The sequence below is a fragment of the Vicia villosa genome, linkage group LG6 (genome assembly GCF_029867415.1).
Source record: "Vicia villosa cultivar HV-30 ecotype Madison, WI linkage group LG6, Vvil1.0, whole genome shotgun sequence".
Lineage (NCBI taxonomy): Eukaryota > Viridiplantae > Streptophyta > Magnoliopsida > Fabales > Fabaceae > Vicia > Vicia villosa.
The window spans coordinates 105,165,750-105,229,076 of NC_081185.1; the positions used below are offsets into that span (position 1 = coordinate 105,165,750).

At 33.6% G+C, this 63,327-nt stretch overlaps 3 protein-coding genes and 1 long non-coding RNA gene across 4 annotated transcripts; all 4 read right to left on the minus strand.

Annotated features, from left to right (window-relative positions):
- Positions 1–15,017: 15,017 nt before the first annotated feature.
- On the minus strand, positions 15,018–15,938 carry LOC131612018 (non-specific lipid-transfer protein 1-like). Its single transcript, XM_058883834.1, has 2 exons — positions 15,501–15,938; positions 15,018–15,202 (listed from the first exon to the last, which is right to left on the minus strand). The coding sequence occupies exons 1-2, from the start codon at positions 15,848–15,850 to the stop codon at positions 15,190–15,192; spliced, it is 363 nt and encodes a 120-aa protein (XP_058739817.1). The 5' UTR covers positions 15,851–15,938; the 3' UTR covers positions 15,018–15,189.
- A 20,031-nt stretch (positions 15,939–35,969) lies between these two features.
- On the minus strand, positions 35,970–37,721 carry LOC131612019 (uncharacterized). Its single transcript, XR_009287262.1, has 4 exons — positions 37,487–37,721; positions 36,996–37,367; positions 36,456–36,582; positions 35,970–36,325 (listed from the first exon to the last, which is right to left on the minus strand). It is a non-coding gene; the product is annotated as an uncharacterized LOC131612019 (long non-coding RNA).
- Positions 37,722–41,815: 4,094 nt separating this feature from the next.
- On the minus strand, positions 41,816–42,743 carry LOC131612020 (non-specific lipid-transfer protein 1-like). Its single transcript, XM_058883835.1, has 2 exons — positions 42,345–42,743; positions 41,816–42,014 (listed from the first exon to the last, which is right to left on the minus strand). Exons 1-2 carry the CDS (start codon positions 42,692–42,694, stop codon positions 41,996–41,998), a joined length of 369 nt encoding a protein of 122 aa, XP_058739818.1. The 5' UTR covers positions 42,695–42,743; the 3' UTR covers positions 41,816–41,995.
- Positions 42,744–58,178: 15,435 nt separating this feature from the next.
- LOC131612021 (non-specific lipid-transfer protein 1-like) lies at positions 58,179–58,880 on the minus strand. Its single transcript, XM_058883836.1, has 2 exons — positions 58,470–58,880; positions 58,179–58,369 (listed from the first exon to the last, which is right to left on the minus strand). The coding sequence occupies exons 1-2, from the start codon at positions 58,817–58,819 to the stop codon at positions 58,351–58,353; spliced, it is 369 nt and encodes a 122-aa protein (XP_058739819.1). The 5' UTR covers positions 58,820–58,880; the 3' UTR covers positions 58,179–58,350.
- Between the last annotated feature and the right edge of the window lie 4,447 nt (positions 58,881–63,327).

Below are 63,327 nucleotides of genomic sequence, written 5' to 3' on the forward strand. Positions count from 1 at the left end.
AGTTCGATATGAAGGATCTGGGAGCTGCTTCCAGGATTCTTGGAATTGACATTCGGAGAAATAGAAAGAAGTCGAAGATATGCTTATCTCAAGAGGCATATCTACGGAAGATTCTTGAAAAGTATGGTATGTCGAATTCGAAGCCAGTTGTGACTCCAACAAACCCTCAATTCAAGCTGAGTATTGATCAGTGTCCCAGTACTGATGTCGAAAGAGCCTATATGAATAGCATCCCATATGCTAATATAGTCGGCTCTTTGATGTATGCTATGGTCTGTACTAGACCCGACATAGCTTACGCAGTCAGTCTTGTAAGCAGGTACATGGCGAATCCTGGAAAGGCTCACTGGCAAGCATTGAAGTGGATTTTAAGGTACATAAATGGGTCTCTGAATAGAGTCCTAATTTATGGTGGAGCCTTGGGTGAAGATAGTAAAGCAGTAATAGAAGGATATGTCGACTCTGATTATGCAGGTTGTATGGATTCCAGAAAATCTATTTCTGGATATGTTTTCACTATGTTTGGCACTGCAATTAGTTGGAAAGCAACACTTTAGAAGGTTGTTGCTCTATCAACCACTGAAGCGGAGTATATTGCCCTAACTGAAGCTGTGAAAGAAGCATTGTGGCTTGAAGGTTTTGCGAAGGAGCTGAAACTTCAAGGTCGAGGTATCACTATTAAATGTGATAGTCAAAGTGCAATACACCTGTCGAAGAATTCAGCCTATCATGAGCGAACTAAGCACATTGATGTGAGGCTGCATTTCGTCAGAGGAGTAATCGAGCGTGGAGAAGTCCAAGTGCTGAAGGTTTCGACTGAAGACAATGCTGCTGATATGATCACCAAGACATTGCCGAGTTGCAAGTTTTTCCACTGTATGCAGTTGATAAAGCTGCATGAAGAAAGCTAGTTTGTTCCTTGACGTTATAGAGTTAGGTCCAAGGTGGAGATTTGTGAGATATTGGATCGAACTCTAGTATTGTCGAAGGGTAGCTTCTTGGTTCGACAGTTCGACAGAGTTAAGCATGAAGTCGAAGGATTGTTCACATGCTGGTGTCGAAGTGTGCATGCTGTAGTCGAAGATGGGTCTAGCATGCAGATGTCGAAGATGCTAGGGTTGTTAGCATGTTAAATTAGGTTTTAGTGTTTCAACCCTAATTTGTTAAGTTAGCTTGTTTATTAAGTTGGCTTGTGTAATGGGCCTTGCTGAAAAAGCCCATTAGTTAGTATGTTAGGTTTTATTATAAATAGCATACTAGTCTCTCATCATTGCTAAGCTGCAAATCCTAATTTAGGGTGAGAGAGGTTATTTGTTATTCTTGTAAACTTGTAATCTTGTTTTAAGAGAAAGTAAAAGAATAGCAGTTATAACCAATTCTTGTGTTCCTCTTCTTCCTTGTTTTATACTTTGTTCTTGGCATTGAATTCACAACAGAAATTCTAGCACATAACAAGTTGAAACAAACAGTAGATCAGTTGACACAACATTGTCTAAGCTCCCGCAATAATTGACAGAAATGCATGAAACACGAAAGCATAGGCAAAATCATTTAATGAGTTATGTAGCGGCGATCAGACTATTGAATTTCACCTCAAACTAATGAGGAATTAAATTACGTATGAAACCAACAAAGGCATAGGCAATATCAAAATAAAAACTTCCAAAGCAACAACGATTTCAATCAATAATGGAGATATGAAGTCGCTCCATTAAACAAACAACCATATCAAAACTACACTCAGACACATACGCAAGATAGAGCAACAAATCGAAAAGATACACTTAATCAGTTTATGCAGTTGTAAATAACCAACCAGAAAAATACCAACGCTTCCATAAACCCCCCTGCAACCCAAGATGGCATGTTAGTAAATCATATATTAGGTTTAGAAAAGAGATCAATATGAAACCGTTACAACCAGAAGCAGCAAAAGAAGTAGATGTCATGAAGAAAAATAAAGAATTGTTCTTGAAGGCAAAGAAAGTGAAAAATATACAAAAGAAAAAAATGAATATAATGAAAAAATTATAGAAGAAGACTTGAAAATAAGAGATGGGGAAGAAAAAACCAGAAAACAAGGAAGGAAAAAGGTAAAATGAAGAAACTGTCAGTTCAAAACCTTACTTATCCATGTATCCAACAAAAAAAACAAGAAAAATGCAATATGAATGGTTTCTAGATAGTTTTAAATACCTATAAATAAACATATCATTCTCATAAAGCTTCAGACAAATGCATACCTACACAAAATTTATGAAAGAGATCCTAACAAAATTTATTTTCGAATAATAGTTGTGATATTGTATCATTGAGATTGGGATCGTTTTGCTATGTTCTCTACATTGTCTTAAATTGAATAATCATACGTTATTTTTATGTTTTGAATTTCAATTTCTATTTCGAAGTAAAAATTTGAGTATTATGTTGGTGCGACACCCTTGTTTTATTTTCTTATATTTTCCAATTTTTTTTATAAAGAAATAAATTTTACCATTGTGGATTTAGGGTGTTACAAATGAAATTTTTTTTGAAAACTTTAACCATTCTTCCTTTCTTAAAAACTTAATTTCTCCATTATTCGGATAAGTTTTTTTTTTCATATAGATTTTTTTAAGTTTATCATAGTTTTGATTACAATAGAAAAATTGTAACCCCTTAAATGTAAGTTGAAATCCTTAACTTCTTTTTTTCTTAAAACCAAATTGTACTCATATTTCTTGTAATATTTAGTTTTTGGTTTAAGTTCATGGAAATCTAAACTTCCATTATTTTCATAATTAAGTGTCACACTTATCCAATTTTTTAAAGTGTTTAATGTGGACTATTATCGAATTCCCTGCATATGGCATGATGTCTGATTTGGGGATTTTGGGTAAATTATGATGTTTGTATTGCATGGAACACACAAAGGTCTTTACATTAAAAAAGTGTCAAAAATGTTATTGGTTTGACTCACACCATAGGTTCTTACCTGAAATTCATGTGTTCAGAAGAAATAAGAATGCCTTCAAAAAGGGAGAAAAAGTACCAGATGGGTTGCCCCTTCAATGTTCACTAATAAAATTTGGAGTCACAATAGCAAGATACATGGACACACCTACTAGACAAAAAGGCATATTTTTCGGGACATCCCTTATTGAAAAATATAATTTCCTGCAACATAATCTGAATGTTATGCTTATTAAGAGGAATGTTTTTGATAATTTATTTTACACAATGATGGATGTCCAAGGAAAAAAAGATAACGAGAAGGGTACTATAAAGCACTAAAAACTTTATTGTACAAAAAGACTCGAAATTGAAACCTAAAATTGAATGAAAAATTATTAAAACCAAAGACTAGTTACATTTTACTCACAAGGAAGCTTAAGCAGTTTATCGGTGGTTAAAAGAGTTGAGAATAACTGATGGTTATTCCTCTAACTTGGCAAGGTGTACAGGTGTCAACACTAAGAAGTTGCATGGAATAAAAAAGTCATGATTTCCATGTTTAAATGAAACACTTGCTTCCAATTGTTCTCACTTCACTATCCAACCACTATGCCAAAAAAAGAGTGTAGGTAGCACCCTCTTTACCAACACTTTATTTATAAAAACGCTGCTAAAAAATAAAAGAGGAAATTAGGCAACACTTTTTGATAATAAGTGTTAGCATAAGGAATCCACATAGGCAGCACTCTGTAATATAAGTGTTGTATATTGAATAAAAAATAGTAATTTTAAAAAATTATATATTAGACAACGCTTTTACGTTAGACATCGCTTATTAATTAATAAAAGCGCTGCTTTAAGTAGCACATTAGGCAGCGCTTATTAATAATAAAAAAACGACAGCTTAAGTAGACTATTAGGCGGCGCTTATCAATAAATAAAAGAGCTTCATTAAATAGTTCATCAGACAGCGCTCGTAAATATACAAAAAGCAATGTCTAATGTACACATAGAATCATTAAAATTTATGAAAAAAACAACATTAGACAACAATTATTAATAAATAAAAGCGATGTCTTAAGTAGTACATTATGCAACGCTTAATAATAAATAAAAGTGTTTTCTTAAGTAGTACATTAGGCAGCGCTTATTAATAATTAAAAGCGCTGCCTTAAATTATACATTAGGCAACCATTATTAATAAATAAAAGTGATGTGTTAAGTAGTACATTAGGCAACACCCGTAAATAAATAAATAAATAAACATTGTCTAATGTACATATAGAATATTTAAAGTTTTAACTAATTAAAATTTCTAAAAAAATTAACATATGTGGGAATCGAACTCCTGAGACTTTGTTTATATATATAATTTAGGAGTTACAACCATGAAAGATGGAGAAAGGTACCTTGATTGCTTACCGAAGCACAATATATTTGGAACAATTGCAACATCCTTTTAGTAAAAAAGCATTGGAATACAAATGAAAACACACAACCTTTTATGTTTTTAATATTTTTGTCATTTCTTTTTTTAGTTGTGTCTGTTTGTAATTAGTAGTTTGTAGATTTTAATAATCTAAATAACATTTATATTCAAATATATTTGGAAAGAAGAAATAAGAATGAGAGAGCATAGTAACTGTATTTTTATAATGGGATAAGTGCATTTGCAAACTTAAGCAAAATAGTGTCATGTTATTTACGTATAGCCTGCTGTCAATTGATTTTTTTTCTTTTCTCTTTTTCATGTATGTGATTATTTGATTTTATTTGTTTTCAATTCCATCAGTAATCATTTGATCCTTTCATATTTTATTTAGTGTAATCCATGAATAATATTTTCAAATTTTAGTGAAGGCTATTTTCGTTTAGTGTGTGCAAATATTCATTTAAATTAGTTATATAGTAACTGTTTCATGCCTATTGTATTGTATCCATTGTTACTGACACAATAAACTTTTACCTATGACTTGTACCCATGACCGATTTTTTTTTTTTTTGATAAGCAACAATATTTTCATGGATTAACCCACAATTTTAAGTGCAACCATTAAAAATATGTATTTTCATGAACCAAAATTTTCAATTTATATATATATATATATATATATATATATATATATATATATATATATATATATATATATATATATATATATATATATATATATATATACACACACACACACACACATACACACACACACGATACTTACTAGTTTAAAAATTTCTTTATCACATATGATGATTGCTCACTAAAATGTTGATTGAAATTTAATAAATATGATATATATGACATAAGCTGATGGATCACATAAATGTCTTATGTGCAGGGTATATAAAAATGAAAATTTTAAAAGAAGACATTATTGAAATAATTACATATCGTATTATCAAAAATGAAAGAAGTATACTTCAATATATCATGTAAATTATATAAATTTGATTATTTGAATAAATATAGGTTATCATTTTTCTCCATATATGAAATTTTGAATTTGTATTATAGAGATTATGAAATTTATTCAAATTCAAGTTAGTTCACTTGTGGTTATTATTGATCACGATATTATATTGATTTATGATAATGAGAATTGTAGAATTTATTATATTTGAATTGAAGAGAAAAAATTGATATTTAAACTAAAAAGGACTTACGCCAACGCTTTTATCGGAAAGTGATGCCTAAAGAGGACTTATGCCAGAATTATTAAACAAAAAGCTTAGTCTAGAGTATACTTAAGCCAACACTTTAAATAGAAAATGCTGCCTAAAGTGCACCTAAGCTAGCACTTCTAACATCATATGCTGCCTAAAGTGTACTTAAGCCAGTGCTTTTAACATAAAGCGTTGTCTAAAGTGCACTTAAGCCAACACTTTTAACAAAAAGTGATGCCTAAAGTGTACTTAAGCCACCGCTTTTGACAGAAAGTGCTGCCTAAAGTGAAATTAAGCCAGCGCTTTTAGTAGGAAGTGCTTCCTAAAGTGCACTTAAGTCAACATTTTTAACAAAAAGCACTGCGTAAAGTGCACTTAAGCCAACATTTTAACATTAAAAATAGCGATGTCTATACCTATAGCAGCGCTAGAATAAACAACACTTAAAAGTGATGCCTAAGGTGAAATAAATCGTTGCCTAAGGTCTTATTTGACATAGTGAACAATGTTATCAATCCACTTATTGAAGTTAGTCAATTTAATAAAGACATTTGTGCTTCACTATAAGAGTAGTAGATGACTTCATTGAGTTGGAACAAAATATTTCAAACAATCTTTTTATTAGTACAAAATTTCCTACCAAGTTTCTTTGATTCTACAAAGCATCTTCTCATACATCTTGCATATCAAAATTTTCTCAGAATATATGTTCTATTTAGGTAGAAATGGCACATTGAAAATACTTTTTTTTTATTTTCATGCATTTGTTCATAGTGGATGGAAAACCAAATATAGTGTTTCAACCGCAAGTTTTCTTAGATGGGTTGTTTGCTCTAGTTGGGGTGATAATTCTTGTGGAGAGTTGTTTTCTAGTGCTATCTTTTGCAATCTTTGATTTTATTCTTCTGTTGGGATCTTGTTTTTTTTATTAATGGTGTTTGTTTCTTTTGCTTGTGAACTTTTTATTTGTCTTATATTTATTTTTACTAACTACTACAAAAATAATATTTCACCTCAATTGAGAAAAGAGTTTTACCTCGGATGAGATTTAGAGATAACAAAAGTGTCATGGAAAGTGTTACTTTTTATCTCGGAACATTCACTTTGATAAAAATCTAGATAGCATGCCATTTTCCCCACAGTTCGAACATTGACCAAGGTGAAAAGTGTTTGGTCATTGGGTTCGAATCCCCATAGCAGCATTTTGGCATTTAAAAATGGCGATACTAATCGAGGTGAAAATCTCAACTTTCCACCATGGTTGTGCCTTTAACCCAAACGGATAGGTTGAGGAGGATCACTTTTCCCCTTAGATGGGAAATCCAACTATGGAGAAATACATTTTTTTAAAATATTATATATGAGTATGCATTTTTTTAAAATATCACTTTTCCCCTTTGCATTTGTTATTTTCATAATAGAAAAAAAGGCATGCAACAACCATTCAACTTCAAAAGCATATGAATATACAACAAAATTTAGAATTTGAGCTTCAACAACTAAAAACATCACTAAAGTATTGAAGAGCTTTGAAGAGGATGATGATGATCATGAGGTAGACTTATAATTTTTTAACAAGTTTTTGGGCTTTGGAGGATCACTTTTCCCCTTAGATGGGAAATCCAACTATGGAGAAATACATTTTTTTAAAATATTATATATGAGTATGCATTTTTTTAAAATATCACTTTTCCCCTTTGCATTTGTTATTTTCATAATAGAAAAAAAGGCATGCAAAAACCATTCAACTTAAAAAGCATATGAATATACAACAAAATCTAGAATTTGAGCTTCAACAACTAAAAACATCACTAAAGTATTGAAGAGCTTTGAAGAGGATGATGATGATCATGAGGTAGACTTATAATTTTTCAACAAGTTTTGGGCTTTGGAGAATGATCTAATAAAAAAGAAAGTGACTTTTGTAAAAAAAAAATGAAATTTCAAATTGTGACTTGTGTAGAAAAGTGGAATTTCAAATTTATATTTTAATGATGAAGACGACATGTGCTTGTATGCATCTACGGTGAGTTTGAAGGAATCATCGTAGCACCGCAGTCACACACATTGATTCAGCTCAACTCACTGTCAATTAAAACATGCACTTTGGTTTGTAATATTCTCTAAATATTTTTTACACTACATTTGCCAAAGACTCGTATTTTTTAAAATATCGTTTAATGATTAAAGGCATCCTATATATTATTTTGGAAAATATAGTTTATGACATGTTTGGTTTAATGTTTTTATGTTATTCTAGCATCCCAATATGATATCTGTAACACCCCAAATCTACCCCGCAATTATAAGCGAAAATCAGAGTGCATTTAAAAATATTCATCAAAGATGGGATGTCACAATTAGACTTAAACCAACAAACATACTCATATTGCAATCAACACGGATACATAGCATTCGGAAAACAAGACTTTATCCAACATCTTCCAATTTCAACTTATATACATCTTTATATTCAACTTATCACAATTGTCATCATAGAATACAACAATCAAGTAATAACGACTAATCCCCCCGAGTGCTACGTATCAGAGCAATGGACACCAACTCGACTAGCCATAAAGCAACATAAAGACTTCACATCAATAACCTCGAACATCCACGACTAATCTTGAGTACCTGCCCATTTCCCATCGTAGGGGAAATATCAGCAAAGGGGTGAGATATCTTACAATATAAAGGAATGCATGATAAATAATATAGGAGATATAGGTCATACATAATTTCACCACTTCGCATCACATGACATCTACAACAAGTTTCACCGCAAAACAACTTATCAATATAATACAACTTTCAAAACGGCAACAATATCATTAATCAGTTAAGACAACATATTCAAATTCACAATTATACTATCATCATGTCACAACAACAGATCATCGACTCAACAATTCAAATAACATAATCAACTTATGGAATGACAACAATGTCAACAATCAACCATGACAATATATGCAATTCACAAGTAAGATTCCAACACATCACAACAAACATCTCATCATCAAGTCATCACGTCACCACAAACATAATCAAATAAGACTCAAATGCAATTCACATGTGACTCGACTTATGCAAATGCATGTGGTACCATTCGGAGTAAAACTCCCACCGTCTCAAAATTTGTCATTGGGCACACCGTCGCTATTTGCCATCAAGGCCACCGTCGCCATTTGCCACTAAGGCCACCGACTCTTTATGCAATGGATGTGACTCAATAAATGCAACATCCATACAAACCACATAAACAATACGTCACAACATCGTCTAAATCACCATCGAACATTATCAATATAATGTCGAACTTCAACAACAACAAAATCATCATCATTCATAAGAATGCATCACTTCACAATCACGTCACTATGTTGCATCATCATACAACAATAATTCACCTCACAATACATCATAATACAACTTATCAACATTATACAACTTATCAACATTATACAACAATAAAAACAATTGATCATGTTACAACAACAACAATTCATCATGTTAACGACAAACATCAACAATTCATCACATCACCAACAACATCAACAAATTCTTCATATTCCTTAATTCAACTTCCTAATAAAGACATATATATTCTTAATTCATCACATGGCATCGTCGTCGACTCATACATATCAAATACGCACAATTAATCACATATAGCATACAGCATCTTTATCAATTATGCATATCATCACATACCTCATTATCTCATTATAAGGAAGGCACATATTATCATTTCAATAACATTGTATCGTCATAAGGAAAATACACATCAAGTTATACCGCAACATGGTTACATTGATTCATAGCAAAGAACATACTTCACATGTTAACACAACATAGTTCATCACTTAATTCTAATAAACATAATAGGAGAATAGGTCCTATGAATCATTTTATTGCATCATGATATAGTTCATTGTGTTAGCTTTCTAACGCTTCGAACAGCGTCTAAAACGGAGTTACGAATCAAAAGTTACATCATTTCAATGTTTAGAAAAAGTTCTGCAAAACAGGGTTCGCGGCGCCAACAAAGTTCGTGGCGCGAACTGAGCAAATCCAATTTTTCCTGAGTTTCTGCCAAGCAGTTCGCGGCTCGAACAGTAGTTCGCGGCGCGAACTGGCAATTTCAGAAAATCCCAAATCTCAGAAAACAGCATACGAAACCCATCCCAAAACCCCTAAACTCAACCCAAATCAAGCTGAAAACACCAACCATCATGAACAACAATAGAATACATGTTATAAACACAAATACAACACATATTATGGATCTTCTAACATCATCAAACATCAATTAAAACACATTTCAAATCATAAATTTACACATTTGTTCATAAACCCTAACATCTCTACACACAACTTCCATGGAGAATAACATACAATCTAACCCATCATATACATCATCATGCCAACCCTTAGAGAGTAAGAACCCCACCCTTACCTTAGCAAAAGCCTCCTCTTCAATGGAGTCATCCCTCTGTTCATGCCATAACTTTCTTCTCTTTCTCTCTCCTTTCTCTTCTTTCTCTTCTTTCTCTTCTTTTCCACAAAATGAGTTATGAGGTTTAATCTCTAAAACCCTAACTCTTACTATCCTTCTTTTCTTTATTGGGCTTAACCCACAATCCAATCTCATTTTCTATATAGGCCCAATTCATAATACTCCTCTAATTACTCAATTAAGCCAAATAACACACATAATTGAATAACCACCTATCATAACGAATATTATTCCCAATAATATTCCCCAACTACAATTGCTCCTTAACTTAATTAATACCAACTCGCAATTGTATTTCTCCGACTGATTAATCCGACCATAAACTTAACTGCTCAAATCAACATATTAATCCAATTACGTTTGTAGAATAATACCGATAAACCTCGACTTCAACTAATTCCAATGAATAAATCCTCGATCAATTTAATTAAATAATTAATTAAATTCGGGGCGTTACAATATCTGCAATTTTCCGAAGCTCAAATTCCTGACTTTTTAGAGATGTTCACAGGAAAAACAAACATATGCTTAGGATATAAAATATTATGGATCATATCTTCTAGTCGATCATTAATATCTACATCAAATTCATCTCTATGTGACGCAGTTGGGTTTTTATCAACTTCACCATGCGACATCCATATTGTATAATGTTAACTAATTCCATCACAACATAGATGATTGAATATTACTTTATTTTCAATTTTATCTAAATAAGAAAAACAAGGACAATAAGAAATTCCATTATTTTTAGGAAGTTTTCTTTCAATGAATTCAAGATATTTAACCACTTCATTCTCATACTCCACACTTAATCTATAAGCTTTCATCCGATTAAGATCCATGAATACTTTCTGAAAATAAAATCAAAATCCTTATAAAATCAGACATTTTAAGTGAAAATTTTGCTAACTTAAATTTTTTACTAAGTCATATTATAAAATCAAAACATTGCTAAGTTATAATGTAATAAATCTACATCTATATTAAATTAGACACACATTGAAACTTTAATCTCAACAACAACATAAAACCTCTAATCTCCATAGTGATAACACCATTAAACCTTTTACATATCTCAATAAAAATAGCAATATTAAACCTTTAACACTACTAAAAAATTCGTTTTTAGTGACCGATTTAGTGACCGAATTAGCCACCAAAATTTTATATTCATGAGCAAATCTTAAGAGGTCACTAAATCGGTCACTAAAATAAATCAGCCACCGATTTAGAGACCGAAACTTTGTGACCAAAATTTTGGTCACTATAGTGACCGAATTAGCCACCAAAATTTAATATTCATGAGCCAATTTTAAGTGGTCACTAAATCGGTCACGAAAAATATTTTTATATACAATTTAATTTTTATATATAAGTTAGAGACCGAAATTTCGGTCACTAATATTTTTTGTTTTCTTTTTCTATTTTTAATACTCTTTATTATTTTACTATTTCCTTTCCATTTTTTTAAAGATTTTAATTCTCTTTCAAAATTTAAATTTTTACTAAAATTTTCATATTTTTATTGTTTTAACATATAACATATTTATAAAAAACTATATGTATATATGTTTAAGTATAAAATATAACAATAGTTGTTAAGTGGTGTAGTGGCAAGTTGTTAACAAAATACACGGAACTCACAAGTTTGATTCCTAGGTATGACAATTTTTAATTTTATTTTATGAAAAAGAACACTAAAATCGATCTCTAAAATCGGTCACTGAATTCAGTCACAAATTCGGTCTCTAAATTTCGGTCACTAAATTCGTCGCAAAAGCTTAGCGACTAGCACTTTTTCAACCAAAAAATAATGGTCGCTAAATCGGTCTCTAAATGTTTTAGTGACCGGTTTTCATGCTTTTTCGGTCTCTAATTCGGTCACTAAAAGCGAATTTTCTAGTAGTGTAATCTCATTAACACTACAATAATAAACCTTTTACTTATCTCAACAAAAATAATAATAATAATAATGAACTTTTTACTTATCTCAACAAAAACAATAATATAAAACATCCAATCTTAATAATAACAACATCGAAAATTATAACTATAAAGACCATATTTTACCATGGTTGGGAGCATGATTTTACCATAATTGGATATTTGTGGTAATGAGGGGTGTGGCAGTATGTGCCCTCTTTACCATCACAGGCCGGTGGCCGTTGTAAAAACATGTTAGCGTGTAACATATCACCACAGTTGAAGAAAGCAATCATAGTAAAAGGTGAGATGTTGATGGATTCAATATGCAGGGCCAGCATTTTGGGAGATTTTTATTGTCACATTTGGTTGGCATCATTTTAATACGTAATATGGAGCAATATGTCATGATATTGTGTGAGACATTCTGTCTCTATGAGCTCAAAACAAGGATGCAACATGTGGAGCAAGATGTTCTTCTGATTGTGATATAATCTACCTCATTCAAAAGTCAGACTATGCTGAGTAAATCACACACCTGTTGTAGATTGTTTCCATTCTTGTTCAATCTAATTTAATTGATTTATGCGCTTTATGGAAAATGGAAGGTGTCCTAAAAGATCAATTTGCAATAATTAAAGAGAACATATCTCATTGTTAAAGATTTATCAAATCGAAGATTGTAAATCCACAGTACTTGAGAAACTACATTTTATGACAACGATTTCACCTCACATATCGAAAAATCATGGTATAATTTCTATACACGCCATATTTTTTTCTTTAAAAAATATACAAAATTATTCTGTCGGTTTTTGTTGAAAATTGAGGGGGTAAACTAATTCACGATACATGTTTCTAATCCCAACAGCATTCTTGAAAATTTTATTTTTAGGTACCGTTTGACCTGACTTTTTGTTGACTTATTTTCTACTTTAAAGGAGAAGTAGGGCCAAACAATATTTAGAAAAAATTCCCTATAAAAAAGTAACTTTTATTTTATGAATAAAATTACAATTTAAGGAGCTTTTATTAAAGCTGTTGAATGTAACTTTATGATAACTATTCAAAACAATTACTTGTACATAATTATATATTTTCGAATCTCAATGAACACAATTTATACCATTACATTATTATAAATTATTTTATAATTCTTCGTTCTAACATATATTTTCATAATTCTTCCCATATTATTTTATTTATCTAATTCAAAAATAAAAATATTACTCATTCTTGTGCCAACATTATATTCACATATTTTCAAGTATTTAAAAAAATATATTCATTTAATTTTCTTAACATATTTCATATCTTTTAGTATTATAATATTATTTTATTTTAATTTGTTTTGAGTAAAACATTTTTACATGTATATCTAATATTTTATTATTTTTTAAAAGTATGAACAAAAATTAGTATTTTCAATCGCAAATATTTTACATAAACATTGTATTAAATTTAGACAAAAAATTATATTTTATTATTTTCTCACTTTTTTAGAGTATTTCATCGATATATAGTTTAAAATTTTTGTAAAGTTGAAAATTTAAAAATATTATCAAACAATTTTAACTTTATTTATAACGCTCTTATTTTCATCTTCAACTTAAAAGTAGTTTTTTCAACCAAAAAAAGTTCGGCCAAACGGTACCTTAGGTTAGATAATGAGTTACAGGATGTTGTGAAACCATTGATTAATGTAAGTTGTTCTTTGAATATAACCCAATTGTTCATATAATTATTTTTCTAATCAATTTTGAAAAATTAAATGTTCAATTAGAATTTAGTGAAATAAACTCAATTGTGTTTTACCTGTCAGTGAAATGTAAAAACCAAGGTGAAAGGTATTATACACGTTGGCGAAATGTCAAATCCATGGGAAAAAGTGTTTTTGCCATTTAAAAACTCCAAAAAAAGGATCTATTGGGGATGAGATCCATGACCTTTACATATTACTCGTCTGATGAGTTCAAAACAAGAGGTAAAGTGGCGCACTTTTTATGATGCCCTTTGTTACCTCACATTTAAAACTGAGGTAACATCTCATATCAAATCGAAGTTAAATATATTTTTTGTACTAGTACAACATAACAGACAATATTTCCTTGTGTCTTTGAATTTGATTCAGCCGCACGAAATGATACAAACTGTTAGAAATTTGTATGATAATCCTGGATATCTTCAAGAATCGTGTTTGTTCACTTTCCGAACAAAGTATTTCGACCATATTCTTGTCGGGTTCATGAAATCTTTGCGGGGATAATTCTTGAAGAACAATCTGTTTCTGACAATAGAGAGCAGATCAGAATGTAGAGAAGAAGTATGTAATCTCGTGTCCCAAATCGAGACCAAAAGACTCCTTATATAGGAGACCAATAATAGAAACGAACAGACACACCTTTTCGGAAAAACAGTTATGTCTGTTGGAAACGGGTGCAACTATTCAAACGAATTGTTATGTCCGTTGGGAAAGGGTGCAACTATTCAAAAGGAAATTTTGCTTGGGGCTCCGCCCCTTGGTCCCCGACGGGGCGCTGCCCCGCACCCCGCCAGGGGCTCCGCCCCTTGGAACCCCGTTTCTATTATTCGTATTCAATTGCACGTTTGGCTCTACGAGCGTGCACTCCGCACTACCCCTAACTCGTTTCAAGCTTAACGCATAATTGCATCGGCCTACAGTAAATCACATTACTACCAAAATACATTGATGATACTAAAATCACCAACACAAACTCTAATGAATTTTGCAGCTGGGTTCTGTTACTATTTAAGGAGGAACTCTCATTGTAAAGACTCAGACTTTGAGAAATCAAGCAAAACATGTTTTAGCTATATTGAGTCTTTTGTTTTGATTTTTGGCATATTTCTCTGTAGAAGAATAGAGTTTTTTTTAAGTTGTAATTGATTTCGTTGGGCAACTTTCTTGAGATAATCTTTGTAAACAATTTTTGGATGTCTAATAAAAATAAAATTGTAGATAGAACTTATTTTTATTATTATATATAGAAATTCATAGTAAATATAGTGATCCCTAGTGGGGATTCAGTTGCAACAAGATATAAGTTAAGACATCTTTATTCCTTCTTGGTTATTATCACAAACCAATAAATACTTATTCATCAAGCGCAAGGCCTGCAAGCTGCTCAGTACTTCACTCTGCAATGAATAAATTGAAGTTAACATTAGTTTTCTTTAGAAAACAATTATGTATGAAAATTAAAGTTCACATTTAAAAACATCTATAAGAAAAGTTTAATATTTTTAGCCCCTTTTTAATATTATTTTTATTAGTTAGACTTTAATATATTGTCAATAAATCACACCTTATCATATATAATCCTAAGGTATTAAAAAAAAAAAGTCTCTAATAGTTACTAAAATATGCCAATAAATTATTTATTAGAAAATTGACTCATGTTCATGAAAAAGAGAGGGATGATTTGAAGAGACATACGTGTTGCAGTCAATGGAGGGACTAATTTTGTAGGGCAAGTTGACACCACACTTGGCAGGAAGAGCAGCAAGAGCTGGAAGATTGAGTCCAGGAAGGCTGAGGGTAGTGGATTTGAGGCAACTACAAACACCTTGACGATCAGGGACAGTTTTAGCTTGGTTATTTACACTTCTAACCCCGTTGCAACATGGAGCAGGGACAGATGGACCTGGCCTCCTAAGGTACCCAATGCATGGTGCTACAGTGAGTTGTATCTGACCACATGAAAGAGCTGCATCAGCTAAGGGAGTGACCAAAACCAAGCATATCATAGCCATGCAAGTGAGTTTGACAAACATTGAGCTAGCCATGATTGATTTGGAAAGTTTGGAAGAGGAAATATTGCACTAAAGATGTGTGAGTGATTGTGGTGTACGTTATGGTGTGTAGCTAAAGACTATTTATAGATTGTACCCACAATAAACTTTGGTTCAAATGTTTAAAACACAAATATATATAAATATATATATATATATATATATATATATATATATATATATATATATATATATATATATATATATATATATATATATATATATATATATATATATATATATATATATATAACATTGTATTGTTAACCAATTTTACTAACCATAAAAATTAATGTTATTAAATAATTATTTTATTTATAATTTATTAACCACTTTTATTACTTTACTAACCAATAAAATATATATTATTATTGTGACACTAAATTATAAATGTATTGAATAAATTTTTATACTCCATTAACCAACTTTATTTTACTTATTATTTGAATTTTTTATGTTTGAAAGCTCATTAACTAAGTTATGAAGCTGTTAAAAAAAATTATAAACTGAACCGTACTGTCTAACCGAACTGTACAAAAGTTAAAATAATTGTACTGATATATTTGGTTAGTGAACCGAACCATATTGTACAAACAGTTTTGAAACCAAACGGAGACTGTAGTCGAATTGTACCGAAACTATAAGTGAACAGAACCTAAATTAAAAATACAAAATACAAAAAAAAAATATTTTTTTAAAAATAAAAATAGTTTAATGGTTCAGTTCTTTAATAAACGGTTCGATTTGGGAAAAATTAACTTCTAACGGTTAGAAATTTTAAAATGGTATACCAAACCAATGATTATGGTTCGGGTCGGTTCTAAATAACTTGAAACAGTTCGATTTAGTTCGAGTACATGTTTATTATGATTTGATTCGGTTCGATTTGGTTTTCTCAGTAAACCATACCAAGAACAACCCTAACTGTATTAACTAACATTATACATGATATTATCCAATATATATATATATATATATATATATATATATATATATATATATATATATATATATATATAAATTTTTTATCTTAAAATATATATTAATCAAACTTAAAATTGTATTAATCAAATTTTAATATTTTATTAACCAAAATAATTTTAAGAATTATATTAAAAAATAAAATTAAAATAAAAATATTGTTCACGTATTTATATATGAATTTAGTGTATGAATAACATTTTTCTTACCTGTATTATTTCACCTTCAAATTCTCAAGAGTAAACATTCAACATGACAAAAGTTTAAATAACATTATATATTTTTGTAACCATCTAATTAATGTGAATAATCCATTAAAATTTTATTCATAATTATTCTCTACTGTGAAATATTAAATGGTGTAGATCAATTGATATACGTAGTCGTTAAGCTATATAAATATAAGTTGTTGGTGGATAATTCAATTTTTTTAATCTGTACATAAAAACTTAATTACTCATTCTAATAGTATCTCTCTCATTAACTTTTTTTTTTACTATAAAATTCGAAGTTAAGATCTTATTTAAGAGATCTAAGTTAGTTTTTACACAAATTAGTGTAATATTGACACTCGTACTATATTGTGAAAAATAAAAAATAATTAATTTTATTATTTAAAATCTTATTGATAAAATTTGTTTGTTAGAAGAAACTAAAATATTTATAAAAGATATTTTGAAAAAAGGCCTAGTTTATTTCCTTTTTTAGAAATTCAAAAGTTTAATTGTTTTATTTTCATTTTCATTTAATTGTTTCTATATATGTAAACCATGTGGTTTGGAAAAGCCTTGTCAAGTTTTTGATTCCCCTAAAATTCTTATTATTAGTTGACACTTTCCGCTCATTTAAAAGCTCTTTATTTTTGGTACAAAGTTTAAAAACTTTATTTAGTTTGGTAAGCTGTCTCAATTATTATTAAGATGATATAATAAATGTATATATATGATGTCTCAATTAGTTATTTGGTAACCCAAAGAGAAATATTGTAAATTAATCTTAAACTTTACATATTTTTGTCTCTTTAGTTAAAATATTTTATCTTTAATTCGAGTTAGGTTAGAAACTAATAGAATTTTGGTTCTTTTTAATATATTCCTTGATTATTAAAAAAAAATTAAATGGTTATTTTTCTCTAAAATAATATAATTTAAAAAATACATTAAAATTTCATATGATATAAAAAGAATTTGATTTTAAGTAAAAAATTCAAAAAAATTCATTTATAAAAAATTTAAATATAAAAATCGACTTTAATTCGACTTTGGTCCCTTAACTAAATGTATAGTTTTTTTTTTTCTTTTTCTTTTTGATAAGCAATGTTTTATTATGTGAGTACAATGGATATTTTACCATAATACAAAAGATTCAATACAACTTAAGGGCGTCCAAATGACTTTTGCACCAATTCTAATAGTTGTTACACCCTTTAAATTTTAAATCTTTTACATGTCAAGCCCAAGCTACTAGTTTGATACTATCTATAACTTCACCTACATTGAGTATCTCTCCTTTAAAGAGGATATTATTCCTCTTGATCAAGACGCACTAACAGGTGGCCAACCAAAGAACGTGAACCTTGTTTTGGTACTCTTCCTTGTAATAGACTTGAGAACCACATGAAATATGCAATACCCTCCCTTGAATGAGCTGCTTCCACATCAATCCAAGCTAGAACTATATCCTAAATCTTTATGGACAATGGACAATTAAAGAACAGGTGGGTAAGTTTTCCCTCACTACTAGAAATATTCGATTTTCCTACGGATTTAAGCTAAATTTTCATAGGAAACACGTTACCTACGGATTTTTCTGTGGTTTTTCGTCCCCAACTAAAACCTATGTGGATAATATTTTCGGCAGGAAGTTCCGCGGCTAATTCCGCAGGAAACTATCCGTAGTTAAATCCGCAGCAAATTTACATTCGCAGATAAATCCGCAGCAAATTTTAATCTTAAAAAAAATTTTAATTTTGAAATATTATAAATTGTATACTAAAATAACCATAATATAAAAATTAAAATTTAAAATACTTTGAATTTAAATAAGACAAATTCAGAGAACAACTTGTTACTATAAAAAATGCTACAAAGTTAGTAACAAGTACTTACATAGTCACATAACTAAAAATGACTCAAACAACCAAACTACTAATGGTCATTTGTCTAGCCAAGTTAAAAAGATACACCAAGTCAACAAGAAAAATAGTACACATCAGAATGTATATCTAAGGTCTTCTTCATCTAATTTATTGACGCCATCTTCATTTGTTTGATCACTTTCATTAGTGGACTACTAGCTTCGTCCTCTCCCGGAATAGTTGGATTCTGAGAAGAAATCTTCAACTTTGCTCTGAGATTCATATAGGCAAGTTGAGAAGAAATCTCAACTTTGCTCTGAGATTCATATAGGCAAGTTGAATGTTCATTTATGAGATTCTACAACTTAGCCATCATCTTCCTTTGACTCTTCTCAAGTTCCTGAATAAAAGCTTCAAAGTGTAGCACTCCATTTGGTCCATTTGTTGAATTTAATATAAGAAATAATTAACAGATATGATAAAATCTGAATAACTGGCCCTGTAAATGTACAGTCAGCTGGCAGTGTACTATAATGTGAAATACTAAAAGTGACATACCCCTGTAAATGTGCCGAAACCTCCATTCCAAGCTATGCAGATCCTTAGCGACAAGCTCTTGAGAAGGTCTCTTGTAGTCCACAGCCTGTAATCGATTATTAGCCTCACGATTAGTCTTCCAAAGGAAAAAAAACAAAATACTCATTACGAGTCAAGTTTTTGTAACTAACCTGTTCAATAACATCTTCAGACTTTACACATTTCCACTCTACTAATTCTATATGAATTTTATTATCATTACTAATTTTAGTATTGTCACTTAATTATCAAAGTATGGTCAATGGATTCATATGGTGTAGCGCTAGTCTCTTAGAGAGGGATGTCGTATGTAATAAAAATAGCATGCCTATGACGTAATATACACCACTCGTTTAGAGATAATATTCAAACTTGGAATAATCCACAAGCATGTACTATATAAAGACTGACTTTGGAGTTTTTGAAGGTACTGAACCTTTGTTACTTCACCAAAACCAAATAACATGTCTTCTGCAACAGAAATAGGAATATTCAAACTAGCAAACATGTACATAATGCCAAAGCACAGTGACCACCCCCTGTTTACAATTACTCTAGTAAGACATCCATATTATTGGTCAGTGTAATATATAGGGACCAATATTTTCTTATTTGGACCAGAAATACACATTGAGCAACAAATGTCAAAATATTATGATAATATAAAATATTATATGACAATATGAAATATCATGAGATACCTCTAAATTAACAAGCCAATTGTTTGCTCCTGATCCGAATCCACGGTCGAAATGATAAGCAGGCAATGCTCCATCCAAACAGACTGCCAAAAACAAATACTCATATTCAGCCAAATTAAAAGCTATACAAAATTTAGCAACTTGAAAATGAGCACACAAAAGTTACTCTTCGAAAATGAGCACATAAAAAAAGCATAGTGAGTCAGGTACTAACAAGTCGTTCAACAGTTGGTGTTCAACTCACCTCACTACATCCAACACAAGGGGGCTTACCTTCCTGGTAAGTAGAACAAACGATATAGTATTAGTAAAATTCACAAGTCACAACAAATATGTATAATTTCAAAACTTGTCTTACAACTTTAATCAACCCTTTCATTGTTCTTCAACTCATTATTCCTTTACATGCATTTTCAGTGGCCAATGCAAAAGGATGTACTGTCACCAATAATGTACTATCACCAATAATTTCCATCGAGAGCAAAAAGGAGACAATTGCCAAAGACTACAGTCTTATACTGATAATTCCTCTTCCAAAGTTACTAACAATTTACTATTCCCGCATTACATCTTCATTCAATTTCGACTAATTAGCAGCATAGCACAATCAAAATCAACAAAACCATCTATTGTCTGTACAAACTGTTAAGAAACTTAATATTTAAGAAATCAACATAATGCATGCTTGAATTATTGAGAAGCACTAAAGCATGTGTCAACAAGTTTCATCTATGAAACAACATAAACAATTATTCTTGTTTTCCACTTGTCAATATAAGTTGAAGAACATATTAAAGGAAAAATATTGACCACAACTTATGTTGAAAACTAAAGCTTATAAACTTATTTTCCTAGTTTGGCTTTAAAATTTTTTTCATCAAAACACCAAATAAGTCCATTGAAAACAGAGAACAGTTAGAACACCATGCAAAGAACAAGAGCATAATTATAAATGAACTTTGACTCTACCACTCTTTGAAGCTAAAAAAAACTAAAACCACATGTGCATCAATAGAACTAATTCTTATAAACATCATGCAATGCAAAAATAGTGTAAAATTAAAATTAGAAAATAACAATAATTAACCTCATTCATCTTGAGTACTATAAGAAGCCTAATTGAGCATCTTACAATTGATTATTTACTCTTATCTCAATATTTATTGCTTCTTCAACTATGACTCAAGGTGATAAGAAGCTTCGTGAAAAGAAAAATTGAAAATTGGAATTGAGTCATACCGTTTGGAACATGTAGCTATCAAACTCGTCGACGGGAAGTGAAGCAATTAATCGAACACCAACGTGGTATGCTCCTATAAGAGCTTCAACACAGTCGGCAATAGTCTTTGAACATATCCAGTGGTGATGTCACATAACTTCCCAACCACAACTTGTGGATCTTCTGTAATGAATTTTGCATCAAAAGGAACCTCCAGGGTTTCCAACCCACAATCACAAGGAGCAGTATGTATAGAGTCTTGTCCAGGAGCAATCCAACGACGTGGTTCAAATGCGGAGTCTCGAATATATCCCTGTCATAAGACATGACAAAATAATAAGCATTGAGGTGAATCAATTGTTAGAAACAAAAACATTGTGGCACGGTAGATAAATATCCTTCATGTTTCTTAGAATATTTAAGACTAATCAAAACCCTTCTGACACCTATAGTCACAAACAAAAACTAACCAAAAAAAACTCAGTGAAGGCAATTGAAACCGTGAAAAACAACCTGCAGTTGTTGTTCAACACAAATCACTTCTCCTCTACTTTGAACACAGCCCCCACACTAATACTCACATAAACCATGTGTCATACCATCACCTTCCTGGCATGAGTTTTCTCTTTTTTCAAACAAAACAAACTACTGTTAACTAACAACCATCACCTTCAAAAAATAATAACAACAACACAAAAATCCAGTGTCAAAAGAAAAAGAAAGGACTTGGTTGATAACATTTATTAACTGCAATATTGTATTATGATTACATCACAAAATGAAGTTGAGCACATTACAAAGCATTCAGCTATGTATTAATTTTGAAATTAACATTGAGTAGAAAAGAAGCAAAGGTAGAAATATAGACAAACAATCAGTGTTATATTCCATCTTGTTCTATGAGCTCAATCTAGCAAAGTTACTTACTAATAACAACCAGAGAAACAAATAAGTACGAAGCATTTTTTGATTATCAATGAAAAAATAACATTCATCAACTTGAGAAAAATATAAGCTCAGGAGCTCTATAGTACCTAGAGCAGATGTAAGATATGTTCGGTTCATCTTTAACCTGCAAGAGATAAACAATTTAGTCTTGATAAAACATCATCTAGTCATTGAAAACAAACAATAGGATTTCAAGGTTAAGAATAAACGAACCAAGACTTTAGCACTTCCGAAGTCACATATCTTCAGTTGGTGCGTATGAGGATTGACCTGTTATGAAAAAAAATCCAAAAGAAACAACCAAAAATCAATATTCTGTTATGTTCTCTTTGAGGTATGAAGCCAATATGCACCTTTTTTTTTCCAGATTTATATCCAATTTATTCTACTTGTAATAATCATCAAACACTGAATAAAACATATTGTTTGGCAGAAGAAGGACTAAACATTGACTAAAGTTAGCCAGAAAACATAAGTAAACTCATTGTGGCATTTCAACAAACACCTTGTTTACAAAAATCACCAAAGTTTATACTCAATCTAACTTAAAATCATCTAATTTCATAAATGAATAGGATGAGAAAGAAACAATATTACCACTTCAGCAAAACAGAAATAAAACCTGCAGAGTATCAAAACAGGCCATGGATCAATACAAAGTTCAACTTAAAGAAGAGAACACATGTACAAAATCAGGATCACTGAGAGTAAATGTTTATGTACATCGAAACCCTAGCTATGGGAACTGAAACTTTTGTAACATTCATGATTTCAATGATGAGGACGAAGTGTATCTAATGTCAAGAGAATATATGAGTTGAAGTGTGAAGATGAAGAAGACGATAACGCTAGGCTCCGGCAAGGTTGCGGCAACAAAACACCGGTACGGTGATGGGACTCCGAGGAACGGGCTATGGCTACGGCGCGGCGAAGACCAATTGATTTTTAGGTTTTTAAATTGTGTTTGAAGTTGAGTAATTTTGTTGAGCAAAGTAACGTTGCAGGAACAATTTTGTCTTAGTGGTAGTTACTTAGTGCAATAAGAATGAAAACCTAGGTTCAATTCTCACCTCTATCCTAGTTCTCATAAAATTAATTTTTTTTTCCAATTTTTATAGTTTTTTAATTTTATTTTTTAAAAACTTTCATACCTATTATTTTTTTATAGTTTTTTAATTTTATTTTTTAAAAACTATTATACCTATTATTAAAATATAAGTTGAAGAATTAAATATATATATATATATATATATATATATATATATATATATATATATATATATATATATATATATATATATATATATATATATATATATATATATATAAAATTCAAAATTTGCATACCATTTATTTATTTTATTAAAAATTAACTAACATACATTATAAAAATAATTAATAACATAGAAAAAAATTAAAATTAAACTAAATAAAAAAACACCATAAACATAATTAATAAAATAGAAAAAATAATGATTAATTTTTTTAAAAAATTTAAATAATGAAATATGTCAAATCCGCAGGTAATTTCGCAGGAAACTTTCCTGCGGAATTACCTGCGAACTTTGTAATATAGTTTGGTGTTAATAAAAGTTGATATTCGTAGGAAGATCCGCAGGAAAGTTTCCTGCGAAATTATCTGCGGATTTTATATTTGTTAGATATTTCTTTTAAAATATATTTTCCGCAGTAAAATTCGCAGGTATTCCTGCGGAATTTGCTGCCAATGCTGGATCCGCAGAAAATTTATTTTATTTAATAAAGTCCCAGGAAAATCCGCAGCTATACCTGCGGAAAAATTTCCGCAGGTAATACGAGTATTTCTAGTGGTGCCTCCACCTGAGAATAGAACACACAAACTTTATCTTGCGCACAGTTTATTATTTCTCATTTGGCTAGTTGGTCCTTTGTTGACATCCTATTCAAGAAGCATCTTCGTTCAAAAAAATATCTTTGTATGGTTCTTTCACTATCCATCATCACTGTCCATTACACTCTGCTGCAAAATCTTCCACATTATTGATGCATATGAATTTATCTTCGATATCCCTTCTTGTTTCATATTCAACAAATATCACCTACAATTCTTCAAGATATAACTATACCTAGACTTGAATGCTACCACTTGAGATTTTTAAATTCTAACACCATTTCTTGTTGTTAGACGATAGGCTACGATTTAGAGGGGGTGAATATATCGCAAATGAAATTTTCTTACAAAAAAATAAGGTTTAAATTTTTTTTAACTAAGGTGTGCAAAAATAATCTCGGATCGACAATCGTATATCCTGAATCGTTATTTAAAAAACCGGACATGCGTTAACCGATTGAACGAGTATGTAAGATGAAAGAGATAACCAATATATTTTCAGCACTTTGCGTTTGAATATGAATCACAACTAGTCCCCATGTTGGGCCTCTTCTAGGGTTTGACCCCACATGAATCCAAAAAATTTGAAATGAAATGTGTCGCTTCCATAAATTTGAAAAAGAGAAGTGGACTGTAAAAATTGGTCACTTAAGTTCAGACCAATCAACTTACATTTGTACATGTTCACACTCATCCCAAATACAAGTTCAAATTCTCTCATTAGTGCCTAGATGCTCCATAAATTTTGCTAAGACCCCTCCATCTATTATTGTATCATTGGCAAATTATAACAGTTAGAATTCGACTTGATTGCTGACCTTGAAGCCCTTAAACTCTCACATACAATAATATCCAAAAAGTAAAGCTTTGTGCATTTTCCTCCTGCAAAGGACAGGGAGACTCAGAGGTCCTAGTAGGTATATTATATGTTTAAGGGTGAGGGCTAGCTCACGGCGGCGAGTATCCCTATACAGTAGTTTTTGAGGTTGTTTAAGTGACGAGCTCACGTGAGGTGAGAGGCTCACCTGGTGGCCGATGCGCAGCTAGTTTGACGTTGTTAGGGATACTAAGAGCGAAATTCTCTCTGAAAAGTAATGAGTGATATTGAGTGTGTAAGACTTAAGAGTCCATTATCCCCTTGAGGGATATTGTATTTATAGGAGTCCCTAATCCCTAGGGTATTCTTGGGAAACGCCGTTGCCCACTTAGTCAAAAGGTGGACAATGAATTCATATTCCTAAGGGAGACATTGGTCAATGATGATTTGAATTTCTCTTTATCCAAAACGAGTCTTATCTCACGTTTTCACTCCTTTGGACGGGGAGAACTTAAGGGAGAGGCGACACCTCCCTTCGGGCAGCCTCGTGGCGGTCCCAAGTTGTCGCACTAGGCAAGGTTATTTTGAAATATAACACTACACAGTCCCTCAGAGACATGTCCTTTGGCAGAAGGTGAAGCATTTTTAAACTACAATTATGGAAATTATGTAAGTCTACATGTAGTAGTGGGAAAGAGGTACTAATGACAATATTTTCAAAGCTAGAAGAGTTCAATGGTGAGGAATATATACTTGTTGAAACTCTGTTATTTGAAGAAGAAGCTTACATGGTAGATAATTGTTGAGTCATGAAGGATGTGAGTGCTGAAATTTTTACATCCATGCGTTCATCAGTATTGTTATCTAGTTGAACCAGATGCATAACCATGTTCTTTGCAACAATTGTTGTCGTCATCAAAATTTTAGAGAGGAAATATAATGCCTAAGGAAGATTAGCATGGGAAGAAGTTATATTTTATTGGATTCCATTTCTTTTACAGGATTATCAAAATTATACCTGCAAGCACATAGATCCATACAACAAATATCCATGACCGCTTTTTCCTAAACCATTTGTGTGTAGGACCGTTGACATGCTAAAGGTTGCAGATTTAGGAGGTTAGTTGGAAGGAAACTCACTTTGTAATCAAGGTTTAGAGGAATCTCTTTTACCAGCTGAAGTTGAACAGCAGATGGTTGATCTTCTACTCCTTTTACAAAAAATGTATCCTCTTCCTGATGTTGTAAACGTGTTTGTTTGGTGGCGTAAGGAAGGGGGGTTCTCAGTAATTCGGGTGAGGGAAAAATGCATCTTCTAGATCTTCGGAGAAGGAAAAAGAAGGCTATAATTAGGGATTTTTTTCCTTAGTTATTACCTAGTTCTATATTTCGCTTTTCATTGAAAAATCAATGAATTCCTTATGGATGAGTGGTAGTTCACTTTGATTAGGTTTCTCTTAGATGATTTTACCCTCACCAAGTGAAGCATATAATCCTTATTGATTGTCTTTATTATGAACTTATGTTTAATCAATTATATTATATTATTTAATTTTAATGCTTTCTGTCATCACTATAAGAAATATTGTGTCCAGCCACGTGATTTAGTTACGTGAAAAGCATGTGGCAAAAAAAAGTGTATTGTGACGTGATTATCACGTCGCTACTAGTTTTAATTAATAGAAAAATAAGACTAAGGCTAGCACATGGGGGAGTCAGAAAAAACAAATTAAAGAAAATGTTCAGGCGTGTTATTCACGTCGCAACTTAAAAAGTAAAATAAAAAAACTAATACGCATGTTTACTCATGAAGGGAAACGATAAATTTTTAAAAATTCAGTTGTGGCGTGGTATTCACGCTGCAACTTAAAAAGTAAAATAAAAATATTAAACACATCAGACTTGCACATGGAAGAAAATGGTAAAATTTTCAAAATTCAGTTGTCGCGTGGTATTCACATCGCAACCTTAAATTAAAAAATCAAAAAATTTAAGAGAGAAAGTTGATTGACGAAGGATCTGATGGGTGCAGGGTTGACTGACACCTTTATTAGTGTCATGGTTTTCACGTCAAAAATGTATTATACCTAAAAAAAAATTGTTACACGAATTTCATTTTGGTAGGTTGCAACGTGAAATTCACGTCGCTACGTGGTTATATATTTCCAGGCCTGTTTCTCAAAAGCCCATTTCATTTCTCTCTCCATTTTCATTTCTAATTCTTCCTCTGTTTTCCTCTTCTTCTCCACTACAAGTCTCCATTTTTGTTGCCACTTCCTCCACTTCAAATTCTTTCTTTTATTAATTTTGTTCAATTTTTTTTACCATTCTATGCTTATTTCAACGAAATTAAAATAGCTTTTCATTTAACTATATGATTTTTTATATGTGATTCTGATTTCAATTTTGTACATTGTTCGGAGGAGCTTAAATCCAAGACAGGCGAAATCACAACCCAGTCGGTACCCATTTTATTGCTTTTGATATTTTATTGTTGTGTATTGTGTATTATTTGTTGGAAAAACGACTTTGTATGTTGTGTACTATTTTGTCATTGAGATTGTTGTTGTAGTGTGTATATATATATATATATATATATATATATATATATATATATATATATATATATATATATATATATATATATATATACATATATATATATATATATACATATATATATATATATACATATATATATATATATACATATATATATATATATATATATATATATATATATATATATATATATTAAAACATAAGCAATTTTTTTTTAGTTTTAAATATATTGGATTGTTGGTTGTTGTTATTGTAAATTAACTATGTAGAAGTTGTTTGGGTTAAATATGTTTGTGGTCCCTATAAGTTTTAGTCCCTATAACATTTTTGTTCAAAGAATGGTCCTCATAAAGTCTTTCGTCTCCAATTTTTGTCCATGCCGTCAATTTTCATTAATGGAAGCTGACGTGGCATGCCACGTGGAAGACAGTTTAGTAAACATTTTAAAACGCCTTAGATTGAGGGGGTTTTAAACCTCCTTTAAATAAACCCAAAAACAAAGTAAAGGATACAACTTGGTGCAAATTAATAAACATTTCATTTAAAAACATAACACAAATTGGGATATGACTACTTGCCACTGATTTATTGCATTAAGATAAACTCTAAGATTCAAGAAATTATCAAAATTATGTCATAAGAATGTCGTTGAATCTCACGTATGGCTTCATTGAATAGAGTTTGTGGTACCATTTTTTAACATGACATTTGCCTTATTATTATCATGGTTCTGTTTGTTTCCATTAACTAAACATTCATGCTTTGTGTCTGAACTACTTGATGGACTTGTTGATTCAGAAATATCTGAAGCATTAACAATAACTGAAAATGCATCCTCAATTGAAGTTCCATTTGAAATGATGTTAAAAATATTTTGACAGTAAATATTGTTAGTTAAAACCAAATTCACTTCAAATAAGTTACCCAAAATGTATGAACGATGAAGTTTTGAGATTGTTTTATTTCGGTTTTTATGTGATTGATTTTGCTAGGAAATTCAGTTTGGGGGTTTTCTTGTTGAGTGAGGTGTTGTTGATGATGCTAAGTGGCAGTGCATTTCCGAGTCGAAAATCGGAGATATTGGAATTGAAGCTTTAGGCTATGTTTGCGAGTTTGTGTTATGAATAAAATCAAACCCTCCAAAACTCTCCTATCCAAAATCTTTTTATTCTTTTCATCCAATTCTTTCTATTTCTTAAATCCTCCCCTCCCCCTCCAAACTTGCAAACAAACCCTTAGGAATTAGATAGGCAGAGAGAAATTACGAAATTACACAGCGGAGTTATTTTCAATGAGTTTTGTTATTCATTCTGAAATGTGATTTAGCTTTGGACTGCGTGCATTTAGATATGAAACATCCATGCTAGTTAAAAATGCATGTTTAGCATGGTTATTGATTATCGTATAAGTGGAAAGGACATGCTTGGTAAGTTATGGCGTTGGACTGGCATTGCCTAATGCTTGGTGATCGGGAGGACTGTTTACCGTTTCAGTTTTGTTATCTTGGGATTTGCAATTTCTCAATTGGCAAGGGGGATCATTTGATATGATACTGTGATCCAAATCATAACTACACATTTTAAATCACAACAGCTTATTATAGGAATAGAAAAAATTTATACAATCACATCCCAAATTCATTAGTTTATATTAATCCATTATTTACTCAATCCATTTCAATCCATTGTTGTCTTACATTTAATGCTTTATTAATTCTTTGTTGGGTTTATTTAGAGGAGGTTTAAAACTCTCTCAATCTAAGGCGTTTTAAAATGTTTGCCAAGCTGTCTTTCACGTGGCGGGCCGCATCAGCTTCAGTTAATGAAAGTTGACGGCAGAGACTAAAATTGGAGACATAAAACTTTATGAGGACGATTCTTTGAACAAAATTTTATAGAGACTAAAGCTAAATTTTAAGTTATTTATAGGGACGACAAACATATTTAACCATAGTTGTTTTTAGTTTTTAATATATTATAAAAAAACATTATTTATACGAAAAATATATTTTAATGGTAATAATATATTAGGTTTTATGAATTTTTTTTTATATTTGTGTTATGAAAACAACAAATATATAGTTTAATCTGAATTTTTTTTATAATATATTATTAAATTAAAATATATAGATTTATTAAAATAGAATTTTTTTTTATATAATAGTTTTATGTTATTAAAAACAGAATATTTTATATTATATTTATTCAAACAAAAACAAAATAATTATGTTTATCTTAAAGAATTTATTATATAAGTTTATAAAAAACTAAATAGTATGAAATTTATTTGTAGTTATATATATTAAGATTAGTTATAAAATTTATTTGTAGGTAATATATTATGCGAGATTATGTAATAGTATAACATTTGTTTGTATGAAAAGTAGTTTCTAGTTAATATAAGTTTATGTTTAAGAATACTATTAAGTTAGTTAAAGTTTTATTAAATTTTTTAAATTGGTTGATATATTAAAACCACATTTGTAACTAAAAAGACAACGATTGTATAAATGTTCATAAGAAATATTATCGATACTATAGTAGTTGGATGTACGATAGGTTGTATCTTGGAAGACGTGGATTTAAATCAAATTTCGATGAAGGAGTTAAAGGGTTTATCTCATGGGCATTTGCTCAGGAATGTTGTCGAAGTGAATGGGGAGTTAGGTGTTCTTGTCTTAAATATGAATGTAGACTTATAATTAGTGACCCAGAGGAAGTAGAACGTCATTTGAAGAGAAAGAGTTTCATTGAAAATTATTGAATTTTGACATATAATGGAGAAGAATTGTTGAGTAATGTACCAAAGACTAGTAATATGCATGCTTCAACCTTTAAGTAGTCGATGACCTATGAAATATCACGTCACAACTCCTATTAAATTAGTTTCAGTCCTATTAAATGTTGCAACATGATTTTCACTTCACAACTTTGCCCTGTGAAAATCACGTCGCAACTCAGTGTCACATGCTATGCCACCTCTGCTATTCTTGAACCTGCTATGCCCTCTTTGTGCCAACTGAATGTTGTGCAAATTGTTGCGACGTAATTAATCTTGAACATCAGTTTATTTTTAACGTGCTATAAAACATTAGTCTCTTGCTATGTTATTCACCCTAATACGTTGAGGTTCCGAGCAGACAAAGAAAATTATTTAAGTAATCGTGTTTTGTAAAAACATTTAATTATTTATAAATCATCAATTTTATAAATAAAAATAGCATTTTAATTATTTATGTGCCCTAAAACATTTGCTAGTTGCAATGATACAGCCTAAACAATCTACAGAGGTCGCAGCAAACAAAGCGAGTTACTTGCGATTAATTCTTCAAGTAGCTAATGGAGAACGGTTAGTAGGAAAAGTGGGAGGCCCCTTGAATCAGATTGTTGGGATATCTTGAAGAATGATACTAGAGGTGCTACAGGTCCGTCGTCAACATTTTTCTTCACTGATTTCGGAGCTGGTTGGAAGGCAAAGGACTTGTTCTCTGAGTTTAAAGAATTTGGTGTGATTGATGAGATTGTTATTCCATCAAAAAAAGAGTGAAGGGGCCTAAAGTATGGTTTTGTTAGGTACGTGAACATTAAGGATGAGAGGATGGTGGAGATAAAGCTGAACAATTTGTTGTTAGATGGGAGGAAGATTAAAGCTAACATTTCAAAGTTCAAAAGGAAATCTTTCAGTTCCAATGCTGAAACGGTTTCTGGGAAGAAGAGAGAGGGTGGTGCATTTAAGATCAGAGCAAAGGGAGGTTTTGAGGGAGTAGTGGGATCTGGACCTTCACGTGTCGTCGGAGGCCATGCACCTGTCTCGTCGAAGAGCTTTGTGGAGGCGGTTAGAGGCAAACTAGCTAGCGGGAAAGACGAAGTGGAGGAAGTTAGCAAGTCGTTCTTGTTTAACTCGACGGATGATGAGAAAAGGAAGTTAGGGAAGGCTATGGTTGGAATAACAGTTGCTCTTGGCCTTGCTTACGGGGTTGATCAGAGCCTGATCAAGGAGGGTATTTTTTCGGTGCAAGCAACTCCTCTAGGGCCCAACTTGTCTCTGTTAGAGGAATCAGTGGAGGGTGACTTGAAGGCTTTTCTAGAGGATGGGGGGAATGAAAGAAGAAGTGGTTCAAGGAGGTTAGGCAATGGAAGCCGTCGGATATCGAGTGTTATAGAGCAGCATGGATCTCTGTGTATGGCATTCCTTGTCATGGTAGAAATAAAAGGTTTCTTGAAGCCTTGTTATCAGATATTGGATCCATATCTGATTTTGACTTTCTTGCTAGTACACCTGCAAGGTTCGATGTTCTCTCTTTCATGGTGTTCATAAAATCTCTGGATCCCATTAGAAGTAAGGTCAACGTTTGTATGGATGGAGGGTGGATCGGCCTGATGGTTATTGAAGAGGTATCGGTCAGAAACGATTATCGTGAAGGATTTAACGGCGAGGAATTCTCAATTCTCATCCAGCGATTCTGAGGAAAGCGCCGCTTCATCGGATCTATGCAGTAGGGGTGACGGTGACGAGTTTGTGGAGATGAAAGGTTTCTCCGGTGGGTCAGAAACACAAAAGGTAGGGGATAGTGACATGTCTATGAATGTCAGAAAAACAATACAAGAAGAAGATGTTGTTGAAAAAGCGGTATTAAGCGGTGAAGGTTCAGATATCATTAAATGCAATTTCATGCATTTGGATAAATCAGCATCGAGAATAGGGAGTCCTTGTCCTTCAGACAACATATCTCTAAACACTTTTAGCCACGTAGCCTATTCAGTAGAGTCTGCCAACAATTTAAATATGATTAATGAGGTGGCCAAGTTAGTGGGACCAGCTGGTGTTTTTATTGAGAATAATAAACCTAATGAGATTGGATCCGGTGGTGGGCTTGGCCCTCTCTTTGTAACCGGTCCAGTAAACATTCTTATTGGAGAAGTGTTCATCAAAAACTCCAGCCTTGAACGGAAACAAAAGAACGCCTTTGTCACAAACAGAGAGGCCACAAATGAATTATCTTTTGATGAACACTGTAGCAAATTGAAGAACTCAAAAAAGGTTAGGAGGAAGATGCGGGAAACCTTTGATTTGAGAACGAAAGTGGAGAACTTTGTGTACCCGGTGGAAAATCATTTTCTACCCCTCCAGGAACCGAAAACGCCATTAACAGGTACAAAGCCTTTTTTTGTTAAAAAGAATTACCTCTCTGCTGGTATCCCTTTGTCTTGCAAATCCTTGACCCACTCATATGTTAGAAATTGTAATTATAGAATTGTTAATGGAGCGTTGGGTAAAGTTTCCGAGGGGTTGTGGAATTCCATTAACAGATTGGGATTATCCAATTTTTCTGATGAGTACGACCCGGTGGCTAGTTTACTGGAATTAGAAAGGAGGGATACCAAAGGTGACATGGTTACGAAGGGGAACGAAGTATGTTATCCATGATTATTTTTTCCTTTAATATAAGAGGAGGTGGAAACAAAAACAAGAGAAGGAGAGTAGGTTATCAAATTCAAAGAGGAGATGTAGATGTTTGTTTTATTCAGGAATCTAAGCTCAGAGGTTTGGAGGAGAGAGTTATTAAGGAGATTTGGGGCAATGATAAAGTGGAATGGTCTTCTTTGGATGCGGTGGGGGCGTCAGGCGGTATCTTAATTATGTGGAAAAGAGATTTTTTTCTCGTTGTTGTACAGTTTCAGAGGGGAAGGCTTTTTGGGGATGTGCATGGAAAAGGAGGGAAGAAAGATTTATCTTGTCAATGTTTATGCTGCTTCAATAATTCGGTGAGGAGGAGAACTTGGAAGAAGCTTATTGATTTTAAAAACAACAACTTATCGGGATCTTGGTGTGTTGGGGGGATTTCAATTCTATTTCTAGTGTGGAGGAAATAATTGGTATTTCCAATAGGAGTTATAAAAAGGAAATTGGTTGCTTCAAGAACTTCATCAAGGAGATGGATTTGGTGGATCTTCCTACAATAGGAGGAAAATTCACTTGAATTAATAGCAACAGTAGAGTAGGATTGATAGATTCTCGCTCTCGGATAGTTTCATTGTTGATTGGAAAATTGCGGGGCAATTTATAGGCGGGAGAGACATATCCGATCATGCGCAAATTTGGATCAATGATAATAGGAAGGATTGGGGTCCTAATGCGTTCAAGTTCAATAATTCTTGGTTGAAACATAAAGACTTCCATAAGTTTGTTGAAGAGGAATGGGGGAAGATTCATGTGAAAGGGAGGGGAGATTTTTGTTTGGTTGAGAAGTTGAAAATCCTTAAAGGGAGGCTTTCTTGGTGGAACAAAGTGGTGTACGGTTGGATAAACTTCAATATCAATAAGGCTAGCGAGGAAATTCACATTTTAGATAACGAGTTTGTTCATTTTGCAAGTAAAGTTCTAGAGGAGGTGGTTAAAAAGAGGGCCAAGGCGGCGGAAGATTTTTGGGTTAACCTCAATAAGAAAGAAGGTTTGTTTCGTTTAAAATCTAGGCAACTTTGGCTTTCCGAAGGAGATCGCAACTCTTTTTTTTTTCATAACACTTTAAGGAGTAGAAAGGGAAGAAATTCGCTTTGCTCTCTCGTTTCTAGGAGGGGTAGATTGGAAGAGGTTAAAGATATCAAAGATTTCATCTTCGACCACTTCAACGGTTTCTTTAAGGAGGCGGAGGAGAGTAGACGGGTTCCTTCTAATCTCGGATTGTCGTCTATTGCTAGCACGGATAGAATGAAGATTGATAGCCCCTTTTCAGAGTTGGAAATGAAGAAAGCTATTTGGTCTTGTGATGGGGACAAGAGCCCGGGTCCGGATGGGTATACACTTGAGTTCTTTCAGAGTTTTTGGACTCTCCTTAAGGCGGATATTTTGAGGCTTTGTTCCGATTTCCACTCAAAAGGTACGCTTGTGAAATCCATCACTTCGTCTTTTATTGCTTTAATTCCCAAGAGCAAGAATCCTCAAGACTTGACCGAGTACCGCCCTATTTTCTTGGTAGGGAGTCTTTACAAAATCATTGCGAAGTTGTAGGCTGCTAGAATTAAAAAAGTCATTGGTAAGTTGGTTTCTCCCAATCAAACTGCCTTTGTTCCGGGTAGAAATATGATGGATGGGGTTTTGTTGGTGAATGAGATTATTGATTGGTCTAAAAGATCGAATAAGAGTTGCTTTTTGCTTAAGGTCGATTTTGAGAAGGCTTACGATTCCATCTCTTGGAATTACCTTAGATTTGTTTTAAAGAACATGGGTTTGGTGATATTTAAATGAAGTGGTTGGAAGCTTGCGTCTTCACGAGTCATATGTCCGTTTTGGTGAACGGAAGTGCCACGAGGGATTTTAAGGTTCAAAAGGGATTGCGCCAAGGGGATCCTTTGTCTCCTTTCCTTTTTGTTTTAGCCATGGAAGGTTTAACCGCCTTAGTTAGGAAGTCGGTGGCTTTGGGTGATTTTAAGCCTTTCAACTATGGTGAAGAGGAGTTTGTGGATATTTTACAATTCGCGGATGATACCATTATTCTCGGCGAACCTTATAATGATAACCTTTGGAGTTTGAAAGTGTTGTTGAGAGGGTTCGAGCTTGTTTCGGGTTTGAAAATCAACTTCTCCAAAAGTAATGTTTGTGGTGTTAATATTAGTGATTGCTTTATGAATTCCGCAACTACTTTTCTCACTTGCAAAAAAAAGGGACATTCTGTTCTTATTTCTAGGAATAATGGTGGGTGCGAATCCTAGAAGAAGGAAGGTGTGGTTGAAGGTGATCAATAACATCAAAAGTAGGCTATCTTCTTGTTGCACCCCAAAATTTGCCCATCCATTTTTCTACTAACTGGCTTACTGTTTTTTAACTTCACTTGCTTTTTAGGCCATTTACACATCATGCATTCATCAAAAATAATATCGGTTCATTAAATCAGTGGTGATGGATTGAAGACATCAATTGGATCATGGATTATTTCCGTATTTATTTAGTAATCAAGAAAATCTTTCTTGCGAAGTTTAGACACAATTGTTTGATGCAATGCTTAGATTGTAAGATATGTTGCGAGACTTGGTGAATATGTAGCAAAGTGATATGTATTAGATCATTGAGATCGAGTTGCTCTGACAAAGACTTTAAAGGACTCACGCCATGGTCATGGAATTCTATGCAAGATATTAATCTTGAAGTAAAGAGATTCAATTGGAAAAAGAGGATTAATTTAAATATTTTGAACTTGTCGTTTGGATCCAAGCAATAATTTGAAAAGAATTCACTCAGAGTTCAAGTTTTGACCATGTTCAATGATCAAGATGAATCCATTCAGAGTTTATTCAAATAAGCATCATGATTCACTACAAGCTCCATTCAAGGCTTATTACAAGTTTTACATGGCAAGATTACAAGCTTACAAGGTTTAATTCCATCATAAACGTTTCATTAGAAAAAGCCATACCATTACATCATTCAAAAGTTTCTACAAAAAGCCAAATTACATTGTAAACATCATTTCACCTCCATTTACATTACAAGATATTACATTATTCTCATCATAGGGCCAAAACGTTATGTTCCCCTGTAGTAATAGTGGAAAGAATTCTGGCAGCCAATTAACCAATGCAGCATAGGAATAAACGTCTTAGGAAATCACCCAATCTTGCTGGCTGTAATGATTTTGATTCATCTGCTTTGGTCTTGAATGATAACATGGAGGACAAAGGCAACACCTATGAAATTCTTACAAATGATTCTGATGAATTTAGCCTGAATAAGGATAGTGCAATGGATTCAAATTTTAAACACAGAAAATATTGAATGCCCTGAAGAAGATGAGCTGAATAAAGGTCTTGATCTTAAAATAAAGGGTATGGTCAAAAGAAGAAAAGGAAAGCACCTGTTGTTAAACATCTGTAAAGGTCCCACATTTCTCACTCCACTATTGTTGGCTGAATCGTTTCGAATACGCCACTACGAGTCCTGCCAACGTCAACTTGAACCAGGGTTTGTTATGTCGCTGCTACCTGCACAAGACATGAACAAAAAAAAAGAAAATCTGAGTCGGCTCACCATAACTCCATATTTTCAAATCAATTCAGAAGCAAAAAAAAAAAAGAGGGAGATCAAGCCTGCACTATGCATTATCAAAACAGCCTGCAGTTCTAAAAAAAAATCATGCTACAGGTCAGTTTCATGCTAAACGGATTCACAACCAAACACGCTGCCAGTCTTCTTAAGTTACAGACCATGCCCATTCGAATATATCTACGAAATACTCACGATACTTTTAAACAAGCCCACTGTTTTAAACCAGTCCATAACAAAGATACCAAAAGCAGAATCCCATAACTAACTGCCAACCGTTTCTAACCGAATCCTAACAAACTCTAACTACCTTATAACTAACACCTAACTGAAATCAGAGAAGCTAACAAACCTGAAATAACCTGCATCCTCTATATAAGTCAGAGCCTCTCCACCATTAGGGCCTCCACCATTTTTGATCCTTCCACCACATTCTTCAATCACTCTCTTCCACTCTCCACCATTCTTCACAGCTCCTCCATCTTCTTCACCACTCATATACACTTCACCCTTCACTCTACCATCTCTACCATCCTTTGATTCTCAACCTTCGACTCTCTCTACAACCATAACCAGAACCTCCATAATCATCAATCTTCATCACTCTGCAACCTCAATCCCATCGCTCTCTTCACTCCAATCTTCAACTTCAATCTTTCAACCATCCCCGAGTCAATTCCTATCCTCACCAATTCAACATCAACAAGTATCCATAATCTTCAATCTGTGAAACACATCAACATCATCATCAACTCAATAGCAAAACAGCAAATCAGAAGTCAAAAACCAGAAAAAAGAAGAGGTGAGAAGAGCAATTGAATTCACGAAGCGCTTATTCTTCACCTCATCAAGCTTGAAGATCGGGGGGTTAACAATCGGAGAGGGAGAAATCGAAAAGAAAGAAACGAGCGGGCAGAAGGAATGAGAGACGAAGTAGTTCCGTTCTCACGGTGGTGGTTCAAGATCTTGATCGGAGAAGAGGAGGGTTTCGTCGCGCCGTTGACCGAGAGGGAGATCGCGCCGTCGGCGCTTCGCGAAGGAGAAGAGAGTTTCTCTTAAGTTGAAGCTGAGTTGAACGGTCACAATTTAACCCTATTCCTCTTTTCTTTTCTTTCTAATTAATTTTATGATTAATTGTGCTTAATTAGTTTAATTAGTATTAATTAGTCTTAATTGGATTAATGGATATAATTAGAGATTGGCATAGTGATTAAATTGAGGGTAATCAGATATCAATGATCATTATGGGTCACCAAAACAATTCTTGGGCCTTTCACGGATTCTCACCCCCACTTGAGCCCAATAGCACCATTTTTGGTGGCCAAAATCTGATAACAAAAAAAGTTCCTGGGCCTTGATCTTATTGGGCTCTGCGCCTGTGTGGCTATGTGCACCATCATGTTCAATTCTGCACCCCCTGATTCCATTTTATTTCAATTAACAAATTTAGTGTTTTTACTTAGATTCTTTTATGTTTCTTTTAGGTAATAAAAACTGATTTTTTTCCTATTAATTTTGAGATTTTAGTACATAGATTTCGGCATATAAAAAATAATCAACAAAATATTAGTTTAGGCTTTTATTTTAATTCTTTTTGTTTGATTAGAATTCTTGTTTTGTCATGTAAAAAAATCAATAAAAAATAGTATCTTTTAATTCATTTTGTGCAATATTTTGAATCATGTTTTGTACCATATTTTCAGGTGTTTATGTTAGCCATTTTACACTAATTTTTGTATCGTTATTTACTTGTATTTTACTTGTAATTTCGATCTCCGCTTATGCTTATACTTCCGTGCCGCTTTTTTGCTCCTAACCATTAGGTAGAAACCATGATAACATTAGGATCTAGAATTCCCATCATAACATTAGGCTAGTTGATCATTTTAGGCTAGTCTTCCTTCTTTTCTTTTCAACTTTTAAAATACTTAATAAATATCGATGAAGATCATACCGTTACTATATTTCATAGTAAGAAAGAAATGATTGAGGCGTAGGCCTTGATGTATGTTCCTTCCTACTTAGCGGAGAAGAAATGATTGAGGTGTGAAGCCTCGATGTATTTCTTAACCGTTGTTTAGAGAAACGATCGTGGTGTAGGCCTCGATGTGCATTCTCTAAACATTCACAAAAGAACTCTTTTTTGTATCTCCTTTACTTAGCGGAGAAGAAATGATTGAGGTGTGAAACCTCGATGTATTTCTTAACCGTTATTTAGAGAAACGATTGTGGCGTAGGCCTCGATGTGCTTTCTCTAAATATGCAAAACAAAACTCTTTTTGGTATGATCTAAGTCACAAATTAATTTCCCTTAAAAGACACCTAAACAAAAACACTTCAAAATATCTAATAAAGGCTCAGAGCTAATCAAAGTGAGGAAGTGATGCGATGCCTTGTAGTAGGTTTTCGTCCATCATGGAATCACACATAAAAGACACAAACCAATCTCTTTTCTCTCTTGCCTCCGAGGCATTCTTTCTCTTGCCTTCAGGGCATTCTTTCTCATTAATCGGACACGTTATTTCCGCTCCATTCCCAGCTTAAGACTCCAGAGGTCGAGCAGCGGAGTGCGAATGTAACTTCGTCCACTAAAAAACACAAAAACAAACAAAAACTAAAGAGCCGAACTACGGCGCTCTGATTCCTGAAAAGGATACGTAGGCATTAGGTCGCGGGGCCTAAGCGAGCACAACTATTTATAAACCTTATTTTCCCCGTGTTCTTATTCTTTCATTTGCATGCATTCCCTTAGTAATTGAACTTTAGATTTATACACCCTTAGAATAGAACAAACATAGGTGGATACCATCGAGTACGATGGGCGTGAGGGGTGCTAGCACCTTCCCCTTGCGTAACCGACTCCCGTACCCTATCTCTGGTCGCAAGACCTTCTCTTATCCTTATTCTAGGTTTTCTGATATTCCTTTCCCTTATGGGATAAATATATTGGTGGCGACTCTGTTGTTTCATTTTCGCGAGCGTGCGACACTTCTTGGAAGGGATGAAACATCTCTATTGGTGGTAGAGTGACGCTTATAAATGCGGTTCTTAACACAATCCCTTCATTGACTCTCTCTTTCTATAAAGCGTCGGGGTTGGTTATAAAAGAGATTAGAAGTCTTTTAAGAAATTTTTTAAGGAGCGGTAATGTGAACAAAAGAAGCATTCATTGGGTGAAATGGGAAACGGTTTGCAAGTCCAAAGAGAAGGGGGATTAGGCGTGAGAGATGTGGGGGAGATAAACAAAGCTCTCCTTCTTAAGTGGAAATGGAGGATTCTTAACGAGGATAAGGCAATTTTGAGCAATGTCTTGAATTTGAGATATTATGAGCCAAAACTTAAGGTGCTAGCATCTTGCGGGATAGCTTCAAAATCGAAAGACTCCATTTGGTGGAGGGATGTCATAAATAATGATGTGAAGGTGGATTATAGCGATGAAGACTTCTCGGGGTGTGTTCAATGCATTGTTAAAAAGGTAATCATATTCCTTTTGGTTTAGTCTACGGTTAGGCAATCAAATTCTTCGTTTTAAGTTCCCGGATTTGTTTGACATCTCTACCAACAAGTTGTGTTCTGTCTCTGCTGTATTTTCCTGGGTGCATGATGAGGTTGTTTGGAATCCAATTCGTCTTTTTGGCTCTGAGTTCGTGGATCATCTTATTGCTGCCATTAGCGCTATCAAGGTGCAGTGGCGCCAGCTCTTGTGCTTGCTGCATTTGGCCAATCCGGTTCGGGAAGGCCATGATGTTTTTCGGTGGAGTCTGAACCTAGACGGTGACTTCTCGGTTGCTAGTGCGTGTGATTTGATATCCGACTTTAAAGAGTTCATGTGGCTTCCTTCTAAGGTGTTTTTGTTGAACGTTATGTGGAAGTCGTTGTTTCCGCTCAAAATTAAGATTTTTATTTGAAGATTGGTTATTTCTAGATTACCTTCTAAAGATATGTTGATTATAAGAGGAGTTGATAACATTTCCTCAAATCTTCTTTGTGAGTTTTGTAGGATTCATCCGGAGACCTCAAATCATTTGTTCTTTCTTTGCTTTGTTTCGAAGTCTTTGTGGGGGCGGGTTTATTTGTGGTTGGGGGGCGATCTTCCCTTCACGTTAGAGGAGTTTTTGGATTTTGGTATCATCCAAGAGAAGGTGAAGAATGTTAATGTTAGGAGGAAGATAAACACCGTTTGGATTACTATTACTTGAAGTTTATGGATTATGAGAAATGCCATGATTTTTGAAAAGGTCTCTTATAATTTTGATGTGGTGTGTTCCAATGTTATGTTTCTATCTTGGAGTTGGTTAGCTAGTTCTAATTTGTTATCTTCTTCTAGTTTCTATGATTGGTATAAAATACCTTTGGGTTGTTTTAACTCTTTGTAGTTTGTTTGTGTTGTAAAGGTTACACCTCTAGTGCGATTTCTTATATCAATTGCGTATTGAAAAAAAAAAAACTTCAAGTAGCCATTTTTGTAAAGATCATAAATTTCTAGAGGTTCATTATATGTGTAACTGAATTTCTCACATAAAGTGTAGATGATTGGAAGGAGGAATTAATTTGCTTTTACAATTTGATTTCTTCCGTGTTAACTTCATTATCAACTAATCAATTTATGATTTACGTGTCTAGCAAACTATAATCAGGGCATAACAAGTTCAACACAAACTTAACTCAAAATTAAATAGCATGTTTTTTAAACAACACTAAAATTAAATCATAACATACACAACAGAGTTACACTTCATGTATTTATTTAATAAACTTATAAAAACTTGCATGATAGATTTATTCTCACATTACCTTACTTTCAAAATCGCAAGAATTTTTTTTTTCTGTTACCACCACGAGAGCCGTTATGACTGCAACAAAACTCTATTACACTGCAAAACACCGTTACAGCCGCAGAATTTTCAGAATCAAACTATCAAAAAACAAAAAACAAATGGCATACAATATTTTTTATAAATATTGTGAATATTCGCTCTGCTCCTACCACAATCGATAATGGAACAAATGTTTTGACCCGACCGGAATCGCGAAAGTATTTATCCGACCTTTATTTAAAATTTTGGTTACCTTAAAATTCTATAATATTTCTAGTTATTGTAAAGTGTAACTACTTCATTCTAAGAATCATAAGAGATAACACTGAAATCCAAATGTCACAATAGATAAAGATTATTTCGAGCCGAAACTGATAAAATTTTATTTCAATTATTACGTAAACTCATAATATAGTGATCCCTAGTGGGAATTCAATTACAATATTCGAGAAATCAAAACATCTTCTGTCTTGGTTACTACCAAACCAAGTTCATTACTTATTCATCAAGTGCAAACCCTGCAAACCCTACAAGCTCAGAGCTCAACGCTTATCCTGCAATGAGTAAAATGAAATAAACATTAGGTTTTTTTAGAAACAAAGATAAGAAAAGTTATGAAATTAAGAAGAGTGTTACCAGGGGCGGAGCCAAGGCCCAGCGAGTCCGGGCAGGCGCCCGGGCTCAACCCCTATTTTCTTTGTACTCCCCCAATTCAATAGTCAATTTTAAGATAAAATCAGGGGCAAAATTATGGGCAAAATTAGTAAAAATAGGGTGGAAAAATTAAAACAGATGAATAATCAATGGTGTAAAGTTTTTGCCCAGGCTGCCTAAAATTCCTGGCTCCGCCACTGAGTGTTACTAATTTATAGAGATATACATACTTGCTACAGTCTACGTTGGGACCAATTGGGAAAGCCGCTTTGACACTACACTTGTTAGCGAGACCCTGAATGGCATTAAGATTGAGTCCAGGTATGATGGTTAAAGTCGATTTAATGCATTCGCAAGCATATTTACGTTCAGGGAGAGTTCTGGCTTGGTCAGTAACAGTCCTAAGGCCATTGCAACATATTACGGGTACAGTTGGTTCTAGGTTCCTAATATACGGAACGCATGGTAATAAAGTGAATTTTATTTCATCACATGTTTGGCCGGCATTGGCTAAGGGAATATCTAAAACCAAGCATATCATAGCCAAGAAAGTAACTTTGATAAACATTGAGCTAGCCATGATTGTGTGAGTGAGTGTAGAAGTGAGGAGGGTTATGGTGTATGAATATAGTGTATAGCCAAGAGCTATTTATAGAGATTCTACTTTCATTCCAATGCTTAACATTTTTTGTGTGTGGAGTTTTACACGTATCAAAATCTCTATAAATATTCAGTACGAATAAAAAAAAGATGCCTACTTAATTTATGAAAGATGTGCTATCAACACTAATTGAAGGTGTGTTACGCCTCTGAAATTATTGACTGAATATCGCTAAGAGACATACAATTTAACCAATTAGTAATTACTTATGTAGAAAATTTTATTGTTTCTTAGTTTCAATAAAATCTATTATATTGAAGAGAATTAAAACACTAAAAACCAAACAACTTGCTTGAGCCCAACGGAATGTATTCTAAGTTGATATTTGCGTTTTGAGAAATAGTAAAGCTTCTCAAATCGCTTTTGCTTTCAGATTTTTTATTAAGGTAGGGAGAAAGGACTTCTAAATTGATCACATGTTTTAAACAATGGATCCATAGCATAGAAAATGGTGCTTCACCGATACCCCATTTTAGAAAAAGTATTAGTACCGAGTACTAAGGGTGGCAAAACGGGCTCGGCCTGCGGGTAAAGTCCGTTTTGACCGCATTTTTTTCGTGGCGGAAAAAGGTTTTAGGCTCTCTCTCTTTAATGTGTTCGCCCCGCCCCGTCCCGTTTTTTTGCAGGCATGGGTTTTTTCATACAATATAATTTTACTATTTTTATGCCTAAAAAGTTCAATGCCCGCAGACTTTCCCCACCCCGCCCTCACTTTTTTGCGAGGCAGGGCAAGAATATTTTAGACCCGCACTCTCAAATACGTCCTCCCCAGTCCCCGCTCCGCCTTGTTTTTTCGCGGGCTTTTGTGGGCGGGCCTAAACGGGGCGGGCATGTCCGTTTGCCACCCCTACCGAGTACTGGTACATGTATGGTATTTATCAAATCCATACCTAGTACGTATACTAAAAGGTGATACGTGTATGGTACCCATTGAGTTCATATCTTTTATTTTTAAGTTTGTACGCGTGCTTATACATATTTGTTATGTGAACCCAAAAATTTTCAAGAAGAATTTGGCCAATTTACTCATTGCAAGATATGTGGAACTCAAAACCAAAAGAATGGTGAGTAATTTATGGATCTTCAATTCCTAAACTTCAATTTATTGCATTGAAACTCCTTTCACAACCAAGTTTTTCATCTTCAATTGAGAGAAATTGGATCACATATAAATTTATTCACTCATTAAAAAGGAATGGGTTCAATCCAAAGAGAGCTGAATATTTAGTTTTTGTTCATTAAAATCTTTGTCTGCTCTCAAGAAAGAGTAAGATATATAATGAAGGAGCAACAACAATATGGAATATTGGTGGAGATGAATGATATCTATTTGATGTAATTGGTATTCTTGAAGTTGCTAGTCTACCTCTCGATAAATTTGAATTAGAAGTCACTCTTTTTTAATGATGTTGTAGAGAGAAATATTGATATTCTCCTATGATTAACTGAATTATTGAAACTTTTAAAGTATGATTTTTTATGTTCTTGCAAAGATTTTGACATTTGGATGTTTTGCCAGAGCAAATTGCTTTTTTATTTTGATGTTTTTTCGTCATTTGATCAATATAATTTTTTTGTTATTTTTATAATTATATATTTTTTTTTAAAGCATATTGGGCACCTATCCATACATATGTAACGCAAATACAAAAGAAATATTTTAGCCCAACCGAAAATAATTTGTAAGGTTCAACATTCAAAGTCACTGTGTTATGCCATGGAAAAAGAGATAACAAACTCCACTTGTACGAATATCAAATATAATTGTTCTGAAGTGGAATCAAAATTGATCGATAAACGAGGAAGTAGAATTTGATGCAATGAAATGTGAAGTTTGGAAGTAGAGGATGAAGTTTCTCGAGGGAAAAGTGAATGGACGTAGAACATTATATATCTTAGAAAATGAAATTTATTTTTATAAAATAAAATAAAAAAAAGGAAGGAGCCACTTTTCATCATGGTTGAAATTCCAACTGTGGTGAAAATGGTTTAAAAACAAATAAAAAATAAAATTGTTGACGCTGGGATTTAAATCCATGACCATTGCAATTTTTCTCGACTCTTAAAAAATAAAATGGTCGGTGCTAGAATTCAAACATATGACCAATGCAGTTTTTTTCCATGATTGAAATTCTCAACCTTAGAAAAATGTGGCTTAAAAATGAATAAAAAACAAACCTGATGGTGTTGGAATTCAATGTGTGTACCATTGATACTTTTCTCACTGTTGAAAACTTTAACCGTGGGTTAAAGTGACTTTAAAATTATAATGAAAAGAATGGGCCTAGTGAGAAAGATTATACCTCAATGAATTAGTTAGTCGAGGTAACATTCTTTACAAAATGTATATTTTGTAGTAGTTTTTAACTTTCCATGAACATTTGCATGAACTAATTTTGTGTTTCCTCCAATCATGATGTACTATCATGTTGATGAGGATTCTGGTATAGTTGTCTGCTGAATTGTTAAGCATATTGCTTATATTTTGAGTTATTGTTGCTCGGATATTACCATGGCCTTTGTTGGTTGTTTAAGAACTTTATTACTTCATCTGACGGAGGACAAAATTCTTTGGAATGATTTCTAGTACAAAGCTGCCAATAATAAATTTTCTAATGTATAGGCACCTCTTGCATTTCTTTGTGGAAGCTTTGTCAAGTGTTTTGTTAGTTTAAATTATTAGTGACTATAAAGAAAAATATACACATATATAGAAAAATGTAAACAAAATATTTAAAATGATCAAAACTATCACAATGTCTTTATAAAATAACGCCATTACCCAACAACGACACCATTTTGTTGCAACACATATGTGAAAATACAGTTTTATTGTCTCCATAAGGACTGGTTGTGTTTAAAGACTCTTTAATGAAGGATAGAAAAACACTTAGAAAGGGGGGGTTTGAATAAGTGTAGCTTTAAAAACTTGACAGATAAAAATAAATTGCACAGTTATTTTTATCCTGGTTCGTTGTTAACTAAACTACTCCAGTCCACCCCCGCAGAGATGATTTACCTCAACTGAGGATTTAATCCACTAATCGCACGGATTACAATGGTTCTCCACTTAGTCAGCAACTAAGTCTTCCAGAGTCTTCTGATCACACACTGATCACTCCAGGAACAACTGCTTAGATACCCTCTAAGACTTTTCTAGAGTATACTGATCCACACGATCACTCTAGTTACAACCTGCTTAGATAACCTCTAAGACTTCCTAGAGTATTCTGATCCACACGATCACTCTAGTTCCTTACAACTTAATGTAATCAATTCTAAGAGTATTACAATTGCTTCTTAAAAGCTATAATCACAAACTGTGATATTTCTCTTAACGTTTAAGCTTAATCTCACTAATATATTACAACAGCAATGTAGTGAGCTTTGATGAAGATGAAGATTCTGAGCTTTGAGTAGAACAGAGTTTCAGCAAGTTAATATGAGTTGTTTCGGTGCAGAATCGTTCGAATCATTAACCTTGCTTCTCATCAGAACTTCATATTTATAGGCGTTGGAGAAGATGACCGTTGAGTGCATTTAATGCTTTGCGTGTTCCGTACAGCATCGCATTTAATGTTATACGCTTTTGTCAACTACCTCGAGCCTTGTTCACGCTGTGTCTACTGACGTAGCCTATAATAGCTTTTAACGTTCCTTTTGTCAGTCAGCGTAGCTTGCCACTTGTACTTCCTTCTGATCTGATGTTTGTGAATACAACGTTTGAATATCATCAGAGTCAAACAGCTTGGTGCAAAGCATCTTCTGATCTTCTGACCTTGAAGTGCTTCTGAGCGTGATACCATCAGAACTTCAGTGCTTCTGTTCTCTTGTTCTTCTGATGCTTCCATAGACCCATGTTCTGATTCTGCTTCGACCATCTTCTGATGTCTTGCCAGACCATGTTCTGATGTTGCATGCTGAACCCTTTGAGACAAAGCTTCTGAGCGCTGAATTATGCATACTCTTTATATATTTCCTGAAAAGGAAATTGCATTGGATTAGAGTACCATATTATCTTAAGCAAAATTCATATTATTGTTATCATCAAAACTAAGATAATTGATCAGAACAAATCTTGTTCTAACAATCTCCCCCTTTTTGATGATGACAAAAACATATATAAATGATATGAATTTGCGATCAGAAAGAGCAGACGGCAAAAGACAAATTACACAGCTATAGCATAAGCATATGAATATGTCTCCCCCTGAGATTAACAATCTCCCCCTGAGATAAATAATCTCCCCCTGAAATAAATACTCGAAGAATTTTAATAAAAGACTTCCCTGATTATTTCGGTAGAGACGATCACATAAGCTTCTGTCTTCAGAGAATTCATAGCTTCTGACTTCTGCTTCCATTGGACAGCTTCAGAACTAGAATTTCTTTAGATCCCTAGAACACTCACAGCTTCTGATTCCTGCTTCCATCTAGGACAGCTTCAGAACTTGAATTTCTTTGATCTTCAGAACATTCACAGCTTCTGATTTCTGCTTCCATCTAGGACAGCTTCAGAACTTGAATTTCTTTGATCTTCTGAACATTCACAGCTTCTGATTTCTGCTTCCATTTAGGACAGCTTCAGAACTTGAGTTTTCTGGATCTTTAGAACATTCACAGCTTCTGATTTCTGCTTCCCTCGGATAGCTTCAGAGCTTTGAATTTCTACCAACATCACTTCATGCTAGATTTGTATCAGAACATTGTTGAATGTACCAGAGCATCATCAGAGCATCTCTACATCCTGAAATGTTACAGAACAAAAACTAAACGACAAAAGTCAGCATGAACTAGTCAGAACATAAAATGTATATTAGAACACATGATATGTATCAGAGCCATATAGGCTAAAATAATGTATCAGATCAAATAGAATTTTGTCAAAGCAAATAGACAAATATGGATCAAATTCTATTATAAGTGCTTCTGATTCATTCTTCTGATTTCTGAAGCTTGACAGCACTCGGCTTGCTTCAGTTTCCATGAGTTTATTCTTTTTACAGAATAACACTTCTTATGGTTCTGCTTCGTGTGTTTGCTTTGAAGATTCTCTTCACTTCTTTATACCTGCAAAACACTTAAACCATATAGAACTTGCAGTTCTTGTTAGTAAATGTGTGGGAGCTTTACCCAGCAACTGATAGATTAATCAAATCATTTATCATTTATCTTCTCCCCCTTTTTGTCATAACATCAAAAAGAATATATCAAAAGATTCAGATGAATAAAACGACAAATAAAATCACTGGAATGTAAAAACAAAGAAACTTTTCATTGATAATCAAAAGATATTACAAAAGGTTCTTATGTTTAACAAGATGAGAAACATTCCTAGCAAATACAGAAAAAGTCATCCCAAGAGGAAATGACTACAAAAATTAAAAACAGCACCCTAGCAAGACACACTCTGTGTCAACCCATCAAGAATCCCTGTGGACTCTTGTCTTCCAGACTAGAACCTCCACTGTAGGAGAGATCCAAGAGACCAAAGAGGAAGAGAGGGACAGTTCACAGACAGAGAGCTAATGTTGCAAACGGGGCTTTCCCTTAACATAGAAGTTAAGAATATCATTCTTAACCTCTTCCCATAACTCAAGAAAGTCTTCTGTCTTTGGGTGAAAGTTGATAACAACATCAAAGAAGAGGTCTGACTTGAGAGGTATTAGGAGAGCCATCCCGAGATATGCAGAGATCTGTCGCCTTTGAGTCATAGATCTTCAACAGGCTTAGGATGAACGCTAGGTTTGAGCTAGGATTTTTAAAAGAATGAAAAACTTGTTTGAGCAAGAGAAGAAAACGGAAGAGAGAGAGAAAAACTTGATTAGGAATGCAAAGAGATAGAGAAGGAAAACACAGACAGAGTGTAAAAGAGAAAATATAGGAGGGAAGGAGAAGCGTTTGAAGAGTATTTAAAAGAAAATAAAATGAACCAAATGATGGATAGCATTTAATGTTACGTGACATGAGGAGAGATAATAAAGACAAATGAGGTGACTAGCACAGTTACCTATGGTCGGCGTCCCTTCAACTGCACGCGCGCTTATCCATGAACAGTAACGACAGGTTTACCATCCCGAGATAAAACGTTACAGCTGTTTTGCTTTAAAAGAGGTTCTGAATCATCTTAGACATTGAAACGTTAGTAATAACCGAATCATAGTTTCTAAAAGATTTCAATCAGAACTTCTGATTAAAAAAAATAATCCACTTTCATTTCAGAAGATACTCATACATAAGAACTTCTCATCTTCTCATTCTGGGTATAAATCCATACTGATGTTCTTCAGAATGAACTTAAACCTATCTTCAGCCATGGGTTTTGTAAAGATATCAGCCCATTGATGGTCTGTATCAACAAAGTTTAAAGATATAACACCCTTCTGAACATAGTCCCTTATGAAATGATGTTTAATCTCAATATGTTTAGCCTTTGAATGAAGAATAGGATTCTTAGATAAACATATAGCAGAAGTATTATCACAGAATATAGGAATGTTACTCTCATATATCTGATAATCTTCTAACTGACTCTTCATCCAGAGCATCTGTGTACTGCAACCAGCAGCAGCGACATATTCTGCTTCTGTTGTTGATAGAGCAATAGTTGCTTGCTTCTTGCTATACCAGGAGATCAAATGACTTCCAAGAAATTGGCAACTTCCTGAAGTACTCTTTCTTTCAATTCTGTCTCCAGCATAGTCAGCATCGCAGAATCCTACTAAGTTGTATTCTTTAGATTTTCTGTAAACTAAGCCAACATTAGTAGTACCTTTCAGATACCTTAGAATTCTCTTAACAGCAGTTAAATGAGATTCTCTAGGATCTGATTGGAATCTAGCACACAAACAAACACTGAACAGAATGTCAGGTCTAGAAGCAGTCAAATATAGAAGAGATCCAATCATACCTCTGTATAACTTCTGATCTACCTTCTTACTTACCTCATCCTTACCTAGGATGCATGTTGGATGCATAGGAGTTTTGGCTTCTTTGCAGTCTAGAAGATTAAACTTCTTCAGAAGTTCCTTCACATACTTGGTTTGGTGAACATACGTTCCTTCTGATGTTTGATTTATTTGTATTCCAAGGAAATACTTGAGTTCTCCCATCATGCTCATTTCAAACTCAGCCTGCATAGACTCAGCAAACTCCTTTCCAAGTGTAGCATTAGATGTTCCAAAAATAATATCATCTACATATATTTGACAAATTAAAATATCCCTTTTAAAGGTTTTACAAAAGAGAGTAGTGTCCACTTTTCCTCTAGTGAAACCATTATCCAGAAGGAAAGAACTTAAGCGTTCATACCAAGCTCTGGGAGCTTGTTTCAATCCATACAACGATTTCTTTAGTTTAAAAACATGATTAGGAGACATAGAGTCTTCAAAACCAGGAGGTTGATGGACATAAACTTCTTCATCTATATAACCATTTAAGAAGGCACTCTTAACATCCATCTGATAGAGAGTGATGTTATGTTGAGTGGCAAATGAAATTAATAGACGAATAGATTCTAACCTGGCCACTGGTGCAAAGGTTTCTGTATAGTCAATCCCTTCTTGCTGACTATAACCCTGAGCCACCAGTCTGGCTTTGTTCCTTACCACTTCACCTTTCTCACTGAGCTTGTTTCTGAAGACCCATTTTGTGCCGATTATATTGAATCCATCTGGTCTAGGAACAAGATCCCAAACATCATTCCTTGTAAACTGATTCAGTTCTTCTTGCATAGCAATTATCCAGTCTGGATCTTCTAGAGCATGATCAACAGAAGTTGGCTCGATCAAAGATACAAGACCTAATTGACAGTCTGCATTGTTCTTAAGGAATGCTCTTGTTCTGATTGGATCATCCTTCTTTCCAAGAATGACATCTTCTGAATGATCAGAGATGAGTCTGGATGATCTTCTGACAGATGGTTCTTCAGAAATGCTTAGATTCTCCAGAGAAGCTGATACTTGATCTTCCGATTCTTTGCTTCTGAGAAGCTCTGCTTCTGATGCATTGCTTCTTGGCTCAACAACTTCTGATATGTCAATATCACAATCTGCAAAATTATCAAACTGCTTTGGTTTTTCAGAACCAAGCTTATCATCAAACCTGATATTGATTGATTCTTCTACAATCAATGTTTCAGTATTGTATACTCTGTAGCCTTTTGAGCGTTCAGAATATCCAAGAAGGAAACATTTTTGTGCTTTGGAATCAAACTTACCAAGATGATCTTTAGTGTTCAGAATAAAGCATACACATCCAAAAGGATGGAAATATGAAATGTTGGGCTTTTTATTCTTCCACAATTCATAAGGAGTCTTATTTAGAATAGGTCTGATAGAGATTCTATTCTGAATATAGCATGCAGTGTTTATTGCTTCTGCCTAGAAATGCTTAGCCATATTGGTTTCATTGATCATGGTTCTGGCCATTTCTTGCAGAGTCCTATTCTTTCGTTCTACAACTCCATTTTGCTGTGGAGTTCTAGGACAAGAGAAATCATGGGCAATACCATTTTCTTTGAAGAATTCTTCAAAGGATCTGTTCTCAAATTCACCACCATGATCACTTCTGACCTTTATGATTTTACACTCTTTTTCAGATTGAATCTGAATGCAGAAATCAAAGAACACTGAATGAGTCTCATCCTTGTGTTTCAAGAATTTTACCCACGTCCAGCGGCTATAATCATCTACGATGACTAATCCATATTTCTTCCCTCTGACAGATGCTGTTTTGACAGGGCCAAACAGATCAATGTGCAAGAGTTCTAATGGCCTTGAGGTAGAAACAACATTCTTGGACTTGAATGCAGGTTTGGAGAACTTTCCCTTCTGACATGCTTCACAAAGAGCATCTGATTTGAATTTCAGATTAGGGAGTCCTCTGACAAGATCCAGTTTGTTAATCTGAAAAATCTTTCTCAAACTAGCATGACCTAATCTTCTGTGCCAGACCCACTGCTCTTCAGAAACAGACATAAGACAAGTCACCTTCTGACTCATAAGATCTTGCAGATCTGTCTTATAAATGTTGTTCTTCCTCTTGCCTGTAAATAGGATTGAGCCATCCTTCTGATTTACAGCCTTGCAAGACTTTTGATCAAAGATTATATCATAACCATTGTCACTCAATTGACTGATAGATAAGAGGTTATGTGTTAATCCTTCTACAAGAAGTACATTAGAAATGGAAGGAGAGTTACCAGACTTTATAGTTCCAGAGCCAATTATCTTGCCCTTCTGATCTCCTCCAAACTTGACTTCTCCTCCAGACTTAAGCACCAGGTCTTGGAACATAGACCTTCTTCCTGTCATGTGTCGTGAGCATCCAGAGTCCAGGTACCATGACATGTTGTGCTTTGTCCTTTTTGCAGCCAAGGATATCTGCAATAGGAATAATCTTATCCTTAGGTACCCACAACTTCTTGGGTCCTTTCTTGTTAGATTTTCTCAAGTTCTGATTGAACTTGGGTTTAACATTGTAAGCAATAGGAGGAACAGCATGATAATTCTTAATGTGAGTTTCATGATATTTCCTAGGTTGTGTCACATGCTTCTTAGTGTGTGTTATGTGAAAACTTTGAGCATGTGAAGTGTGCCTAATATCATGGGAGTGGCCATACTTGAACTGATCATACAATGGCTTGTATGTGAATTTCATTTCATCAACAGGTTCAAGTTTGTATGGGGTTTCACCCTCAAAACCAATGCCGACTCTTTTGTTTCCAGACACAGCATATATCATAGAAGCTAGCTGACTTCTGCCAATACTTCTAGATAAGAACTTCCTGAAACTTAAATCATATTCTTTCAGAATATGGTTTAGACTAGGAGTGGATTTTTCTGAATCAGAAGGAGATCCAACATTATTGGATAATTTTAAAAGTTTTTCTTTTAATTCAGAATTTTCCAACTCAAGCTTCTTTGTTTCAAATTCAAATAGCTTTTTCAGCTTTTTGTATTTGAGACTAATCTGAGACTTGAATTCCAGAAGTTCAGTTAGACCGGAAACTAACTCATCTCTAGTAAGTTCAGAAAATACCTCTTCAGAATCTGATTCTGATGTAGATTCTGATCCGTCATCTTCTGTCGCCATCAGCGCACAGTTAGTCTGCTCATCTTCAGAGTCTGAATCATCTTCTGACTCATCCCAGGTTGCCATAAGACCTTTCTTCTTATGAAACTTCTTCTTGGGATTTTCCTTCTGAAGTTTTGGACATTCATTCTTGAAGTGTCCAGGCTCATTGCATTCATAGCACATGACCTTCTTCTTGTCAAATCTTCTGTCATCAGAAGATTCTCCACGTTCAAATTTCTTTGAACTTCTGACGCCTCTGAACTTCCTTTGCTTGTTCTTCCAGAGTTGATTTAGCCTTCTGGAGATCAAGGACAGTTCATCTTCTTCTTCAGATTCTGATTCTTCAGGATCTTCTTCTCTAGCCTGAAAAGCGTTAGTGCATTTCTTGATATTGGATTTTAATGCAATAGACTTACCTTTCTTTTGAGGCTCATTTGCGTCCAGCTCTATTTCATGACTCCTCAAGGCACTGATAAGCTCTTCCAGAGAGACTTCATTCAGATTCTTTGCAATCTTGAATGCAGTCACCATAGGACCCCATCTTCTGGGTAAGCTTCTGATGATCTTCTTTACGTGATCAGCCTTGGTGTATCCCTTGTCAAGAACTCTCAATCCAGCAGTAAGAGTTTGAAATCTTGAAAACATCTTTTCAATGTCTTCATCATCCTCCATCTTGAAGGCTTCATACTTCTGGATTAAAGCGAGAGCTTTAGTCTCCTTGACTTGAGCATTTCCTTCATGAGTCATTTTCAAGGACTCATATATGTCATAGGCCGTTTCCCTGTTAGATATCTTCTCATACTCAGCATGAGAGATAGCATTCAGCAAAACAGTTCTGCATTTATGATGATTCCTGAAAAGCTTCTTCTGATCATCATTCATTTCTTGCCTTGTCAGCTTTACGCCACTGGCATTTACTGGATGTTTGTAACCATCCATCAGAAGATCCCATAGATCACCATCTAGACCAAGAAAGTAACTTTCCAGTTTATCTTTCCAGTATTCAAAGTTTTCACCATCAAATACCGGCGGTCTAGTATAACCATTGTTACCGTTGTGTTGCTCAGCAGAGCCAGATGTAGATGCAGGTGTAGACTTTTCAATTTCATCAGCCATCTTTTACTGAAGCGTTTTTCTCTTCCTGAATCTTTTCTAAACACGGTTAAGTGCTTGCACCTTAGAACCGGCGCTCTGATACCAATTGAAGGATAGAAAAACACTTAGAAAGGGGGGGTTTGAATAAGTGTAGCTTTAAAAACTTGACAGATAAAAATAAATTGCACAGTTATTTTTATCCTGGTTCGTTGTTAACTAAACTACTCCAGTCCATCCCCGCAGAGATGATTTACCTCAACTGAGGATTTAATCCACTAATCGCACGGATTACAATGGTTCTCCACTTAGTCAGCAACTAAGTCTTCCAGAGTCTTCTGATCACACACTGATCACTCCAGGAACAACTGCTTAGATACCCTATAAGACTTTTCTAGAGTATACTGATCCACACGATCACTCTAGTTACAACCTGCTTAGATAACCTCTAAGACTTCCTAGAGTATTCTGATCCACACGATCACTCTAGTTCCTTACAACTTAATGTAATCAATTCTAAGAGTATTACAATTGCTTCTTAAAAGCTATAATCACAAACTGTGATATTTCTCTTAACGTTTAAGCTTAATCTCACTAATATATTACAACAGCAATGTAGTGAGCTTTGATGAAGATGAAGATTCTGAGCTTTGAGTAGAACAGAGTTTCAGCAAGTTAATATGAGTTGTTTCGGTGCAGAATCGTTCGAATCATTAACCTTGCTTCTCATCAGAACTTCATATTTATAGGCGTTGGAGAAGATGACCGTTGAGTGCATTTAATGCTTTGCGTGTTCCGTACAGCATCGCATTTAATGTTATACGCTTTTGTCAACTACCTCGAGCCTTGTTCACGCTGTGTCTACTGACGTAGCCTATAATAGCTTTTAACGTTCCTTTTGTCAGTCAGCGTAGCTTGCCACTTGTACTTCCTTCTGATCTGATGTTTGTGAATACAACGTTTGAATATCATCAGAGTCAAACAGCTTGGTGCAAAGCATCTTCTGATCTTCTGACCTTGAAGTGCTTCTGAGCGTGATACCATCAGAACTTCAGTGCTTCTGTTCTCTTGTTCTTCTGATGCTTCCATAGACCCATGTTCTGATTCTGCTTCGACCATCTTCTGATGTCTTGCCAGACCATGTTCTGATGTTGCATGCTGAACCCTTTGAGACAAAGCTTCTGAGCGCTGAATTATGCATACTCTTTATATATTTCCTGAAAAGGAAATTGCATTGGATTAGAGTACCATATTATCTTAAGCAAAATTCATATTATTGTTATCATCAAAACTAAGATAATTGATCAGAACAAATCTTGTTCTAACATTTAATAGTTTCTATAACTTTAAGTATGCAACTCTTTAATAGTTTCTATACCTTAATAGTATTATGCAACTCTAATCAGCTATGGATAATAGCACTCGAAGCTCTTGTCGCAGCTCATGTGAGAGTCAACAACATGAACTTAGTCATATTACCTAATAGACTATCTTTCAACATTTTAACCAATATGACAAGATTAAGTTTCAATAGTTTATACGGATATTGAACTTAAATCTATGTCTAAAATTTAGCATATCCAATAGTTGAAAAGTTTGGATCTAGTAGTGAACAGTTCCTTTGGAATATCAAGTCATACCATAAAAATGTATTATAGGTAGCTAATCCAAAAAAAGCATTAAGAACAAAGAATTGATCAATATTAACGCTTAAGAAGAAACCATAGGTGTACAATTTGCTAAACAAATATTATAATAAGCAAAAAAAATCAACTTGAAATAACAACTCTAGTGGGTCAGACTCGTAAGAAAATACGTACCTTGATTTTTTTTGGGTTCTAAATGATGGATATGAGGTGTTATGATCCTACATAAAAGCATGAAATAAGTGGATTTGTATATGGGGATGTATGCGAAAAGGGGTTGTTAGGACATATGTGAAAGCTATTGAGGTGAGGGTAGATGATAATTGAGTGGTGGTGTTATTGAGGTAGCTAAGTTAACATCAGGTTGACTCCCTCTTGAGTGGTTAAGGAAATTATGTAAGTGTATATGTAGTAGTGGGAAAGAGGTATTAATGACAATATTTTCAAGCTAGGAGAGTTCCATGGTGAGGAAGATATACTTATTGAAACTCACTTATTTGAAGAAGATGCTTACATGGTAGAAAAATGTTGAGTCATGAGGGATGTGAGTGCTAAAATCTTAGCATCCATGCATTCATCAGCATTGTTATCTAGTTGAAACAGTTGTGTAGCCGTGTTATTTTCAACAACTGCTATCGTCATCAAAACTTTAGAGAGGAAATATAATGCCTAATGAAGATTAGCATGGACAAAAGTTATATTTTTTTGGATTCAATTTCTTTTGTAGGATTATCAACTTTATACCTGCAAGCACATAGATCCATACAACAAATATTTGTGCTTGCTTTTCCCTAAACTATTTGTGTGTAGGACCATTGACATGACAAAGGTTGCAATTTTAGGAGGTTGGTTGGAAGGAAACTAGCTTTGTATAGGTTTTGAGTAATCTCTCTTATATCAGCTAAATATTAGTTGAACAAGAGATGGTTGATCTTCTACTCCTTTTGCAAAATGTTTATCCTCTTCTTGAAATTGCATATGTGTTTGTTTGGTGGCGTAAGTCGTAAGGAAGCTGGGGTGCTTCTCAGTAAAAGACATATTATGGAGCTTAGGAAAGGGGAAAGGAATGCTATAATTAGGGAATTTTTCTTAGTTATTAGGCTTAATTGCAATTTTGCTCCCCTTATTATTCATTTTTTTAGGTTTTGGTCCCCCTATTTTAAAATCTGGAATTTTAGTCCCTTTATTTTAGTTTTTTGAGAATTTTGGTCCCCCTACAAATTCGAAGGCAATTTTTAATAAAATGGAACTCAAATTAATGACATGTTCAACATAAATCTTAAATAAAAATAACTTTTTGAACAAATTAGTGTTGAACAGGCACCGACACATCATCAATAAGAACGTTATTTCATTTAAAATTGCCTTCAAATTTACAGGGGGACCAAAATCCTCAAAAAACTAAAATATAGGGACTAAAATTCCAGATTTTAAAATAGGGGGACCAAAACTAAAAAAAATGAATAATGGAGGACCAAAATTGCAATTAAGCCTAATTATTATCTAGTTCATTATTTGGCTTTCCATTATAAAAGCAATAAATTTCTTATGGGTAGGTGACTAGTTCTTTTAGATTGAGTTTCTCTTAGATGATTTTATCCTCACAAAGTGAAGTATATAATCCTTATTAATTGTCTTTATTATGAACTCATGTCACTTGCAATGAACTTCGCCCTGACATGCTTGGGGTTCAGAGTAGATAAATCGAATTATTATTTTAACGATTAATTTATTGAGTAATCGTGTTTTGTAGAAAGCATTTTAATTATTTATAAACCAACAATTTTTTACACCATAGCATTTTAATTAGTTAAGTGCCTAAAAACCTTCGTTAGTTGCAATGATACTCCCTAAACAAGCTGCGGCTAAATCGTCGAGCTAGTAAACTTTTTTTTGTAAAGGTCATAAATTTCTAGAGATTCATTATATGTTTAAATATGAATTTCTCACATAAAGAGTAGATGATTGAAAGGAGGAAGTTAATTGCTTTTATCATTTGATTTCTTCCGTGTTAAGTTCATTATCAACTAACCAATTTATGATTTACTTGTCTAGCAAACTATAATCAGGGCATAACAAGCTCAACTCAAGGAACTTAACTCAAAGTTGAACAGCATGTTTTTTAAACAACACTAAAATTAAATCATAACCTACAACACAAAGTTAGCACTTCATGTATTTATTTATTTAATAAACTTATAAAAACATGCATGATAGATTTATTCTCTCATTAACTAATCTTTCAAAAATGGCAAGAATTTTTTTTATTTAAACTGTAACGACAGGGAGAGCCTTATAACTGCAACAAAACTTTGTTATATTACATTACAGCTGCAGAACTTTCAGAATCAAAGTACCAAAAAAAAACAAATAACATAAAATATTTTTTATAAATATTGTGAATACACGCCCCGCTCCGACCACAATCTATAATGCAACACATTTGCTAAACCCACCGGAATCGCGAAAGTATTTATTGGACCTTTATTTAAAACCTTGATTATGATAAAATTCTATAATATTTCTAATTATTGTAAGAATCACAAGAATTGACCCTGAAATCCAAATGTCACAATAGATAAAGACTATTTCGAGCCGAAACTGAGAAGATTTTATTTCAACTATTACGTAAACTCATAATATAGTGATCCCTAGTGGGAATTCAGTTACAATATTCGAGAAATCAAAATATCTTTATTCTGTCTTGGTTATTACCAAACCAAGTTCATCACTTATTCATCAAGTGCAAACCCTACAAGCTCAGAGCTGAAGTCCTATCCTGCAATGAGTAAAAAGAAGTAAACATTAGGTTTTTTAGAAACAAAGATAAGAAAAGTTATGAAATTAAGAAGAGTGTTAATTTATAGAGATATACATACTTGCTACAGTCTACGTTGACACCAACTGGGAAAGCCGGTTTGACACCGCACTTGTTAGGGAGATCCTGAGCGGCATTAGGATTGAGTCCAGGTATGCTTGTTAAAGATGCTTTGAGGCACTCACAACCATCTTTACGTTCCGCAACAGTTCTGGCTTGGTCGGTAACAGTCCTAACACCATTGCAACATATTACGGGGACAGTTGGTTCTTGGTCCCTAAGATACGGAACGCATGGTAATAAGGTGGTTTTTATTTCATCGCATGTTTGGCCAGCATTGGTTAAGGGAATATCCAAAACCAAGCATATCATAGCCAAGAAAGTAACTTTGATAAACATTGAGCTAGCCATGATTGTGTGAGTGAGTGTAGAACTGATGAGTGTTATGGTGTGTACTGTGTACTGTATAGCTAAGAGCTATTTATAGAGATTCTTCTTTCCAATTCTTAACATTTTTTGTGTGAGGAGTTTTACACGTATAGCTAAGAGCTATTTATAGAGATTCTTCTCTATAAATATTCAGTACGACAAAAACTAAGATTACCTACTTGATTTATGAAAGATGTGCCATCAACACTAATTGAAGGTGTGCCACTGCTGAAAGTATGGACTCAATATTGCTAAGAGACATCCAATTTAACCAATTGTAATTACTTACGTAGAAAATTTTATTGTTTCTTACTTTCAATAAAATCCATTAAATTGAAGAGAATTAAACACTAAAAACCAACAACTTGCTTGGGCCCAATGGAATGCCTAAGTTGAAATTTGCGTTTTGCGAAAATAGTAAAGCATCTCAAATCGCGTTTGCTTTCCGAAGAAAGGACTTTTAAATTGATCCATTTGTTTTAACAAGAATGCTATTTTTACACCAACAATGACATATACACCGTATTTTTATACGGTTTGATTCTGTTGCTATTTTTAATAATTATTTTTTTACTTTTTTCAATACTATTAAATACAAATTGTTGCAGTATTTTATAAGGTGTAAGTATAGGTGTAAATACTTGGGTGTAAGCATAGCAATGCTCTTGTTTTAAACAATGGATCCACAACATAGAAAACGGTGCTTCACCGGTATCTCATTTTAGGTAAAATACCGGTATTAGATGCTGATACGCAATGGTATTAATTGAGTCCATACCGGTTATGTATCGGGTACTAATACCTGCTACGCGTATAGTACTTATTGAGTCCACTCTTTTAATTTTAAGTTTGTACGTGTGCTTACGCTTATTTGTTATGTGAACCCAAAAATTTTGAAGAATAATTTGGCCAATTTACTCATTGCTAATATAGGTGGAACTTGAAACCAAAAGAATAATGAGTAATGTATGGATCTTCAATCCCTAAATTTTAAATTATTGCATTGAAACTTTTTTCACGACTAAATTCTTCATATTCAATTGAGAGAAATTGGATCACATATGAATTAACTCACTCATTGAAAAGGATAGATTCAATCCAAAGAGAGCTGAATATTTAGTTTTCGTTCATTAAAATCTATGTCTGCTCTCGAGAAAGAGTAAGACATATAATAAAGGATCAACAAAAATATAGAATATTGATGGAGATGAATGATATTTATTTGATAAAGCTAGTATTCTTGAAGTTGCTAGTATATCTCTCGATAAATTTGAATTAGAAGTCAATCTTTTTAATGATGTTGGAGATAGAAATATTGATATTTTGCCATGTTTCAGTGAATTATTGGAGCTTTTAAAGTGTGATTTTTTATGTTATTGCAAAGATATTGACATTTGGATGTTTTGCCTAAGCAAATTGCTTCTTAATTTTGATGTTTTATCATCATTTGATCAATATAATTTCTTGGTTATTTTTATAACTGTATTTTTAAAAAAAAATATTAATGTACGTGTACCTTGGTTTTTCTATAAATTTCATACTATGTACCCATAAGCATATTGGGTACGTACCCATACATATACAACGCAAATAGAAAAGAAATATTTTAGCCCAGCCGAAAATAATTTGTAAGATGCAGCATTCAAAGCCTTTGTGTAACTAAAGCCACCGTGTTATGCCATGGGAAAAGAGATAAAAAGTTCCACTTGTACAAATATCAAATCATAATTGTCCTGTATTGGAATCAAAATTGAACGATAATTAAACGAGGAAGCAGAATTGTTCGCAATGATTTTGGGCTGCTAATGTAGTAGAGAGGGGTTGATTTACAAGGTTAGCACTTCAACGCTCAAGCTAGTGAGAGAGTGAAAAATAATGTGTGAATGAGAATGATTTTGAATACTTGAGAAATGATAGGCTTTCCTTCTTAAATATGAGAAACTATTGGTAATAGAAAGCGAGGTAATAGATATCTAGGAAGTTCTTAGGTAGAAGTTGCACTGGATATGGATTAAGTGAGAAGTTGTAAACGAGGGAGTTTAGCTTTGAATTGATACTACTAATAGTGGATTTCCTTCCTGGCTTGGCAGCCCCTAGATTATGTGTTATTGTACACTGAACTGGGTTAACAATTCTATATGTTGTTTACTTTTGAGTATTGTTTATACCTTGCCTATGTGTTTTAAGTCAGATCAGATATCGCGACATCCTATACGACATCTAGAATCAACTATACATGAATAAGCTGCAGAAGGTATGATATTTTGAGATCTTCTTCATAAAAGGACTATCAAACTTAATGAGATCTTTAAATGTTAAATCAAGAACCAATTGTTTGGGTTCTGTGAAGAAAAGATTATGTCCTGAATGATGTTGTAACATCATTTTTCGGTTATCCCTGAAGAAGGTCTGAGATTATGGTTGAGGATCAACATGGTTGTCAGAAGAAGGAGTTATGACTTTGTGGATCAGAATATGAAGATTCTCATATTCTCTTCAGTAGTATGCTTGGTGACTGCATAACTACTATGTTAAACACTTCACTAGTACCAGCAAATTCTAGTGATTGTAAGGGCTGAGGAATATGAAGAAGGTGGTTTTCCTCTGCTGCAAGTGTGTCAGCCTGGTGTTTTTAAAGCAAGCTATATGATTGCTTATATTTATGTGATGTCTAAGTATGTGTGCACGACATCTTGTTTATCCAAAGAGGTATGACAACTTGTGTGGTTCTGTAAGGCCATGTATCAAACATGACCTTGTAGAAATCTGAAGACCTGGAGAGGAAGGATCTGGTCCAGAATTCTTTGAGGTGTTCAAATGGGTATCTTCACAAGGAGCATTGGTTATCCATGAGAGGGGGACTGATGTACCTGTCTATGGTTATTACTGCATTGGTGCAGTTTTCTCCTCAAAAAATGTTTCCTTTTGACCAAGATTTTTGCTATAATCAAGGATCATTATTTTCTAAGTATATGTTCAGCTATTTATAGAGGGTTATCCTTTCCTCTATCACCGTGTGAGTTATTGTTGTTTCCATAATCATTATGGGATTTGTTCGGGTATGGGTGAGTTGTGTGTAGGTTTGGTTCTATGAAGGTCTTCTTTGCCAATTTTTAGCTAAAAAGGGGGAGAAATGGTTTGATGCTCATATGCTATTTATGGAGGCTGTGGTCCATATGTTGCACAAACATGTCGAAAAAATGTTTGATCATATGGATTTTTGTGGATGTTGTGACTTGTGATCTGAGTTATAAACATAGTTGCGACCTGTGTTCTGAGTTACCTAGGATGGTGGTTGAAATTTTTCTTAAGTTTCCTTTTATGCTTTGTGTTCTAAGTTAAGGGATCTCTTATGCCACCATTGGTTTTCTGTGGCAAGAAAAGGTTTTGGGTTGGTCATCTTCTTCCTCATGTACACCAAATGGCTTCAGGACTTTTTACTCCTTTATCCCGAGGTTGCTGTTCTTTGGTGTTGAGTTTGGAGATGCTGAGAAAAAGATGTCGAACAAGATGTCCTGACTTCAAGACTAAGGACGTGTTGCTGTATTCAGTAGCTGATGAAGACTAAAGACTTTGAGTTTTAACTCTTTGTAATTTTTGTTTATTGTTGTAATATGGGTTGTAATTTTTATGTATTTGTTTTAGCCAAAATTTACCAACGGGGGAGATTGTAAGTTCTCTAATTTTAAGATTGGCATTAATTTTTGTGAAACAGATATAGCAGCAATAGGATATGTAGAATGTGTCTACTTGCTAACAAGAACAGGTTAAGCAAGGAGCTCTATTTGATGAAGAAACATATTGCGTTGAGATGTCTCAACAACTGTAGCAACATGTCGGAAAAGATGTCCTAAGCAGAGCCATTCGACATCGTGGATTGATGCAACTGAAATAACATATTCTGTTATGATTTGATAGTTGCAAAATATTCTGGGAATATTATGAAGTCCTATGTGGCACTGGTTTATAGGTCTGGAAGATTCAACTCAGAATCAAATATATTTAGACTTTCTAATTATGGAGATAAATTAGGAAGATTTGATTGAAGGCCTATTTTTATGCAGAATCTTCTGCAGATTTGTAGCAACTAAAACACTGTGATTAGAAGTCCAAATCCAGTTGGGAAAAGAATATAAATAGAAGCATTGTATTCTAGAAAGAGCATGGGTCCAAGATGTAGAAACATTAGGGCTTAGTCATTGTGCAACTCTCTAGGAGATTTGGTTCGTGTGATCCACTCGGGTTGTAAGTTGGACTATGTTATAGAGTTGTAAGTCTCTATTATTGTTCTCCTCGTAGCTGTGAAGCAAGAGTGTCTATTTTTATTGATTGATGCTTTTAAGCAAGATCAAGTATGTTAGATTAAGAAGTTCTTAATCTAGTGTTTCTTGTGATCATAGAGTGAGGCAGAGAGCTGTCAATATTGGTAATGTGTGTCGTTATTGTGAGACATCACTATGGTGATTGGAAGTGAGAGGGGTTCTCTTATG

Bases quoted from the DNA above. Each gene is read 5' to 3' on its own strand.
- LOC131612018 (XM_058883834.1), bottom strand. From the start codon at position 15,850: ATGGCTAGCTCAATGTTTGTCAAACTCACTTGCATGGCTATGATATGC.
- LOC131612020 (XM_058883835.1), bottom strand. From the start codon at position 42,694: ATGGCTAGCTCAATGTTTATCAAAGTTACTTTCTTGGCTATGATATGC.
- LOC131612021 (XM_058883836.1), bottom strand. From the start codon at position 58,819: ATGGCTAGCTCAATGTTTATCAAAGTTACTTTCTTGGCTATGATATGC.